This window comes from Scyliorhinus canicula, unplaced genomic scaffold (genome assembly GCF_902713615.1).
Source record: "Scyliorhinus canicula unplaced genomic scaffold, sScyCan1.1, whole genome shotgun sequence".
NCBI lineage: Eukaryota > Metazoa > Chordata > Chondrichthyes > Carcharhiniformes > Scyliorhinidae > Scyliorhinus > Scyliorhinus canicula.
In genome coordinates this window covers 925167-983708 of record NW_024055478.1, presented here as the reverse complement: position 1 = coordinate 983708, position 58542 = coordinate 925167, and the positions used below count along the sequence as shown (strand labels likewise).

The 58542-nt window shown below is 46.9% G+C and overlaps 1 long non-coding RNA gene and 1 pseudogene across 1 annotated transcript; both read right to left on the bottom strand.

The window, feature by feature from the left end:
- Positions 1-7669: 7669 nt before the first annotated feature.
- Positions 7670-8411, bottom strand: LOC119959968. The gene is made up of 2 exons (XR_005459314.1): positions 8283-8411; positions 7670-8142 (listed from the first exon to the last, which is right to left on the bottom strand). It is a non-coding gene; the product is annotated as an uncharacterized LOC119959968 (long non-coding RNA).
- Positions 8412-11987: 3576 nt separating this feature from the next.
- LOC119959967 lies at positions 11988-32788 on the bottom strand (annotated as a pseudogene).
- Positions 32789-58542: the final 25754 nt, after the last annotated feature.

Here is a 58542-nt window from a genome sequence, read left to right as displayed (position 1 = left end):
GAATTCTTCCTCTGCGTACCTGAACAGGCGAGTGGGGGATTTCACAGCAACTTCATTGCAGTGTTAGTGTAAACCTACTTGTGACACTAATATTAAAGATTATTATGAATGGGCCAAAGGGCCTCTATCTGTGCTGTAAAGAGAGGGAATGAATGAGAAGGACTTTACAGAGAAACTGGCAAAGCCACAACATTCACCAGCTCTAAGGACTCACCTTAGCTGCCTTTCCAATCTGAAAGCAGCCTGAGCTGGATTTACATTCCCCTTAATTCATAATTGCTGGGTGATAATCCTGTACTTCCTTACCTCACACCACTGTGACAGCACCTTCACTACACAGACTGCAGCAACTGACCAAACATCACCTTCCCAGTTATTCCTGAAGGCACCGCCTTCCCAACCTGGCCCCTTGCCTGAGGTGTGGTGATCCTCAAGTCACATCACCGCCAGTCAGCTCTCTCTCCCGGGACCAGGCCCTGCTTCACAGCCGCCATCTTGGTTCACCGGGGAAGCAGAGCGCATGCGCTGGCGTCTTGGTGATGCAACAGCTGGTGGGCGGGACCTGAAGGTTTCTGTTTCCAGCCGGGTCCTAGTGCCCGGGGCATATACAAGCCACAGGTTTTTAAGATTTTTTCACCCCCCTCCCAGGCTGCAGCTGATGTTTGTAGCCTGGAGGTCTCTATGGATCACGGAGACATTCAGTGTGAGAGGCTGCAGCCTCTATATAGCTACCTGAAGGGGGTTATACAACGGGTGATTACATTTCGTGGTCCTTTCCCGTCCATTATCAGGATGTTTGTGTGATATTTTCTGACCCTCAGCGTGATATTTCTTTATTTAAAATACAGTTCAGCAGCAGGCTTACTGGTGATTTTTAAAGGAATAAAGGTTATTTATTTTCACAACCTTTCCCTGGATGTTTGAGCATCTAAGTCTCTCGGCTCTTTCACTCACTGACACAGACACAGAAATTAGGTACAGATCAAGTTGAAGCTGTGATGATGAAAATGGAATGTAGACTGCAATCTTTATATCGCTGCAGGTCTGATGTCTTCTTATTGAGCCGATCCTTTAGTTGGAGTGAAGCGTTTTTAAAAGCAAATAATTCTCATGAGTCTCTGAAGCTCCTTATAAGACCATAAGGCATAGGAGCAGAATGAGGCCATTTGGCCCATCGACTCAGCTCCTCCATTCAATCATGGTTTATATTGTTTCATCCCCATTCCCCTACCTTCTCCCCATAATCCGTGATCCCCTTATTAATAAAGAACCTATCTATCTCTGTCTTAAAGACACTCAGTGAATTGGACGCCACAGCCTTCTGCGGCAAAGTGTTCCACAGATTCACCACCCTCTGGCTGAAGAAATTCCTCCTCATCTGTTTTAAAGGATCGTCCCTGTAGTCTGAGATGGTGTCCTCTGGTTCTATTTTTTGCTGCAAGTGGAAACATCCTCTTCATGTTCACTCTACCCAGGCCTCGCAGTATCTTGTAAGTTTCAATAAGATCCCCTCTCATCCTTCTAAACCCCAACGAGGACAGACCCAAAGTCCTCAAACGTTCTTGTAGATGAATAGCCAGGAGGTTGGGTCTGAGGTGGGCTTGGAAGCTGGAATAAGTTCAGTCCTGTGGCTGCACTGGGAGACATTCAGCTCTGTTGGTCCAGCTGGTTCCTGGTGCTTCTCACACACACATTTGCTTTGTTCAGGGTTTATTATACTGCATCCCTGACAATTAACTGTAGGGTTAAAACTCTGGGGCCCAGAACACCCCGATACAATAGCAGTTTACGATGCTCACTCACGCTTATCTCTGTCCCAATTCAAGGTCATTCTCCTGTGTTCAATACGGCACTTGGAGACCAACAGTCCCGAGATTTCATATTCCTCAAATGCTGGTTCATCCTGACACAACGACACATTTAAACTTCACAGGTGGCTGCAAAGTTTCCTTATTCAGGTCCGTGTTTAACTAAATATTGTAAGAAGTCTTACAACACCAGGTTAAAGTCCAACAGGTTTGTTTCAAACACGAGCTTTCGGAGCACGGCTCCTTCTTCAGGTGAATGGAAAGGCTTGTTCCAGAAATGTTTATATGGACACAGTCAGAGATGCCCCGGAATGCGAGCACCTGCAGGCAATCAAATCATCAAAGATGCAGAGAGAGAGGTAACTCCAGGTTAAAGAGGTGTGAATTGTCCCAAGCCAGTTCAGTCGGTCGGCCTCTGCAAGTCCAGGCTTGTTGGTGGGGGCCGAATGTAATGCGACATGAATCCCAGATCCCGGTTGAGTCCGCATTCATGCGTGCGGAACTAGCTATAAGTTTTTGCTCAGCAATTTTGCGTTGTCGCGTCTCCTGAAGGCCTCCTTGTAGAATGCTGACCCGGAGATCAGAGGCTGAATGTCCTTGACTGCTGAAGTGTTCCCCAACTGGAAGGGAACAGTCCTGCCTGTTGATAGTCGCACGATGCCCGTTTATTCGTTGTCGCAGTGTCTGCATGGTCTCGCCAATGTACCACGCTTCGGGACATCCTTTCCTGCAGCGTATGAGGTAGACTACATTGGTCGAGTCGCACGAGTATGCGCCGCGTACCTGGTGGGTGGTGTTTCCACGTGTAATGGTGGTGTCCATGTCGATGATCTGGCATGTCTTGCCAGAGATTACCCTGGCAGGGTTTTGTGGTGTTGTGGTTGCTGTTCTGAAGGCTGGGTAATTTGCTGCAAACAATGGTTTGTTTGAGGTTGCGCGGTTGTTTGAAGGCCAGTAGTGGGGGTGTGGGGATGACCTTGGCAAGATGTCGATCCTCGCTGATGATGTGTTGGAGGCTGCGAAGAAGATGTCGTAGTTTCTCCGCCCCAGGAAAGTACTGGACGACAAAGGGTACTCTGTCAGTGGTGTCCCGTGTTTGTCTTCTGAGGAGGTCGGTGCGGTTTTTTGCTGTGGCGCGGTGGAACTGTCGATCAATGAGTCTACATTCTACATTCTTGCATTCTACAAGGAGGCCTTCAGGAGACGCGACAACGCAAAATTGCTGAGCAAAAACTTATAGCTAAGTTCCGCACGCATGAATGCGGACTCAACCGGGATCTGGGATTCATGTCGCATTACATTCGGCCCCACCAACAAGCCTGGACTTGCAGAGGCCTACCGACTGAACTGGCTTGGGACAATTCACACCTCTTTAACCTGGAGTTACCTCTCTCTCTGCATCTTTGATGATTTGATTGCCTGCAGGTGCTCGCATTCCGGGGCATCTCTGACTGTGTCTATATAAACATTTCTGGAACAAGCCTTTCCATTCACCTGAAGAAGGAGCCGTGCTCCGAAAGCTCGTGTTTGAAACAAACCTGTTGGACTTTAACCTGGTGTTGTAAGACTTCTTACTGTGCTCACCCCAGTCCAACGCCGGCATCTCCACATCATGGCTACCATTGACACCGCAAACTGCCGGCTCAAAGTGGAGAGGATCTCCAGGAAGATCGCGCATATAGACACTGACATTCAGTTTCTACAAAGATGCAAAAAAGCAGACAAGATCCCGAAAGGACTACAGATCAAAAACCCACTCAAGTCGACTTACAACACAGACTACGCTGAAAGACTCTGCCACCGCACCTCTGTCACACTCCTCAAACACCTCGTACACCAACTCTACAGCAGTCGACGCAACCTGGAAACCAAGAGAGAGGCCATATTCTCAACTTGCGCTCAGGACACAGCAGACCAGCTGCGGAACACCGCCAAACAGATGAGACAGCAATACTATGCCACCTACATGCACACCAAGAACAGGAAGCTTGAGAAACTTGGCATCACCACCAGCAGCAATCAAGCTTCTCCCGGTACAACAGTCGAAAACAATACAGGGAAATCCATTGTCAACTTGTCAGACTACACCCTTCAACCAGACGAAATCGAAGTCCTCAGCAGAGGGCTCAATTTCTGCACCACCACCAAAATGGACCCCATCAGTCTCGCGGCAGATACGGAGGAATTCATCAGGCGAATGAGGCTCCGGGAATTCTTCCACAGACCCCAAGAGGCCGACAGCGAACCCAGGGACACGACCAATGAACCGGAACAGCAGACCGCGAGGTCTGCAGTGCAGCAACCGAAAAGGAAAGAGTCAAATTGGACCCCTCCGGAAGGCCGCTGCCCTAGACTCGACATGTATGCTCAAGCCGTCAGAAGTCGTGTCAATGCCAGATTCATCACTCGCAATCACAAGGCAGCCTCAAACGTCACCCAAGCACAACGCAACGCCATCCGCACTCTCAAGACCAACCGCAACATCGTCATCAAACCAGCAGACAAAGGAGGGGCCACCGTCATACTGAACAGAACAGACTACTGCAAAGAAGTATACCGACAACTCGACAACCAGGAACACTACAGGCAGTTACCCGCAGATCCAACCAAGGAACACATCCGCCAACTCAGCAGACTGATCAAGACCTTAGATCCAGACCTTCAGAACACCCTACGTGCTCTCATCCCACGTAATCCCCGCATTGGAGATCTCTACTGCCTCCCGAAAATACACAAGGCCAACACACCAGGCCGTCCTATCGTTTCAGGCAATGGGACCCTGTGTGAGAACCTCTCTGGCCACATCGAGGGCATCTTGAAACCCATCGTACAAGGTACACCCAGCTTCTGTCGCGACACGACGGACTTCCTACAGAAACTCAGCACCCATGGACCAGTTGAACCAGGAACATTCCTCGTCACAATGGATGTCTCGGCACTCTACACCAGCATCCCCCATGACGACGGCATTGCTGCAACAGCCTCAGTCCTCAACACCGACAACTGCCAATCTCCAGACGCAATTCTGCAACTCATCCGTTTCATTCTAGACCACAACGTCTTCACCTTCGACAACAAATTCTTCATCCAGACGCACGGAACAGCCATGGGGACCAAATTTGCACCTCAATATGCCAACATCTTCATGCACAAGTTTGAACAGGACTTCCTCACCACACAGGACTTTCAACCGATGCTATACACCAGATACATCAATGACATTTTTTTCCTTTGGACCCACGGCGAGACATCACTGAAACGACTACACGATGACATCAATAAGTTCCATCCCACCATCAAACTCACCATGGACTATTCTCCAAATTCAGTTCCATTCTTGGACACACTCGTCTCCATCAAGGACGGTCACCTCAGCACCTCGCTTTACCGCAAGCCCACAGATAATCTCACGATGCTCCACTTCTCCAGCTTTCACCCGAAACACATTAAAGAAGCCATCCCCTATGGACAAGCCCTCCGTATACACAGGATCTGCTCAGACAAGGAGGAGCGCAACAGACACCTACAGATGCTGAAAGATGCCCTCGTACGAACGGGATATGGCGCTCGACTCATTGATCGACAGTTCCACCGCGCCACAGCAAAAAACCGCACCGACCTCCTCAGAAGACAAACACGGGACACCACTGACAGAGTACCCTTCGTCGTCCAGTACTTTCCTGGGGCGGAGAAACTACGACATCTTCTTCGCAGCCTCCAACACATCATCAGCGAGGATGGACATCTTGCCAAGGTCATCCCCACACCCCCACTACTGGCCTTCAAACAACCGCGCAACCTCAAACAAACCATTGTTTGCAGCAAATTACCCAGCCTTCAGAACAGCAACCACAACACCACAAAACCCTGCCAGGGTAATCTCTGCAAGACATGCCAGATCATCGACATGGACACCACCATTACACGTGGAAACACCACCCACCAGGTACGCGGCGCATACTCGTGCGACTCGACCAATGTAGTCTACCTCATACGCTGCAGGAAAGGATGTCCCGAAGCGTGGTACATTGGCGAGACCATGCAGACACTGCGACAACGAATAAACGGGCATCGTGCGACTATCAACAGGCAGGACTGTTCCCTTCCAGTTGGGGAACACTTCAGCAGTCAAGGACATTCAGCCTCTGATCTCCGGGTCAGCATTCTACAAGGAGGCCTTCAGGAGACGCGACAACGCAAAATTGCTGAGCAAAAACTTATAGCTAAGTTCCGCACGCATGAATGCGGACTCAACCGGGATCTGGGATTCATGTCGCATTACATTCGGCCCCCACCAACAAGCCTGGACTTGCAGAGGCCTACCGACTGAACTGGCTTGGGACAATTCACACCTCTTTAACCTGGAGTTACCTCTCTCTCTGCATCTTTGATGATTTGATTGCCTGCAGGTGCTCGCATTCCGGGGCATCTCTGACTGTGTCTATATAAACATTTCTGGAACAAGCCTTTCCATTCACCTGAAGAAGGAGCCGTGCTCCGAAAGCTCGTGTTTGAAACAAACCTGTTGGACTTTAACCTGGTGTTGTAAGACTTCTTACTGTGCTCACCCCAGTCCAACGCCGGCATCTCCACATCATAACTAAATATTGGTCACAGCATCGAATATTGCCCACAGTTTAATGTCCACAGTAACCTGTTAAGTTGCAGCCACTTTGGCAGAGTTTGTGGATCTGACAGTCTATATTATCTAATATTCTTGTGCTGAGCGTGAATCTACTTTGAGTCTGGTTAAAACAGTGCGTTGTAGCTGGGTGGGGTAGGATAGCACTGTTGCTTCACAGTTGCAGGGTCCCAGATTCGATGCCCAGCTTGGGTCACTGTCTGTGTGGAGTCTGCACGTTCTCCCCGTGGGTTTCCTCCGGGTGCTCCGGTTTGCTCCCACAAGTCCCGAAAGACGTGCTGTGAATTGAACATTCTGAATGCTCCCTCTGTGACCCAACCATGCGCCGGAGTGTGGTGACGAGGGGCTTTTCACAGTAACTTCATTGCATTGTTAATGTAAGCCTACTTGTGACAATAAAGATTATTATTATTATGGAGGGGGTGGGCGGTTACTCTGGCTGCCGACTTCTGTTCTGTGGTCTTGTCTATTCCCAGTGGTCTTGCAGAGGGAGCATGTGGTATCCACCGGAATGCGTGACACCTTCCACACCCAGTGGCTACCTCAGCGGACAGAGTGTTTCAGAGACACTGGGGACAATATTCTGGTTCAAAACTTCTTTTTCAGGCATTAGAACGGGAGATTTGGCAGCTGGGCAACTCGAACCAAATATAACATCAAGATCTGACTCAATTCATTAGGACCTACATATCACAAACTGTCAATGTGTTTGTCTGTTCTGACTGTGGGAAGAGATTTCAAACATCAGTGTGGCTGGAAAAGCCCCGAAACCCACACACACCTGAGGGAGAGAGTTCCAGTGAACTGACTGTGGAAAGAGCTTTAACCAGTTACACAGCCTGAAAAATCATCTTGTTTCCTCTTGTGGGACAGTCTGGGACCAGAGGGCATAATCTCAGAGTAAGAGATCTCAAATTTAGGACAGAGGTGAGGAGACATTTCTTCCATCAGAGGGTAGTGAATCTGTGGAATTCTTCAGCTGTGCAATCATCCTGTCTCTGGAGTTTACCATAAAAAGGCAAAGGTGAAGGTGACTTAACCCGGATGGGCCGCTTGGTGGCGCAGCGGCTCTTTCACTGAGGGGCCTTGAGTTCAGACACATCCCAGACAGGACTGGTGAGAAATATCTGTCTGGGAAAGGGGAGAAAACGGTATAATCGGGGAAATGGAGCGCTGCCGATGGAGCTGAGAGAAAGGAGTTCAGATTAGACTTGTTTTCTTCATTTTTCATTCAATATTTATTAAAATTTCAGAGAAAATATAGCACAAAAGTTTATTTTGATGTTTACAAAAGGGAACATAGCGATTGAGGGTCACAGTGAGAACAGAACACACGCCCTTTGAGCTGCCAAATGTATGTACAACTGTAACAGACACAAGAGAGAACGGGAGCTCAACATAAAGGGAAGGCAACTGTTGTAAATAAGGTACGAGGTAAGTTACTTATTTAGACATGACATTGAGAGAAATTATTAACTACAATTACATTACAGCCAAAATTATCGCGTACATTTTAAACTGAAAAGCAGAAATACTGTCCATGATTGTCTCAGTTACAGATGCAGAATAATAAACTGAGATAATTTTACTGTTCGAGTCACCAAGAGGAGATATTGTATTTCTGTCACACACATATCATAATAAACAGCTGAGGGAAATCTACAGCGTCCGAAAGTCAACCCATCACTTGATCTGTAAAGGAGAGAGAAAATGATGAAGCAGATGTTTATGATCTGGGACATTGATGTTAGAGTTTTTAATCAATCAAACATTTCGAGATGTTTTAAACACCTTCTGTCAGTTTGAAGTGTGAGTGGATTGAATCTTCTCACCTTCACCAGAGTGACTGCAGCGCTGTAGGAAATGCTCAGGAAGAACAGGGTGATGAATGTGGAAGCGGTTGTCCAGATGTTCCCGTTATCATCCTCATTGTCTTCAGTCCAGGTGTTGTCTGTGGTATCTACGAGGATCGAGCCAAATATAATTAGTTTGTTTATCAATCCAGGATATATTTTTTAATATTCTCGTTTCATTTTCTCCCGCTGCTAATTCATTCTTTAATATATTTGTCATTGCATATCTACTGTTGAGTTCATGACACTCGGAAATCGATCTCTGTAACTTTTTTCTTCCAATTAAGGGGCAATTTAGCATGGCCAATCCACCTACCCTGCACATCTTTGGGTTGTCGGGGTGAGACCCACGGGTCACGAGGAAACTCCACTGGGACACAGACCCAGGAGCGGGATCAACCCCAGGTCCATGGTGGCTGAGGCAGCAGTGCTAACCACTATGCCACCGTGCCGCCCTTGCCTGACGTTTGTGTTTGTTCTTTAGCTTTTGTGTCTGTGTGGATGCGAAATTCGTATTTCTTTACTCTTCATTTGTGTGTCCCGATGTCTTTATAAGTGTTATTGTGTGTGTTCATGTGTCAATGAATATTGATCTGTGTATTTGTGTGTCAGCGCCTGTGTGAACTTTGTTTATCTTCTGTTAATGTGTACATATGAGTGTTTTATTGTGTGTGTTTGTGTGTTGAAGTCTATGTTTATATATTAATGCCTCTGTCAATATAAGTTCATACTTCCCTGTCCAGTAATGAAAGTGTTAATGTGTCTTTGTACGTTCAACATGCATGTCAGTGTCTTAATGTTTGTGTCTGGATAAGTGCGTTTGTGTGTGTGTGTGTTTGTTGATGCGTGTATTTCTTCATAGAATCATCATTAAATATAATCCCTACTGTGCCGAACGAGGCCATTCGGCCCATTGTGTCTGCACCGACCCTCCGAAAGAGCACTCTGCCTGGACGCATGCCCCTGCCCTTTGCCGAGAACCCCGTAATCCCAACTAACGTTGTGGGCACTAAGGGGTAATATAGCCTGGCCAATCCACCGAACCTGCACATCTTTGGATTGTGGGAGGAAACTAGAGCACGCGGAGGAAACAGAAACAGACCCGGCAGAACGTGGGAACTCCACACAGACAATCACCCAAGGCTGGAATTGAACCCGGGATTATGGCGCTGTGCGGCAGAGGTGCTATTTATGCGTTGATGTTTGATTATAACTATCTATTGATGTGTGTTGATGACTCTATGTGTATTCATATGTGTTCGTGTTAGCGTGTGTACGAGTCAGCTAATATGTATCTACGTGTGTCCGTTAGTGTGGATTATTGTCTCTGTTTGAATGGAAATATTTCTGTCATCGTGAAATTCTGCTAATTTACATGTTATTGGTTACATTTCTGTTTCATATTCTTCTGTCAGCCTGCTTGTCTGGTTGTATATGTCTGTGTATCTGTGTGGACATGTGGTTGTATATGTCTGTGTACATGCGTGTACCCACTTGTGTGTGTGGAATTGTGTTTGTATGTGTGGATGTGCACGTGAGTCTGTGTGTTTCTAAACATGTGCTTTTTGTGTTTATGTGCATGCTTGTGAATTTTTGTGCACATTTGCGTGTGTTTTTGTGTCAAAATATGTGTGGTCCGTTGTGCCTGGGTGTATGTTTGTGCATGTGTTTCTATGTGTGTGTCCATGTGTGTGTTTGTGTCTACTTGTGAGCGTGTGTGTGTTTCTGGGTCTGTGTGCATGTGTGTGTAGTGTCTGTGTCTGTTTATCTGTCTGTGTATTTGCATCAGCTGCCTGTAGCTTTGCCAGTTGTGGGTATTATCGATACCGATGTAGAATATGTTGAACTTTCTGCATATAAATGTGTTTTCCGTGAGATGCAAGCTGACATCAGGTGACCTAATGCAAAAATACAAGGAGGTGCCTCAGGAGAGACCAGTGAAAACCCAGCGAGAATTCAATCACCAGTCTGGATTTGGATTATGGGGAATCGGTCTCAGCATACGGATAAGAGGAACAAGGGTGCTAAAAAAATTATGTTGCATAAATAGATATTTTAAGAACATCTTTATAATGTTTCAGCCTGTAAACTACATGGCGTCTTGTAATGTCAGTAACTGAGTTCTTAGTCCAGACAACCGTTTACTTCCAAACTCCCTGCTTGGGGACTGGGAAGATATTGAGTTAATAATCTCCCTCTCTCTGGTCAGGTCAGCAAATTGCCTTTGGGTTCTCCCTGTTGGAGGTGGAGATACAGAGAGTTCACTCATCACCTTCCTCCTCTTTTGGTTGGGAAAGTGGAGGTAAAATGTGTTAGTATTGCCCCTTTGCTCTCTTTGTTGGGGAAGTGGGGAGGCAGTGGATTAAATAATGTCCTTCCACTCATTGTTGGAAGCGGGTGTCCAGTGGATTAACTAATGTACACCCCCCTCATTGTTGGAAGCGGATGTACAGTGGATTAACTAATGTACACCCCCCTCATTGTTGGAAGAGGATGTACAGTGGATTAACTCAGCCCACCACCGTCTCTTTGTTGGGGAAGTGGGGGCACAATGTGTTAACTAATGCTCCTCCCCTCGCTTTGCTGGGGAAGTGGGGGCACAGTGTGTTAACTAATGCTCCTCCCCTCGCTTTGCTGGGGAAGTGGGGGTACAGTGTGTTAAGTAATGCCCCAGCCCCTCTCTTTGTTGGGGACGTGGGGAGACAATGGATTAACTAATGCCCCTCTCTTTGTTGGTGAAGTGGGGGTACAGTGTATTAACTAAAGCCCCTCCCAGTCTCTCTGTTGGTGAGGTGGGGTACAGTGGATTAACTAATGCCCCCCTCTCCTCTCTTTGTTGGCGAATTGGGGGTACAGTGAATTAACTAAAGACCCTCTCTCTATTGGGGAAGTGCGGGTACAGTGGATTAACTAATACCCCTCCCCCTCCCTCTATTGGGGAAGTGGGGGTACAGTGGATTAAATAATGCCCTTCCCCCTCTCTCTGTGTGGGAGGTGGGTGGGTGGGTGGGGAGACAGTGGAATAACTAATACCCCTCCCGCTCTCTCTGTTGGGGAGGTGGGGATACAGTGGATTAACAATTTCACTTTCCCCTCTCTTTGACTGGAGATTGTTGGTCCATGTTTCTGTGTGACCCACAAATCAGTTCCCAGTGGGTCTCATGCAGCATTTTAAAGCTGACATTAATTTTAAAGGGATGGACAATGAGAGAAGCAGGAACACCGAGATCTAAATGTGATCGGTTTGTTTGTCTAAAATGAGAAATTGTCCGATTTCTCCTCAGCTGGAGGAAAGTCAATGAAGATATTTTGCTTAATCCTGGAATGAATGAGTTTTACTCTGTCTCTAACCCAGGGTGTTTCCGAGCTGAGAGCTCTGGTTGTATCAGACTTGGGGCTGAGACCTGTAGAAATCCGGGTCTCATTGACCAGGGACTGGTTTAGCACAGGGCTAAATCGCTGGATTTTAAAGCAGACCAAGACAGGCCAGCAGCACGGTTCAATTCCCGTACCAGCCTCCCCGAACAGGCGCCGGAATGTGGCGCTGAGGGGCTTTTTACAATAACTTGACTGAAGCCTACTTGTGACAATAAGTGATTTTCATTTCATTTTCAGATCTAACATCAGTAAAGTGGAAATACCATTAATCAAGCGGCTGTATGTTTAAATCACAATTAGAGGAAACGTTTTTATTATTTTTATTTTAGTTCGAAATATAATCGATAGATTTTCATTGACATGAATTAACGGTGTCCATCAGAGCGAGGGAAATGTTCACAAAACTGGGTTTACCGCTGGATTTATCAACCGTTCTGTTGATGATCTTCAAGGGGATGGCTTCATGTCCCACCACACAGGAGTAAGAAGCGCCGCTGGCCCACTCCTCCGCTGCAATGGATAACAGGCTGTACATGAAGAAGGAGCTATTGCCGTTCTCCGCCATCACCTCGGTGTTCTTGTAGTTCCCGGGATTCACCGGCTTGTCATTGACGGTCCACTTGACGAAGATCTCTCGGGGGGAGAAACCTCTCACTAAGCAGCTGAGGGAGACGAATCTCTGAGCGGAGACGTCTTCAGCCGAGGGCAGGAGGACAGAGACGGACGGTTCCCGCGGATTGGGATCTGCAGAAAATGTACAATAAATGTCAATAAAATGGGGGGTCCCGGAGACAATGGAACCGCGGGTTAGATGTGAGAGAAATGTGTTTTGTGTTGGATTTTAAAGGTTTCCATTTTCCACGTTGGGATCTGTCCGGTTTCCCAGCTCGGAGCAGAGGTGGACACAATCCTTTTCCCTGAGAATTTACGGATATTGGATTCGAAAGTTTCAGAAAGTGTACAGCAGGGGAACAGGCCATTCGGCCCAACTATTCTGTGCTGATTTCTAAACTCCAAACCAGGCTCCTCCCACCTTACCCCAAGAGGATTAGAAAACTGCCAATGTGACACCTTTATTCTAAAGGGAGGGCGTCAAAAACAGGTAACTATAGGCCAGGGACCTTAACATCTGTCAGTGGAAAACGGTTCGAGTCCATTATAACAGATCCAATAGCTGAGCATTTCGAAATACATAATATAATCAAACAGAGTCAGCACGGCTTCGTGAAGGGGAAATCATGCCTGAAAACTTTATTGCCCTTGTTCGAGGTGATAAGGAGAAGGCTGGAGAAGGGGGAATCAGTAGATGTAATATACATGAATTTCAAAACTGTGTTTAATAAATGAATGTACTATTCCCACGGCTGGAGATGACAAAAATATAAAGGCAAGTGGTGAGGTTACAGAAAATCTAGAGAGGGACAGAGGTGGCTTAAGTTACTGAGTAAAAACTTGGCAGATGGAACATAATGTAGGAAAATGTGAGTTTAGACACTTTGGTAGGAGGAGGAACATAACGGAATATTATTTAGATGTAGAAAGACTGAAGAAAGCTGAAGTAACGGGGGAATTGGGGGCCCTCGTGCAGAAACCACACAAAGCAAGTTCTGCAGGTAATATGGAGACAAATTGAATGTTGACATTTATTTCAAAGGGAATAGAATATAAACATGGGGACGTCTGGCTCAAACTATACAAAGTTAGACTAGTTAGACTAGTTAGACTACACCTGATATACTTTGAATAGTTTTCGTGCCCTTACCTAAGGAAGACAGATTGGTTTTGAAGGCAGTCTAGAGAAGGATCACGAGGGATGGAGGGATTTTCTTACAGGGAGAGGTTAAGTAGGCTGGGCCTGGACTGATTGGAGTTTAGAAGAATGAAGGTGGCCTAATCGAGACATGAAAGATTCTCAGGGAGCTTCGGAGTCTAGTCGCTGTGAGATTGTTTTCCCTTGTGGGAGCATCTCGGACCAGAGTGCAGGATCACATAGTCAATGTTCGCCCATTTCAGACAGAGATGAGAAGGAATTTCCTCTCTCAGAGCATCAGGGAGTGTAGAATTATTTAACCCGGGGGCTGTAGATTCTGGGTTGTTCAGTATGTTCAAGGTTGAGAGAGACATATTTTAAACCAATGAGAGATATGGGATTGGATTTTGTTTATTGTCACGTGTACCGAGGTACAGTGAAAAGTATTTTTCTGCAAGCAGCTCAACAGATCATTCAGTACATGAAAAGAAAGGGAAATAAAATAAAATACATAACAGGGCAACATAAGGTACACAATGTAACTACTTAACACCGGCATCGGGTGAAGCATACAGAGGTGTAGTGTTAATGAGGTCAGTCCGTAAGAGGGTCGTTTAGGTGTCTGGTAACAGCGGGAGAAGGCGGGAAAGAGGAGTTGAAGATCATCACATCAGATCAGTTATGATCTCATTGAAGGCTGGATCAGTGTTGTTGGGCTGAATGGACTACGTCTGCTCCTACGTCTTGTGGCCATTGATCTAGCTCCGTCTAAACCCCATATCACTGCTTTTAATTCATTGTTCCTTCATCTACGTAGCAATTTCCCCCTTAAGATCAACAGGCCCAAAATTTTTAGTCGTGGAATTACCAATCAGAATGGACCATAAATACACTGAATGCTAAATACTGACCGCTGCACTGACACCAGAAATAAACACAATGACTCACTTATTGCTTCAGTTTCACCGCTCACCTATTTTTTTGTGGATTGAAATTCTTAAAGGAGTTGGCAGGTCCTGATGGCTCGCCACACAGTCAAACACAGCCCCACTCAGCCAGGCTTGTGTCGAGATGTTTAATTTGCTGACCACGCTCTCAGTATCTGCCCCAGGCTGGTTGGCAATCTCTGATTTCAGCGGCTTCTTCGCTTCACTCCAGGACACGTTGACTCCATAAGGACCATTCGAAATGACGCAGGTTAAGGTGACAGTCGCCTCCAGTAAGACCTGTTCTATTGGTGGTGGCAGTATTGTTACTGAGGCGGTAATACAATCAGAAGGATCTGTGAATCAAAACATGAAAATCAACACAAGTTTCATCTTCAGAATCAGGACAGAAGGATTCAGCCTTCACTCACTCAATGGGAATAAATCAACTTCGAAACTTCTAATGATCGCCATTAATCTTCTGTACACAATGGAAAACCAGTTTGGTCATCTTAAACGATTCTCATTGTGAAATACAGTCAGCACCAATGGCATTCTAATGAACGAGTATTGCAGCATTCCCAATACAAATATTCCAATCCTGATCTCGGAAACCTAATACGGAAGGCTGATTTATAAATAGGTTGAATGAACTTTCCAACAATTTTCCTTGGAGCTGTTATCAATAAAGGGGTTCAGACACCTACTGCCTCTCAAATATAATCAGCTGTCTCAGGATAAGGCTGATATCATATCCACCTCACTCACTAAATGACTTCAAATTAGAGGGAAACATTTATTTCTCTGCTGATCAAATCCTGAATGGTGAGCAATCCAAATGCAGCTCTTACATCAGAATGAAACACAAACTACATGGCAGTAAATTAGAAGTTATTCTGTGCTTTGTACTGATTTTAATAAATTCCTGATTTGGATTAACATCAGAATGCAGGATGATTTATTGTTTCCTCTGTTTGTGTCTCTTACCAGACGCGGTGATGTTGTGACTTTGGGTGACCTCTTGATGAGTGACCTGGCAGGTATAGACCGCTTTGCTGAACCATTCCCCAGCGGAGACTGTCAGCCGACTGCTCGCCGAGAAGTTTCCGTTCACTTCACAGGCGGGAGAGGTGACAATTCCTGAAGTCATGGGTTGTCCATTCTTCAGCCACTTTACCGTGATTGAATTTGTCTGGAAATCGTTAATTGAACAGACGATGGTTGCAAATTTCTGTCTTGTGATTTCTTCACTGGAACTCACGGTGAGGATAACATGTGGAGGGACACCAGGCGGGCCTTCAAGAAACACAATTTAGACATTTCTTGCAGAAGATGGTGTGACAAATAAAATGATTTATTATATTTTAACTGTTTCTCTGCGGCCAATATTTTCCTCAGGAATCAGAACGGCACACTTTATCATAAATATGTTATAGCCAAAGGTGTAAATAAAGTAATCACAGCGGTTCTGCTTCGCACAGTTTCCATAACACTTACATGGCATTCCAATGCTCTTGTCTGAGCCGCTGTGTCGAACCTCACAGCTGATTTTGCTGCATTCCCCCTCTGACTCGGTGATGGTTAACTGGCTGCTCAGGGTGTAGGTTCCCTTCTTGTTTCTCGCTGACGGGTATTCCTTAACTCCAGTGCTGATCAGCTGCCCATCTTTCTTCCAGGTAAGGCTGGTGATTTCTGGGGAGTAGTCCATCGCCAAACAGCCGTAGGTGACGGAGCCGTCGGTGTTGTGTTGCTGACAGGAGACCAGGCTGTAGAGAGTGGGTGGGGTCGGTGTCGCTGGGAGAGAATGGCCAATTGAACAAGTTAGACTCTGGGATTTATCATTAAGATATCATACAACTTAGAATTTGGATAAAGTTACAAATTTATCATAAACCGCTCGCATTAAAACTGCATCCATACTTGAGCTTCTGTTACTTCTAACTTTTGAGAATCACCATTTGTTTATTCCCTCTTTAGAAACTCACATCTCTTTCTCCATTTCTCACACCTTGCAGAAATTAGCATTATGGTGTCATCTGAAAACGTACCATTCATTCTTTTAAATGAGCAGAGCGGAGGGTTTCACCATTATTTATAGTAAGAGGTCTTACAACACCAGGTTAAAGTCCAACAGGTTTGTTTCAAACACGAGCTTTCGGAGCACGGCTCCTTCTTCAGGTGAATGGAAAGGCTTGTTCCAGAAATGTTTATATAGACACAGTCAGAGATGCCCCGGGGCATCTCTGACTGTGTCTATATAAACATTTCTGGAACAAGCCTTTCCATTCACCTGAAGAAGGAGCCGTGCTCCGAAAGCTCGTGTTTGAAACAAACCTGTTGGACTTTAACCTGGTGTTGTAAGACTTCTTACTGTGCTCACCCCAGTCCAACGCCGGCATCTCCACATCACCATTATTTATGACACCAATGTTTTTTCCACCAACAGCACTTTGTGATAAAGAAGTTGTCTCTCCATTTCTGTCATTGCTGTTTTGGAAATTGCCTGTGTTCAAACTGACTGATGTCCCCCATCTCTCCACCTCACTACCCCCACTCCCCAAAACAAGGAGTCGTTACTTTGCTTCAGAAAAATCTTCCAGGTATTTACAGAATGACTATAAAATTCTATGTTTGAGCACATGTGCAAGTAACTCCAAAATTCTCCAATTACAGGACCCTGGACATTAAAAGCGGGATGCGGCCATTCGGTCCCTCAGGTCTCCTGAACCATTCAATATGATTATGGCGGAGCAGTTTGTGGGATGGACTCCGCATTCCATGTATCCGTGATAACCAGCTTCCTGTCCTTTTCCCAGCTCTCTGCGCTTTTCCCAGCTCTCTGATCTTTCCTCCACTTCGGTAATTTGCCCAGCTGCACCTTTCCAGGTTGTTTGCTCTTTGCCTCAGCTTCTGGAACTTTCCACTTGCTCTTTGTGCTTTTCCCCAGAACATGGCACTTTGCCCCCTGATTATTGGCTTTGGCCCAGCAATTACCACTTTTCCCCGTGTTCCTGCAGATTCTCTCCCCTGTCTGCGCTCAGCTCTCTGCCCATCGCACCTGCTCACTACTCAGCTCTCGTCTTTCCCAGGCTCCCTATACTTTACCCAGCTTTATACAATTTCCCAGGCTCCGTGTGTTCCCGCACCCCCCCCCCCCCCACCCCCACACCCCCGCCAGCTCGCTACCCATTCCGAGGCACCCTGTGCTTTTCCCCAGCTTTCTGCCTTTTCTCAGGCTCCCTGTGCTTTTCCCCAGCTCTCTGCCTTTTCCCAGGCTCCCTGTACTTTAACCTAGATTTATACAAGTTCCCAGGCTCCACGTGTCCCCCCCCCCCACCCCAGCTCGCTGCCGTATCCGAGGCTCCCTGTGCTTTTCCCCAGCTCTCTACCTTTTCCTAGGCTCCCTGTGCTTTTCCCCAGCTCTCTGCCTTTTCCCAGGCTCCCTGTGATTTTCCCCATCTCTCTACCTTTTCCCAGGCTCCCTGCGCTTTCCCCAGCTCTCTACCTTTTCCCAGGCTCCCTGTGCTTTTCCCCAGCTCTCTGCCTTTTCCCAGGCTCCCTGTGATTTTCCCCATCTCTCTACCTTTTCCCAGGCTCCCTGCGCTTTCCCCAGCTCTCTACCTTTTCCCAGGCTCCCTGTGCTTTTCCCCAGCTCTCTGCCTTTTCCCAGGCTCCCTGTGATTTTCCCCACCTCTCTACCTTTTCCCAGGCTCCCTGTGCTTTTCCCCAGCTCTCTGCATTTTCCCAGTCTCCCTGCGCTTTTCCCCAGCTCCTTCTTTTCCCAGGCTCCCTGCACTTTAACCTAGGTTTATACAATTTCCCAGGCTCCACGTGTCCCCCCCCCCCCCCACCCCAGCTCGCTGCCGTATCCGAGGCTCCCTGTGCTTTTCCTCAGCTCTCTACCTTTTCCCAGGCTCCCTGTGCTTTTCCCCAGCTCTCTGAATTTTCCCAGGCTCCCTGTGATTTTCCCCATCTCTCTACCTTTTCCCAGGCTCCCGGTGCTTTCCCCCATCTCTCTACCTTTTCCCAGGCTCCCTGTGCTTTTCCCCAGCTCTCTGCCATTTCCCAGGCTCCCTGTGCTTTTTCCCAGCTCTCTGCCGTTTCCTAGGCTCCCTGTGCTTTTCCCCAGCTCTCTGCCTTTTCCCAGTCTCCCTGTGCTTTTCCCCAGCTCCATCTTTTCCCATGCTCCCTGCGCTGTCCCCCCATCTCTCTACCTTTTCCTAGGCTCACTGTGCTTTTACCCATCTCTCTACCTTTTCCCAGGCTCCCTTTGATTTTCCCCATCTCTCTACCTTTTCCCAGGCTCCCGGTGCTTTCCCCCATCTCTCTACTTTTTCCCAGGCTCCCTGCACTTTTCCCCAGCTCTCAGCCTTTTCCCAGTCTCCCTGCGCTTTTCCCCAGCTCTCAGCCTTTTCTAAGGCTCCCTGTGCTTTTCCCCCGCTTCCTGCATTTTCCAGACTCCTTTTGCTTCCCCCAGCACTCAAACGTTTCCCAGGCTCCCTGTCCTATTCCCCAGCTCTCTACCTTTCCCCAGGTTCCCTGCGCTTTTCCCCATCTCTCTACCTTTTCCCAGGCTCCGTGCACTTTTCCCTGTCTCTCTACCTTTTCCCAGGCTCCCTGCACTTTCCCCCAGCTCTCTACCTTTTCCCAGGCTCCCTGTCCTATTCCCCAGCTCTCTACCTTTCCCCAGGCTGCCTGCACTTTCCCCCCTCTGTCTACCTTTTCCCAGGCTCCCTGCACTTTTCCCCAGCTCTCTGCCTTTTCCCAGGCTCCCTGCGCTTTCCCCCAGCTCTCTACCTTTTCCCAGGCTCCCTGTGCTTTTCCCCAGCTCTCTACCTGTTCCCAGATTCCCTGCGCTTTCCCCCAGCTCTCTACCTTTTCCCAGGCGCCCTGTGCTTTCCCCCGCTCTCTGCCCTTTCCCAGACTCCCTGCGTTTCCCCCAACTCTCTGCCTTTTCCCAGACTCCCCGCACTTTTCCCCAGCTTTCTACCTTTTCACAGGCTCCCTGCGCTTTCCCACAGCTCTATACATTTTCCCAGGCTCCTGTGCTCTTCCCCAGCTCTCTGCCTGTTCCCAGGCTCCCTGTGCTTTTCCCCAGCTCTCTGCCTTTTCCCAGGCTCCCTGTGATTTTCCCCATCTCTCTACCTTTTCCCAGGCTCCCGGTGCTTTCCCCCATCTCTCTACCTTTTCCCAGGCTCCCTGTGCTTTTCCCCAGCTCTCTGCCTTTTCCCAGGCTCCCTGTGCTTTTTCCCAGCTCTCTGCCGTTTCCTAGGCTCCCTGTGCTTTTCCCCAGCTCTCTACCTTTTCCCAGGCTCCCTGTGCTTTTCCCCAGCTCTCTACCTTTTCCCAGGCTCCCCGCACTTTTCACCAGCTTTCTACCCTTTCCCAGGCTCCCCGCACGTTTTCCCAGCTTTCTACCTTTTCCCAGGCTTATGTGCTTTCCCCCAAACCTCTACCTTTTCCCAGGCTCCCTGTACTTTCTCCAGATCGCTGCCTTTTCCCAGTCTCCCTGTGCTTTTCCCCAACTCTCTACCTTTTCCCAGCTTCCCTATGCTTTCCCCCGGCTCTCTGCCTTTTCCCAGGCTCCCTGTGCTTTTCCCCAGCTCTCTGCCTTTTCCCAGGCTCCCTGTCCTTTCCCCAGCTCTCTACATTTTCCCAGGCTCCCTGTGCTTTTCCCCAGCTCTCTGTCTTTTCCCAGGCTCTCTGTCCTTTCCCCAACTCTCTATATTTTCTCAGGCTCCCCGCAGTTTTCCACAGCTCTCTGCCTTTTCCGAGGCTTCCCGCACATTTCCCCATCTCTCTACATTTTCCAAGGCTCTCTGCTCTATTCCATGACTCTTTGACATGTTCCTCTCCCTCGATATTTTCCCACGCCTCTTTACAATTCTCCCAACCCTCGACCCTGACGCTTTCCTCCAGCTCTCTTCTCTTTCTCCTGGGTGTTACTGCTCCCTTACCAGGCACCCACGTTCGTGCACACTGGCTCTCACGCTTCGCTCCAATTCTCTCTTCCTCTCTCGTTGCAGACTAACTCCCGCCCATTTAGTGAGCAAGGGGACAAGTGAATGAGGATGAGCGAGCAGGGGTGTGAATTAGGGCGGGAGTGAGAAGGGGGCGTCTGTGTGTGTCAGTGTGTGTGCATGAACAATGGTGGGCGCGTATGAGTGTGGAGCATGAGGATGGGCGTGCGATTGTAAATGATTGAGGATGGATTGGTGAGTGAGGGAGGATGCATGGGCGACGGTGGTGGTTGAAAATAAATGAGCTCAGTGAGAACTCTTACAACACCAGGTTAAAGTCCAACAGGTTTGTTTCAAACACGAGCTTTCGGAGCGCAGCTCCTTCCTCAGGTGAATGAAAAGATATGTTCCAGAAACATACATATAGAGTTTTGTCTGTATATATATTTCTGGAACCTACCTCTTCACTCACCTGAGGAAGGAGCAGTGCTACGAAAGCTAGTGTTTCAAACAAACCTGTTGGACCTTAACCTGGAGTTGTCAGGTTTCTTACTGTGCTCACCCAATCCAACGCCAGCATCTCCACAGCATGTAAATAAATGAGTGGGCGGTTTGGTGTTGAGTGAGATTTTGGGTGATCTGAGGTTTATGAATGTGGCTGCGTGAGTAATGGTGGGTGAGTGAGGGAGGGTGGATGAATGATGGAGAGTGAGTGACAGTGGGTGAGCGAGGATATGTGAATGAGGCCTACTGAGTGAGTGAAGGTGGGTGAATGAAGGTGAGGCTCAGTGAGGGCGGGGTAAATGAGGTTGAGTGAATGAGGGTGGATGAGTGAGGGTGAATGAGTGTGGGTGAGTGAATCACATTGGGTGAGCGAATGAGTGTGGGTGAGTGAGGGTGCGTGAGTTATGAAAAGTGAGCGAAGCTGGGCGTGTGAGACTGGTTGAGTGAGGGGAGTGAATTAAGTTGTGTGGAGTGAGTGAATAAGTGAGTGTGAGTGAGTGACGGTGGCTGAGTGAAGGGACTGAGTGATTTCCATTAGTAAGGGTGGTTGAGTGAGTGTGAGTGATTGAAAGTGGGTGAGTGGGTTTGAGTGGGGTGGTTGGCTGTGGGTGAGTGAGTGTGAGTCAGTGTGAGTGAGGGTTGGTGAGTGAAGGTGAGTGGGAGTGAGTGAATGTAGTTGCGTGAATGAGTATGAGAGACGGGGTGAGGGTTGGCGAGTGAGGGTGAGTGAGTGTGACTGAGTGTGAGTAGTGTGGGTGAGTGAGTGTGTGTGAGTGTGAGTGTGAGTCGGTGAGTGAGTATGAGTGAGTGAGTGGGGTGGTTGAGTGTGGGTGAATGAGTGTGAGTGAGTGAGGGTGAGGGTGGGTGAGTGAGTGAGAGTGAATGAGGACGGGTGAGGGTTGGTGAGTGAGGGTGAGTTGGAGTGATTGAGTGAAGGTGGGTGAGGGTTGGTGAGTGAGGGTGAGCGAGTGAGAGTGGGGTGGTTGAGTGTGGGTGAATGAGTGTGAGAGAGTGAGTGTGGGTGAGAGTGGGCGAGTGAGTGACAGTGAATGAGGGTGGGTGATTGTTGGTGAGCGAGGGTGAGTGGGGGTGAGTGAGTCAGTGTGAGTGGGCTGGTTGAGTGTGTGTAAGTGTGAGTGAGTGTGAGTGAGAGTTAGTGAGTGTGAGGGTGGGTGAGTGAGTGTGAGTGAGTGATGGTGGGTGAGGGTTGGTGAGTGAGGCTGAGTGAGTTTGAGTGGGGTGATTGAGGGTGGGTGAGGTTTGGTTAGTGAGGGTGGGTGAGGGTTGGTTAGTGAGGGTGGGTGAGTGCGGCTGGGTGAGGGTGGGTGAGTGAGGCTGGGTGAGGGTTGGTTAGTGAGGGTGGGTGAGTGAGGCTGGGTGAGGGTGGGTGAGTGACGCTGGGTGAGGGTTGGTTAGTGAGGGTGGGTGAGGGTTGGTTAGTGAGGGTGGGTGAGTGCGGCTGGGTGAGGGTTGCTTAGTGAGGGTGGGTGAGTGCGGCTGGGTGAGTGTTGGTTAGTGACGGTGGGTGAGTGACGCTGGCTGAGGGTTGGTTAGTGAGGGTGGGTGAGGGTGGGTGAGTGAGGCTGGGTGAGGGTTGGGTAGTGAGGATGGGTGAGTGTGGCTGGGTGAGGGTTGGTTAGTGAGGGTGGGTGAGTGAGGCTGGGTGAGGGTTGGTTAGTGAGGGTGGGTGAGTGTGGCTGGGTGAGGGTTGGTTAGTGAGGGTGGGTGAGTGAGGCTGGGTGAGGGTTGGTTAGTGAGGGTGGGTGAGTGAGGCTGGGTGAGGGTTGGTTAGTGAGGGTGGGTGAGTGAGGCTGGGTGAGGGTTGGTTAGTGAGGCTGGGTGAGGGTTGGTTAGTGAGGGTGGGTGAGTGAGGCTGGGTGAGGGTTTGTTAGTGAGGGTGGGTGAGTGAGGCTGGGTGAGGGTTGGTAAGTGAGGGTGGGTGAGTGAGGCTGGGTGAGGGTTGGTTAGTGAGGGTGGGTGAGTGAGGCTGGGTGAGGGTTGGTTAGTGAGGCTGGGTGAGGGTTGGTTAGTGAGGGTGGGTGAGTGAGGCTGGGTGAGGGTTGGTTAGTGAGGGTTGGTGCGTGAGGCTGGGTGAGGGTTGGTTAGTGAGGGTGGGTGAATGTGGCTGGGTGAGGGTTGGTTAGTGAGGGTGGGTGAGTGACGCTGGCTGAGGGTTGGTTAGTGAGGCTGGGTGAGGGTTGGTTAGTGAGGGTGAGTGAGGGTTGGTTAGTGAGGGTGGGTGAGGGTTGGTTAGTGAGGGTGGGTGAGTGACGCTGGCTGAGGGTTGGTTAGTGAGGCTGGGTGAGGGTTGGTTAGTGAGGGTGGGTGAGGGTTGGTTAGTGAGGGTGGATGAGTGAGGCTGGGTGAGAGGTGTTTAGTTAGGGTGGGTGAGTGAGACTGGGTGAGGGTTGTTTAGTGAGGATGGGTGAGTGAAGCTGGGTGAGGGTTGGTGAGTGAGGGTGAGGAAGTGAATGTGGATGACAAGGTGGGTGAGGGAGGGTGAGTTAGTTCGGATGGATTACTGCGAGTGAGTGAGGGTAAGGGAATGAGGGTTGGTGATTAAGGATGTGCATAGGTGAGTGTGGGTGTGTGAATGAATGTGGGTTAGTGGGTATGGATGCATGAGGGTGGATGATTGAGTGAGGGATTGTGACTTAGTGTCGGTAAATGAGTGTGGGTTAATCAGTCAGTGTGTATGAGTGACTGTGAGTGAGTGTGAACAGGGGTGAGTGAGTGTGAGTGAGAGTGAGTGAGTGTGAGTGACTGTGAGTGAGTGTGAGTGACGGTGAGTGAGTGTGAGTGAGTTTGAGTGACAGTGAGTGAGTGTGAGTGAGAGTGAGTGAGTGTGAGTGACTGTGAGTGAGTGTGAGTGAGTGTGAGTGACGGTGAGTGAGTGTGAGTGAGTGTGGGTGAGTGTGAGAGACGGTGAGTGAGTGTGAGTGAGTGTGAGTGACGGTGAGTGAGTGTGGGTGAGGGTGAATGAGTGATCATTCAGGTACTCCGGGCCAAGCTGGGCGATGTTTCTCTGGATGACATTCCGCTCAGGCTCAGCTTTCTCTTGTCTGTTGTCCACAGCCGAGCTGGGGGCTCCTCCATTCGGCTGCACCACCCCCACCTCCTCCTCTTCCTCTCCATCCATCCTGTCCTGATTCTACACATTGATCAGCTTTCAGTAACAGCGGCTGTGTACAGTCAGACAGCAGTGTAGATCACTGGGCAGCTGCTTTAATACTTTCAGTAACACCGGCTGTAGATCACTGGGTAGCTGCTTTAATACTTTCAGTAACACCGGCTGTGTACAGTCAGACAGCAGTGTAGATCACTGGGCAGCTGCTTTAATACTTTCAGTAACACCGGCTGTGTACAGTCAGACAGCAGTGTAGATCACTGGGCAGCTGCTTTAATACTGTCAGTAACACCGGCTGTGTACAGTCAGACAGCAGTGTAGATCACTGGGCAGCTGCTTTAATACTGTCAGTAACACCGGCTGTGTACAGTCAGACAGCAGTGTAGATCACTGGGCAGCTGCTTTAATGTCGATGTAATTTCATTCTGTACAAAACAATTCGGAACTGGAACAATGAACCATCCTGCAACTTAATAGATTTTCATGTTGAAAATGGCAATATCAGGCCGTAAAATTATTGTCATATTGTGTCAGAGAGTGTGTTTTCTTCATTCTAGTGATGCAGACGTCTCTGGCTGGACCAGCATTTATTTCCCACTTCTCATTGCCCTTGAGAAGATGGTGGTGAGCTTCATTCTTCAACCACTGCAGTCCATGTGGTGTTTGGGAGGCAGCTCCATAATTTTGAATCATCCACAGTGAAGGAACAATGTGATATCTTGAGGTCACGATGGTGAGAGGCTGGATGGAGAAATTCCAGTTGGTGATGTTCCCATGTGTCTGCTGTCCTTGTCCACATGGCAGCTGTTGTGAGATTTAAACGTGCTGTCCAAGCAGCCATGACCAGTTCCTTCAGAGCATGTTATAGGTGTTACACACTGCTGCCAGTGTTCCTCAGTGGTGGAGGGAGGGAGTGGTTGTCGATGGTGTGCCATTTAAGCGGGCTACTTTTGTGTCATTGGAGCTGCATTCATCCAGACAAGTGGAGAGTATTCCATCACACTCCTGAATCGTGCCTGGTGATATGGAGATGCCGGCGTTGGACTGGGGTGAGCACAGTAAGAAGTCTTACTCAGGTGACTCACCTGATGAAGGAGCTGCGCTCCGAAAGCTAGGGATTCCAAACAAACCTGTTGGAATTTAACCTGGTGTTGCAGATGGTGGACAGGATTTGGGGCATCAGGAGGTGTTTTTGTTGCAGAATTCCGAGTCTCTGACCTCTTGTCACAGCCACACTGTGTATATGGCGAGTCCAGTTCAGTTTCTGGTCAATGGTCAGCAGGAGATTCAGCGATGGTAATTCCATTGAATGGCATTGGGGTGATCGTTCGATCTTCGCTTGTTTGAGATGTCCATTGCATGCACTTGTCTGGTACGAATGTCCCTTTCCCCTTGTCAGCCCAAGCCTGGATATAGTCCAGATCTTGCTGCATTTAGCAATGGACTGCTTCAGTAACTGCGGAGTCGTGAATGGTGCTGCACATCGTTCAATGATCAGCCAAAATCCCCACTTCTGACTTTTGGAAGGTCATTGCTGAAGCAGCTAAAGGTGGTGGGGCCGACACTGAGGAACCGCTGCAGTGATGTCCTGGAACTGAGATGATTGACCTCCAAAAACCGGAACCATCTTCCTTTCCGCTCGGTATGACTCAAACCAGCGGGGAATTTCCCCCCGATTCCCATTGACTCCAGTTTTGTTTGGGCTCCTTGATGCAACACTGGTTCAAATGTTGCCTTGAGGTCACGAACAGTCACTCTCAGCTGTCCGTGTGTTCTTTATGTGTGTCCCTGTGTGCGTGTTCCTAGGTGTTCATTGTGTATGTGTGTGTGAGCGTGTGTCCGTTCCCGTGTGTGTGTGTATCCCTCTGTATCCCTGTGTACGTGTTCCTCGGTGTTCATGTTTGTCTGTGAGCGTGTGTTTGTTCCTGTTTGTGTGCTGCTGTGTGTGTGTGTTTTCTTGATTGTGTGTATGTTGCTGTGTTGCGCCTCTGAGTGTAAGTGTTTGTGAACATATGTGTGTGTTCCTGTGTGTGTGTGAGAGAGAGAGACAGAGTACGTGTATGTATGTGAGATAGGTGTTAGAGGGAGAATAAAATAATGTGCAAGGGAGAGTTTTTGTGTGAATGTGTGTGAAGGGATGTGTGTGTGTGAGATTTTCTGTGTGAGTGAGAGAGGCAATGTGTGTGAGAGTGTGTGGAAATGGGAGATTGTGTGCGTGAGTTCGAGATAGGGTGTGTATGATTGAGTGTGTGTGAGAGATTAGAGAGCATGTGGGTGTGTACCTAAAACAGAGAGAGAGAGACCACGTGTGTCAGAGAGAGGCAGAATGTGGGGGCGCGTTTGTGTGTTTCTGAAAACGTGTGATAGAGTTTGCCAAAGAACATGTCTGTGTTTGAGTGAAAGAAAATGTGTTTACGAGATATGTATGTACTAGTGTTTGTGTGAGAGAGAGAGAGAAATAAGAGCTTGTGTGAGTATGTGTGTGTGTGTATGAGAGTGTGCATGTGCGAAAGAGAGAGATTGTGTGAGAAAGACACGGGACACAGTGTGCATGAGAGAGAGCAGGTGGGAGAATGTATGTGTGTGACAGGGTGCATGTGTGTGTCTTTGGAAGTGTGTGAGAGAAAGGGAGAGTGATAGTATGTTTGAGATTGTGTGTGTGAAAGAAGGAATGATTCTGTTTGAAGAGCGATTATGGATGTGAGACTGTGTGAGAGAGAGAGAGATCTGTGTATCTGAGATAGTGTGTCTGTGATAGAGGGGGAGTGTGTGAGAGAAAGAATGTGCGTATGAGAGAGTGTGTGTGTCAGAGAGAGAGGGAATATGAGAGAGTGAGATACCGCATGCCTGAAAGAGAGAGATAGATTGTTTGTCAGAGAGAGAGAATGAGACAGTGTCCACGAGAGAGAGGGCATGTGCCAGGGTGCACGTGTGAGAGTGCGTGAGAGTGAGAGGATAATAATATGTTAGCGAGTTTGTGTGCGTCTGAGATATTGTGTATGTATCAGAGGGAATGCGTGTGAGAGAGAGCCTGAAAGAAAACATGCGGTGTTTGAAGAGCGATTATGCATGTATGTGAGGGAGAGGGTCTGTGTGTTTGAGCGTGGGTGAGAGAGAGAGAGAGAGGCAAGGTGTATCAGAGAGATTTGGTGAAAGAGAGTGCGTGTGCGATAGAGCGTGTGTGAGTGAGAGCGTGTGAGCGAATGTGTGTGTGAGAGAGGCAGATCGTCACAGTGTGTCTGAGAGTGAGACTGTGAGAGTCATTGTGTGCGAGGCACAGTGTGTATGTTTGAAAGAAGTATTGTGATTATGTGTGTGAGAGAATGAGTTTGTGTGAGGATGAGAGAGAATGTGTGTGTGAGAGAGCGAGAGTGTGTATATGTTTGTATCGATGCATGAGTGCACCAAAACCTGCAAGTTCCCTTCCAAGACACTCACCATCCTGATTTAGGAATACACCATCATTCCTTCACTGTCGCCGAGTCAAAATTCTGGAACTCCCTCCCTGACAATATCGCGAATGTCCCTCCGCAACATGGACTGCAATTATTCAAGGATGTTTCACATCTAAACTTTCCGGGGGGACACTTCGGCATATATAATAAAATCTGGCCTTGCCAGCGCCTCCAAAATCCTAGGATAGGATTAAAAATAAAATGCAAAGGGATTTCTCCGCTGCACTGACCCATTAAATAGATCAAGGACTGCCGTAGCACGGAATGTAACCCAGTAAATCTCTCTCTGCGTTGCCTAATCGAAAATTCCCAAGACCAATATATCACTGCTTAAAAATCAACTAAATCTCCTTCTCCAGCCTGTCTGGCGTCGCTGAATTCTTTCTGTCACAATCTGGATGAGGAATCACCTTTCTGAGTCGCCTTGTCAAACATCAAGTACAATTTCCACATTCCACACATATACAAGTTTTATTGAAGGACTTGATCAAATTGCACTCCCTGGAATACTGGAAAATGAATTAGAAGATTTACAACCAGTCAGGAAGATTCCTGGTCCCAGCACAGTGACCGCGCGCACAGAAACTGAACAGACACAAATGGCAACAATCGAGTTCCAGCAGATAGATCTGTTCAATCTGTCAGTTTCATGAAACTGTTTGATTCTAATTGATCAATGGCCAACTTCCGACAACAATAATTCAGTAATTTATTTGAAATTAAACTGACATTAATTTCAAAACTGCATTCGGTTTTTAACTATTTCTCTCTGTCTATCTCAAAACTCGATAATTGGGCAAAAAGTAGTTTTGCTGAAAATGAGCAGATGAAATATTACAGATCCAGGGTAGATTAATGACTTAACAGAGACACAGTGACAGGGCAATAATTAAACAAACCAGAAAATATTCACATTACCCACTAATATGATCTAAAAACACAACTAAATATAATCAGCAAAATAATCAGGGCAAAAGAATGTAATCAGCAAAAGAACTGAGCTGCACACAGCAGTGTAAAGAAATGTATTGTTTCCTAAATTAATTACAGATATTATTAAAACTCTTTAAAACCTTTGAGATATTGCACGCTAGGATACAACTCAATTGTAAGAGGTAATTTATGCTGAATTAGTTCTCACTGATATTGTACTGTAAGTTATTGTTAATTGTCAGCTATTTCTTTATCAGATTATCTGTACTATAATAATAAATATGATAAAAATAGCATTCAATAATCCCCAATTTGTTTTCACCCAGAGCTTTGTGAAATAATTGGGATTTAATTAAAACAACCTGACAATCAAACAATGTTGAACAATAAACTCCAAATTACTCGATGGAAACATCTTAACATTTACTTGACTCTATTCACATTTTATTTTATTTTTTACTCCAATTGCTCTATTCGACCTACAAATGTGTAAAATATGCGCCTTTCTGAACACATTGATAAATCATAAACTCCATCTATTCTCAGAAAGTAATGAATATAACGAGAATAGCTCAGTAATATTTATTCAAATCATTTGCAAAACTCATCCATTTTCAGCAAATGGAGTGGATAATTTGTTGCTGAATTTAGCATTTAATAAAATTTAAGCCGAAAGCTAAGATATAATCATTCTTTCTTTCCTATCATCTGTTCTTCCTATAATTCTATCGTGTGTAGAGCACAGCTATGGGAGACAGGATGTCATTATAAAATGCAGAGGTACTGTTAACCTTTTGTAAATAAATAAATATATCGGTTTGACATTCAAGCTTTTACTTTTCAATCTCTTGCCACAGACAATCTGAACTTTCCTACAATATAAATAAAATCATCGGAACAATTCCTTGATTGGCAGCGACTTCCACACTTCAGAAAACGGGTTCAGGTTAGATTAGCGATAATTACCTCGCTATCCAACTACAAATCACAGTGAAGGTATAATATAGTTGCAGCGGCACAGAAATAATTGAATAACTGGAATTACAAATTATTTCCAGCCTAGAAACCTGCCCGGTCATGTTAACCTCGTGCGGAACACAGCAGGATTGTGAAAGGTGATTAATGATGAATGATATTAATATATAATAACTTTTGGTTAATATGGAGTTGTATCACCGCATTGCAATTGTTTGAATTATATAAATGTTACTATGTTCTGCATGGGCGTTTCAGTCACTATTTTGTTTAATCTGGAAGCATCAGTTAAAATTACAAAATGCATCAATATATCTTTATTAGATTATTTTCTTAAGCCTGTCTGTTTTCTCCCGACAATCGCCCTTCAAGCATTTTCAAACGCCTAGGCTGTTTGCATTCAATCAGAAAACGTGTAACCGCTCAGTGTCACCGAGTTTAAACAATGCAGAAACAATGGAGAAACGGTGAACCGTTTGACCAATCTTAATCATTTAAAGTCACCCAGATACACAATCTCCCCAGAAGAACAAAACACGAAATCACATCAATGAAGGACTGATACCCGTTTATTGAGAAGCAGCTCAATTCTACATCGAACTGGATCAAACTTAATATTGCAAGAAAATATAAATATCCAGCAAACCAGCTCGTCGCCATTGAATTATTAAACTAAACATAAATGTGGAATAACAGCAATAGCATTGTGAGGAGCTGGAATATTAACAAAGAATTATTGGAACTTTACCACATTTTTTCATATCGAGTCATTTTTCAAACACATTTAAATGCTTTTAATGTTTGCAGGAGATGGTAAAAGCTGCAACCATCAGATGCCACGGAGATGAAACATTGCACAAACGGCAAACTGTGATTGCAGCAACAACCTGTGTTCGGAAAGGCTTTGTCGCAGAACGTGGCTTAGTTTAATCTGCAATTTCACTTTTTTTTCAAGATGCAGAAACAGCCTCCCTGTTCTCTGCCTACAAGCCTACACCAAGCAGTTTCCAACATGTATACTCTGCATTCAATCACAAATCGTGTTACCGCTCAGCGTCACCGAGTTGAAACAATACAGACACGCCAAACCGTTTCACAAATCTTCCGATTCAAAGTCACCCAAAAACATTCCTCAGCAGAAAAACACCAAAACACATCACCGAATGAGTGAAGCACCATAGAGAAGCAGCTCAGTTCTACAACCCCTTTCAACAGAACCAAATGAAACATTGCAAGAAAATCTCAAACCAGAATGCACCAAACCCTCATGTCATCAAATGAATGAAGAATTAAACGAAGCACAAAAATTGAATAATAACATCAGCATTGTCAGTAAGCGCATCATATTCAATAAGATAATGGAGAAACTTTACCACATTTTGTTAATATTGGGTTAGATCTCAAACACTTGTGCAGAAGACGGTACAAACTGCAGACATTAGATAGAACCGAGATTAAACATCGTAAAAACACACGTTTTGTATTTAAAGTAACCCAGCCACACAGTATCCTCAGCAAATAAACATCAAATCACAGCAAACAGGGACTGAATCCCTCAGCAGCATCTTTCTGTCAAGAAACTGCGGGATTCTATATCCCCCTTTCATCAGAATCAAATGAAACATTGCAACAACATCTCAATACATGATCCACCAAAACACATTTCAGTGAACGAATGGGTTTTGAAAATGCAGAAAAATATAAAACAAATACTCAAGTAAAACAGTTGGTAAATGACGGAATGGTTCTTACCTGCAGTCACCGTCACCATGGTCCCCTGTCCCCAGTAGTCGAGATAGTCACAGTGTCATATTCCCTGGGCAGCTCCATACAATAACCGCACCTGCACAAAATAGACAGAAATCCACCATTATTTTAAATATTCACAAACCAACGGCAAAGAAAATTCACGATTAATTTTCAGGAAATTATATGAATATTTGTGGATACCGTTATCGCTTCATAAATGACTGAATGTTTTATATTTCAGACATGGAAATGCTATTGAAAACACCAACTGTGACTAAATAACGACCACCAAATTTCCATATTAATTCTTATCATTTTGTCAGTGCTGGACAGTAATACATCACTGTAAATAAAGTTGGATTGTAAAAGCGAGCACTGAGCCAGCCTCAGTGAATTAGTGCTGAGGGGCTTTTTGTATTGACAGTAACTGCTGTGCCCCAGTTGTCACAATGAGACACAGCGTGTCAAATACTGCGGCAGACTGTTGACTAAAAAACAGAGATTTAAATTCACTGCTCCCTCAAAAACTAACTCTGTCTCTTCCAAGAGCGAATGGGTGAGTTATTTCAGCTTGTCCTGGTCATTAAATTTATAAAGAGGGCCAGAACACTTTTAAACCCTCTGTGCAGATATAGTGTGTCGGTCAACAGAGATAAAGTGGAAGATTTTTATACCTTTTTATAAACTAATATTGTGTTTTATTTAAGCCTCATTTAAGTTGAAAATCCTGCTGTGGCCTTGATCACCAATTTGAACAAGCTCTTTCACTGAGGTTTTTGTATGAGGATGTCGCTGTGCACAGCACTGTGACCCACTGTAGTCACAGTGACAGACACCCGCACAAAAACTGCACTCACTCTCTGTTCAATCCTGCCGCTCAATATTCACTTCAAATACACGTTTACTTCTGATCCAATTTATAATTTGACAGCAGTTTATAAAACCCAATGTACATACACTTTCTCCAAGAATCAGAAATAATAAAACCAGGATATAGGCAAGTCTCTAATTGCTGAAACTGTGAACAGTCAATATAAACAGCCAAAAGCTCATTGGTTTGTTAAGTTTTACAGTTTAATTTTCTCTGTGTTAGTTATGTAAGAAGCAGCGTGTGCTTTGATTCTGATCACTGGCATTAATATTACATTTGGATCAAGTACTGACCTTCAGATTAAGGTGCAAGTTGCTGAATTCCCTCTCGAGCTGTTCTTGTGCGGGTCCAGCCCTGGTTCCTCTCGCTGTGGTCTCTTGCACAGTAATAGATGGCGGTGTCTTCGGTCTTCAGGTTCGTCATGGCCAAAGAGAAGATGTTGCTTGAAGTGTCTTTGGACGCAGTGAATCGATCTTTAATGGCTGGGGCGTAGTTGTTGCTGGATGAAGTATAGTACCAAACCAGCCACTCCAGCCCCTGTCCGGGAACCTGCCGGACCCAGTGCATGCCGGCGCTGCCAAGGTCGAAGCCGCTGGTTTTACAGGTCAGTGTCAGGGAGCCTCCGGGACGCCCGGTCTCTGCCTCTGGCTGAGTCAACACAACATCCGACTGGACACCTGTAAAAATATATCAAAAAGCCCGAGGATTAATGCTGGTGAAATGATTGGTGACTCTGGAACATTCCAGAGAGAGACTAACACTGAGACAGTAACAGTGAGAGACTTGGACAATAAAAACTACTCACGGGATAAGAAAGTCAGCAACAAACTGAGAGAAATGGCCCACCTCATCCTTCTGGTCATTTGGGGGGAATGGTTGTGTCAGGAACTCAGTGAACAAACCAGCTCCCGGACTGTTGGATTCGGCTCCCAGTGAGCGGCATTTAAATACCCGGCAGAAGGGGGCGGCTTTCCAGGCGCCGCCTGTTGATTGCCTGGTGGAGGCGGCGCCTGGACCCACGTCCCACCTTCCACCACCCCCCCCCCCCCCCCAACAACTGAAAGGACCCAGAGATTTACTATAGGTTATTATTAAAATAGACATTTATCTGTATCGGGATATTTGTTTGTCTGAATGGATTCATTGTAATGTCTCTCGTCATCCTATTGGTGAAATTATATTTTCGCATCTGTTAATTAAACTTAATTCCATTGTAAATTCAGTCCTTTATTTCTGTACTCCAACATAAGTGGATGATCACAAACAGATGGAATTATATTAACAGGGAATAAGACGTCTGTCTGTCTAATTTGCAACAACTCTGGGTCTCTATCCAATTAAAACAATAACTTATAATTTATCAGAAGAGTTGTTCTCGAATTCTGTAACTAAATACGGGCAATGAATAAAGTGATTCGATTTAAATGGTGCACGACTATCATTAAACAATGTAGGTCTGGGGACAAGAAGAAACTCTCACATTACACAATGTCTCTCCTGCTATTTCTCGAACTGCCCCTGAGCCTCAGACAGTCCTGTGAACATTGGCGGTAAAAGAAGCCGCTTGCCAGATTATTGAGCAGTGAGTTGACAGAGAAACATAAAATTCACACCAGCTTTTGACAGAGAAGTTAATGAATCAGAACGGACGCGGCGATCAGCAAAGTTATCCTTCAGCATCCAAATCATTGCCGCTAATTTTACTGACCACCGGCTGTCTAACATTCACTGGTTTTGGGAACACAGGACATCAGGACTTTGCGGCAGATTAAGCAATATCAGAAGAATAAATGTTTTATTCTCCACTAAAGCAGGTCATGAACTGGTCATTTCTCCACTCGTTGGCAGCAATAAGAGGGACTGTTAAATTATTGAAATCCAGACAAATTAAACTGTACAGAACACGGTGTTAATCGGGTATAAGAGACGACTCCGTTTAAAGGAGATCAACAACTCGGAGAATATTCCTGGATTCCTCGCGAGTTCAATGCAGTTTATTTACTTTTAATTTATTTTATTTTATTTTTTGTAATTGGAGTCATCTTATTGAACTTATGGGTTGGGTCCATCAATACCACTCACTCTCACTTCATTAGGTTCTTAACAAATGGACTTTAATAACTAGAGCGACCTTTACTCAGAACTAATATAAATTAAATAGCATCTGGTCAGGTTTCTATTTTCCGATCATGTTTAATCTCAGGGTGAACAAAACATTCAGTGAATATATTTCTTTGCATGGATCACCATTTAAAACGTTTAGTTCATGTGAGACTGAAACATTTATTGTTTGAATGGATAAATCCCATTTAATCCATTCATATTCAGGTTAATCTGCCCCACACAGTATTTGGCAGCAATCCAGCCGCCTGCAGTCAGGGAGGCTCGAATGTTCAATGTTGTTTACAGGAAGCATCTGTATTTTTTTCAGAGATCTGTTGGCTCAGTACTGACCGCTTGGCTGCAAGCCAATTTCAAACTCTTAACATTGTCAATGAGGACTATTTATAAACAAATCTACCCAGCAACAGTACTGGAGATCTTTTTATGTTTTAAATTGTGAACTTATTTGAACTGTTCCCATCTCTAAGGAAAGGAGAGTTATCCAGCTTTTCTAGCCTCTCTTAACAATACTAACCGGCTGGAGGATCTCTCCCACACCTCATAACATTGTGATGATGGATAGAAATACATTCAGACAATCAGACGGGATACATTTTGTAATAGATAAACATGTGCAGTTATGTTTTTTTCCCTTTATTCTTCCATGGAATGTGGGACTCACTGACAAGACCACCATGTGATCCATGTCCCTAATTGCTGTTGAACGGAGTGGGCCAGCTCAGAAGGAACTGAAGAGTCAGATGTGTTGCTGTCCAACTGGAGCCACATGTAGGTGAGACCAGGGAGGGATGTCAGATTTCCTTCATTGATGAAGCAGAGGGGATTTCATGGTCACCATTATTATGTATTCCAAATTTATTAATTGAATTCAAATTCCACCACCGGCCATGGTGGGATTTGTACCTGAGTCCCCGCAGAATTAGCCTGGGCCTCTGGATTACTGGTTCAATAACATGAATACTACACCACCACATGCCCAAAGATAAAGGGATGACTGCTTTTTTGTAGGGATGGATGTTGGTTGGATGCCTGAATATTTTGATTGAGGACTCAATGAATGTGGTTGTTGGATGGATAGATAGATGGTCTGAAAGATGTTGTTCTACATTCTCAATTTTGGGTTACGGGTATAGGGTGGATACATGGGTTTGAGTAGGGTGATCATTGCTCGGCACAACATCGAGGGCCGAAGGGCCTGTTCTGTGCTGTACTGTTCTATAGGAATGAGGAGCAGAAGTCGGAATTTCACAATCATCGTGGCTGATCTCTTCCAGGTCTCAAATCCACCTCCCTTCAATGAATTGCATTTACATTTTGTAAAACCAAATGCCGAAAATAATTTGTGAATGTAACTATTTATGTTGTGAGTTGATCATAATTGATATATTTAATTATTTAACTTTCTGAATTGTGACAATTGGTAACATTCGCCACGGAAGTGCTAAAGAATGACCATCTCCACCAAAATAGAATCCAACAATCTCTCCTTGACATTCAGTGATATTGTCATCGCTGAATCCCCTTCTATCAATACCCTGGGGTTAACATTGACCAGAAACTGTCCTGGACTGACCATATAATTGCTGAGGCGACATAATCCGGTCAGGGTCTAGGAAACCTGCGGCAAGTAACTCACTCCTGACTCCCAAAGCCTGTTCACCATCTACAAGGCACAAGACAGGAGTGTAATTGAATACTCTCCAGTTGCCTGGCTGGGTGCAGCTCCAATAACATTGAAGAAGCTTGACACCATCCAGGTCAAAGCAGTCCACTTGATCGTCACCCTATGTACAAACACTCTTATGAGGGACATGGATAGTATGGATGGGCAGGAATTCATTTCCAGGGTGGAGAGGTCAGTCACCAGGGAGCATAGGTTTAAGGTCCGTGGGGCAAAGTTTAGAGGAGATGTGCGAGGCAAGGTTCCATCCACAACCGACGAACAATGACAATAATGTACCATCCACAAGATGCACCGCAGAAACCCATCAAGTCTAATTTGAAACGCCTTCTCAACCCAGGCCCATTAATTTCTAGAAGGAAAAGGCAGCTGACACATGGGAAGATCACCACCTGGAAATTCCCCTCCAAATCACTCACTATCCTGACTTGGAAATATATCGCAGCATCTTCGGTGTCGCTGGTTCGAACGACCAGAACTCCCTCCCTAACAACACCGTCGGTTTACCGACACCAGAGTGATTGCGGAGGTTCAAATAGGTAGCACACCACCACTTTGTGAAAGACAATTAGCGATGGACAATAAATCATGGCCCAGCTAGCGACACCAGAACCATATAACTTAATTTAAAATTGTACTAATCTTTACGGACCCAGGGGGACGGTATGTCATGGTCAGCGGGGCCCTGGATGGGGCGCCGGTAGTTCTAGTTAACGTGTACGCGCCCAACTGGGACGACACGAGCTTCATCCAAAAGACCATGGCAGAAATCCCGGACATAGCGACGCACCGACTAATCATGGGGGGGGACTTCAACTGTGTACAGGACCCAACGACGGACAGATCAAACCCCAGAACGGGGAAAACCTCAAACATGGCAAGGGAACTCAGCCACTATATGGAGCAGATGGGAGCAGTAGACCCCTGGAGATTCGCCCACCCGGGGGAGAAAGAATTCTCTTTCTTCTCCCCAGTACACAACGTGTACACCAGAATTGACTTCTTTGTGGTGGGGAAAACGGTGCTTCCAGAGATAGACAAGGTGGAATACTCCGCAATTGTGATATCAGACCACGCTCCACACTACATGGATGTGCGGCTAGAGACGGGAAGCGCCCAGCGCCCCAAATGGAGGTTGGACGGTGCCTTACTAGCTGACAAGGCCTTCAGCGAAAGGATAGCGCAGGCCATAGCGGAGTACACTGAGATCAACCAAAACGGGGAGGTCTCACCCTCCACGTTCTGGGAAGCGCTTAAGGCCGTACTAAGAGGGGAAATCATAGCCTACAAAGTGCAAAGAGATAGGGAGGAAAGGGTGGCTAGGCAGAAGCTGGTCGACTCCATACTGGAGGTAGACCATAAATACTCCGAGGCCCCGACTGTAGAACTCCTGGCAGAGAGAAAAGAATTACAAAGGAACTTTGACCTGCTCTCCACCAGGAAAGCAGTACACCAACTCCGCCAGGCACGCGGGGCCCTATACGAACACGGAGACAAAGCCAGCCGCCTGTTGGCCCACCAGCTGAGAAAGCAGGCAGCCAGCAGAGAAATTGCGCAAATCAGAGATACCAGAGGCACGTTGGAAACAGAACCAGAGAAGATTAACAAAACCTTCAAGGCCTTCTACCAAGAGCTGTACACCTCAGAGCCCCCAACGGGGAAGGCTGGGATGAACCGGTTTCTTGACGGACTGAACATACCAGTTGTGGGAGAGGGTAGAAAACGGGATCTGGAAGAACCACTAGCACTGGGAGAGATCATGGAGAGCATTAGCTCCATGCAGGCGGGGAAGGCGCCGGGACCGGACGGATTCCCGGCGGACTTCTACAAAAAATTTGCGACAGCGCTGGCCCCGCACATGCGGGAGATGTTCACAGACTCGCTAGCTAGGGGCACGTTGCCACCCACGTTAGCACAGGCCTCAATCTCGCTGATACCTAAGAAAGACAAAGACCCAACGGAATGTGGGTCATACAGACCCATATCTCTGCTGAATGCAGACGCCAAAATACTGGCCAAAATCCTAGCCAAAAGGCTAGAAGACTGTGTACCTGAGGTGGTCACAGAGGACCAGACGGGCTTTGTCAAAGGTAGACAGCTGACCGCGAACATCAGGCGCCTGCTGAACGTGATAATGACCCCCTCCGGGGAGAGAACACAAGAGGTGATCGTCTCCCTGGACGCAGAAAAGGCCTTCGACAGAGTCGAGTGGAAATACCTCATAGAGGTACTGGAGCGGTTCGGGCTTGGAACAGGGTTCACCGCTTGGGTAAAGCTCCTGTACAACGCTCCCATGGCGAGTGTACAGACCAACAATACCAACTCCCAATACTTCCAGCTGCACAGGGGCACCAGACAAGGATGCCCACTGTCCCCGCTGCTGTTCGCACTAGCAATTGAACCGCTAGCAATCGCGCTCAGGGCAGCAAAAAATTGGAGGGGGATCCGAAGGGGAGGTAGAGAGCACAGAGTCTCACTCTATGCGGATGATCTGCTCCTCTATATCTCGGACCCACAAAGCAGCATGGACGGAATCATCGCGCTCCTGAAAGAGTTTGGAGCCTTCTCAGGCTACAAACTCAACATGAGCAAAAGTGAGATCTTCCCATTACACCCGCAAGGGGGGGGGGGGGGGGGCAGCACTAAAGGGGCTGCCGTTCAAACAAGCCCGACATAAATTCCGCTACCTGGGGATCCAAATAGCCCATGACTGGAAAGGGATCCACAAATGGAACCTCACCAGCCTGACGGAGGAAGTTAAAAAGGACCTGCAAAGATGGAACACACTCCCGCTCTCCCTCGCGGGGAGAGTTCAGACGATCAAAATGAACGTACTGCCCAGGTTCCTCTTCCTGTTTAGATCCATTCCGATCTACATCCCCAAGGCCTTTTTCAAAGCGCTGGACAAGCTCATCATGGCGTTCGTATGGGGGGGTAAAAATGCTAGGATCCCAAAGAAGGTCTTACAAAAAACAAAAACCAGGGGAGGGTTAGCCCTCCCGAATCTACAATTCTACCACTGGGCAGCAACAGCCGAGCGAGTAAGGGGATGGATCCAGGAGCCAGAAGCTGAGTGGGTGCGTGCGGAGGAGGCCTCCTGCATGGGAACCTCCCTCCGGGCCCTCGCCACGGCAGCACTCCCATCCCCACCCAAAAAACACTCCAGCAGCCCAGTGGTGACAGCCACCCTCCAATCCTGGAACCAACTGCGGCAGCAACTTGGCCTGACCAAAATGTCGAACAGGGCTCCCATCTACAACAACCATAGGTTCAAACCAGCACTGACCGACGCCACCTTCAAAAGGTGGAGGCAGGACGGGGGGACACTGACAGTCAGGGACCTATACACGGACGACAGGATCGCAACACTGGACGAACTGACAGAGAAATTTCAGCTAGCTGGGGGGAACGAGCTACGGTACCTGCAGCTCAAAAACTTCCTACGAAAGGAGACAAGGACGTACCCACAACCGCCACGACAGACACTACTGGAAGACCTACTGGACGCAAGTATCCTAGAGAAAGGGAACTGTAGTGACATGTATGACCGACTGGTAGATAGGGACGACACCGTACTGGACGCAACAAGGAGGAAATGGGAGGACGACCTGGGGATGGAGATCGGGTGGGGACTCTGGAGCGAAGCACTGCATAGGGTCAACTCCACCTCCACGTGCGCAAGGCTCAGCCTGACGCAACTAAAAGTGGTACATAGAGCCCACTTAACAAGAACCCGTATGAGTAGGTTCTTCCCGGAGGTGGAAGACAGATGTGAACGGTGCCAAAGAGGCCCGGCCAACCACGCCCACATGTTCTGGTCTTGCCCCAGACTCGTGGAGTACTGGACAGCCTTCTTCGAGGTAATGTCCAAAGTGGTGGGAGTGAGGGTGGAGCCATGCCCGATAGTGGCGGTCTTCGGGGTTTCAGAACAGCCAGATCTATTCCTGGGGAGGAGGGCGGATGCCCTTGCCTTTGCCTCCCTGATCGCCCGCCGTAGAATCCTGTTTGGCTGGCGGTCAGCAGCACCGCCCAGAGCTGCGGACTGGCTGTCCGACCTCTCGGAATCTCTCCAAATGGAGAAAATCAAATTTGCCATCCGAGGGTCGGACGACGGCTTCCACAGAACGTGGGAGCCATTCATGCAACTGTTCCGGGACCTATTTGTGGCCAATGTACAAGAGGAAGAATAGTCGGGGGAAGGTAGCGGGAGGGGGGGGGGGGGGGCTACAGGTTCGTTACGGGGGGTCGATGGCTAGCTAAGGCCCAAAACCAAGCTAAATAAAAATGTTGAGGGGGGGGGGGGGGGGGGGGGGGGCGCAGTTACTACTACGAAGATGCTTACCTGTAAATATGTATGTTAATTTTTGCGTGTTTGTTTTTGTTTGTTTTTTTTTTTGTTTCTCTCTCCTAACAATTTGTAATTTGTTCAATATAAAATACGAAAACTGAATAAAAACATTTATAAAAAAAAAACATTACCAAACATGACCCGTCCACATAAGGCAGGAAAAATCCAACCCGGCCAATTATTACCCCATCAGTCCGCATTTGATCATCAGCAACTTCATGAAAAGTGTCAAGGAGCATCCTATTGCGTATAGTGTCCTCGCATAGTGCCCCCGGCCCTCGCTTCACCCTTCATCATAAGGTCAGAAGTAGGGATGTTTGCTGATTATTACCCAATGTGCTGCACCATATTCGACTCCTCAAATACTGAAGCAGCCTGTCTTCATATACAGTAAGACTTGGACAACATTCAGGCTTGGGATGACAAGCGTCAGGCAATGACCACCCCAAAAATAGAGATGCTAACCAACTCCCCTTGATTTTAAATGACACTACCTTGATAGAATCCCCCACCATCATTAGCATTGATGAAAAACTGAACTGGAAGAACCATTTAAATAATGTGGCTACAAGAGCAGGTCAGTGGCTGGAAATTTTACGGTGAGTTACTCACCTCCTGAGTTCCCAACCCCTACTCATCATCTAGAAGGCAGAAGTCAGGAGTTTAACTGAATATTCTCCATTTGTCTGAAGTGCGCCCCTCAAGCAACACTCGAGAATCTCAACGCCATCCAGGACAAAGCGGCCGGCTCGAGGAACACCCCATCCACCAGCTGAAACATTCACTCCCTGCATCACGGGTGTACAATTCTAGCAGCGTGAGCGATATAGAAGAATGTACTGCAGCAACTGCCTCCTTCTATACCACCTTCCAAACCCACGAACTCAGACATTTAAAAGGACCAGGCCCGACAGACGCATTATAACAGCAAGACCTGCAAGTTCCCCGACAAGCCACACACCATCTTCATAGATTTCATAGAATTTGCAGTCCAGAAGATGGGAACTATATCTCTGTTCCTTCACTGTCACTGGTCAAAATCCTGGAACTCCTTCCTATCAGCTCTGTGCGTGGACTTACTCAGTATGGAATGCAATGGTTCAATAAGCTGGCTCAACACCACATTCCCAAGGGCAATTAGGAATTGGCATGAAATGCTGACGTTACTGGTGACACCAAAATGCCATTAAATCATTTAAAACATATCTCTCAGCTTACATTCACCTAACCCCCGCCTCTGTTTACATTACACTCGCCGTGTCTCTATCACATTGCAGCAGGTCCTGTCTCAGTTTCCCTGCACTCGGCTGAATATCAGTTGTTAATATACAGGCACACGCCCTGTTTATATTACAAATCATTAATAATAACTGCACCGAATCATGTCTCGGTTAGTCTGGCACGAAACACGTCACAATGGTTACAGCATCAGAACGTTTATCTGTGCATCGTAACTGGAACAACATTCTGTTTGCATCACGTGGTTCGGTCTCAGTTATTACTCGACAAGATAGTTAGATTCTAATAAACTCAATGCTGCTTTGCTTAATTCTACACCTGTCCATGTCCCTGTTTATATAACACTAGCCCCTGCCCCTGTTATTCTTGTGTTGTAAGATATCCCTCTTATTGCTGCATTGATCATGTCTCAATGTGTATCAATCGGCACTCCGCTAGACCACAACTCAGTTTATATTGCACTAGACCCAGTCTCTGATTATGTTATCGGCGGCATGATGGCACAGTGGTTAGCACTGCTGCCTCATAGCTCCAGGGTTCAATTCTTGACGATCGGTGTGGAGTTTGCACTTTCTCCCTGTGTCTGAGTGGCTTTCCTCCGGATGCTCCTTTTTCCTCCCATAATCCAAAAATATGTAGGTAGGTGTATTGGCCATTCTAAATTGCCCCTTAGTTTCCAGGGATGCGCAGGTCATGTTGCAAGGGCAGGGGATTGGGGAAGATGTTCTTTCAGAGGTCGGGGCAGATGCTATGGGCCGAGTGACGTTCTGCCCAGTAGGGATTCTATATTTGATCCTGAATCTGCCTATTTTTTCCGAGACCTGCTCACTTTTATTAATGCGCCAGATGATGCCTCTATTTTGAATTGTGGGCGCATTATTCCACATGTCTTTGAGATGGAAAGATAATATAATAAATAGACATTTTGGACAAGAAATCAGTAGATGGCAACAGCCTGAAACGGGATGTATAGTGTCTGCAGTGTGTGCTATGCAACATTTGATATTCATTTTCAGTGCAGGCAACATAATTTGATTTCAGTTGGCATTACGTTGTTGCCGGTACCCAAGACCAATTCCTACCCCAGAGAGTCGGATGTGTAGGAGGATGCAGAGTATTGTGTTCCCATGAGATTGTTGCCCTTGTGATTCTCGGAGGTCTCGGGTATGGAAGGTGCTGTTGAAGAATTCTTGGCGAGTTGCTGCAGTGCATCCCGGCGATGTTACACAATGCAGCTACTGTGTCTCTGCTGTGAAGAGAATGAATGTTGCTGCAACATTAGGTTCTGTCTCAGTTATTTATCTAATGGTCCTTTGTTTCTGTTACACAATTACAACTATTCCATTCCCTTAGTTTTTTTTATAAATTTAGATTACCCAATTATTTTTCCAATTAAGGGGAAATTTAGCGTGGCCAATCCACCTACTCTGCACATTTTTGGGTTGTGGTGTGAAACCCACGCAGACACGGGGAGAATGTGCAAACTCCACATGGACAGTGACCCAGAGCCGGGATCGAACCTGGGACCTCAGCGCCGTGAAGCAGCTGTGCTAACCACTAGGCCACCGTGCTGCCCCTCCATTCCCTTAGTTTATTGCACTAGGCACAAGCAATAGTTCAGTTGAACAATTTGAAGTGGCTGCAAGAAGATCAGGGAGGTCTGCGCTTGTATGTAGATGCATCTAGGGTGCTGACAAGACAGACTATGTCGTTTATCTGGACATAGATCAGCATTGCTTGCTGAAGAATTTTAGACTCTCACTTTTCCCTCAGTTTTTTTTTAACCTTCACAATTTCCACCTCAGCCACTTTCCATATTATTGTGCGTGGTCTACCGCAGCAATTACTGAGGCTGAGTCCAATGTAATATGAACAGAGATATGGCCCGGTGCAGAACTGAAGCTGTATCTAATGTAATACAGAGACAGGTTTAAATTAATAGAAACAGAGTCAGGTTCTAGGTTAATGTAAAGAGAGACAAACTGGGTCCATAACTCCATAAGATATAGGAGCAGAATTAGCCCATTCGACCCATCGTGACTGCTCCGTCATTAAACCATGGCCAATATGTTCCTAATCCCCATTCTCCTGCCTTCTCCCAATAACTCCTGAACGCCTTATTGATCAATACATGTCCTCTAATTGGTGGCCTAGTTTGATATGAACAAAGAGAAATAGGTCCTTATTTAATATCAACTGACACAGGTACAAGGTAGTATAATATAAACAGAGACGGGCTCACGGCCTGGTGCAATACAGAGCCAGCGACGACTGTCCCTTCAAACACCCACAGGACAGGTGCATCACAGGTTGGTGACAAAGAGAAACTCCCTTACACTGTCCCCATCAAACATTCTCAGAGCAGCTGCAGATTGTTTAGATGTACAATTAAATTCCCTCTACATAACTCGCTCAAACACATTAACTGCCTGGAAACCAAGAGTTCGATACCACGCAAAACCTCTCTGCACTCTTCCTTCAGAGATCCTCAAGACAGGTTGACAGTGGGGTTAGTTACTGGGTAAAGAAATCACTGCATTTTCCCATCAAACTCACCCAGGTCAGGTGCAGCACAGTTCAGATACGGAGTAAATCTCTCTGTGCACAGTCATGTCCAACACTCACAGGGCAGGTTCAGTGCAGGTTACATGCAAGTAAAGCTTGCTCTACCCTGGGCAATCAAATGCTCCAATGTCCTGGCAGCTTGATTAAGTGCAAGGAAAGATTCTTCGGCCCTGCCACGTCAAATCCTCAACTACCATGTGAATCCCAAATCAGATATAGAGGAAAATTGTCTCTACAGTTCTCATTAAACACTCCAATGTCATTGAATGCTCCAACCTCATTTTAGCTTCCAATGAGATTCCAATTAATCGGATTCGATTCTATCCATTTAGTTGGAAGCCAACGGGGTGAGAGTGCTGGTTTAGCTCAGTGGGCTAGACAGCTGGTTAGTGATGCAGAACAAGACCAGCAGCGCGGGTACAATTCCCGTTCCAGATTACCCGAACAGGCGCCGGAATGTGGCGACTCGGGGCTTTTCACAGTAAAATTGTTATTAGTGTTGGCCACATGTCGATTAAAGACAATGACCCTTCGTGGAGGGACATGAGATAGAACCAGTTATGAGAAAGACACAGAGAGATAGGACACAGGAAAATTCTACTAACAGACTTGGCATGTCCTTATATTTAGATATTAGAGGGAATATTTCCTAATTATGAACATGGATATCATAATTACATTTTTCTCATATAACCGATGAATAAAAAAATGTCGAAAAACAAACACTACTGGAATCCATTGATCTATTTGCAATTTTGTCTCTATTTCTGTGCTGTGTTGGTGGGGAAACATTTGTTTTGCTTTTCTCAGTCCGCAATCTAATCTGGAACTTCTATTTCTGTGTTTATTTACATAAAACCCCCACTGGTCACAATGAAGTGTTCATGTCAGCAAAATGAGATAAACACAGTCACTCATTGATTAGTTTCAACTCAAAATAGCGGTTTATTTTCAGAATATTGACAGTTGGTTAAAATGAATAGAAACTTCCATTAGAACAGATGTTACTTAATTCAAATAAAACATACTTTAAATAAAGTATTCATTCTGAAAGTTATGAAGCCTCAATTAATAAAGCATCTTTAACCAGCTACTTTTCCACTGAATGTTAAATTGATTGAAATATTAACCTATTTAAAGTAGATAGATTAAAACATCAAGCAGAGGAGTGACCCATAGTCACATCAATCTCAGATCTTGCGACATATTACAACCTGCATTTAAAAATGTTAACATTTGGAAAGAGCTTGATTTTGTAAAACACTTTACCCGACCTCAGGTCATCCCAACGCCCTTAAAACTCACTGATATATTTTTGCTGAATTTAGTCTCTGCTCCAATGTTGGAAACAGAGCAGGGCATTTGTGCACAGCAAGCTCCCACAAATGGAGATGGGATAAGTGACCAACTAATCTGTGATTTTAGGTGAAGAACGGACATTGGTCCAAGATACTGGGAAAAGCAGCTCTGCTCTTTAGAATTATATCAGTGAGGTAATCCACCCGAAATGTGACTCTGGTCCTCTCTCTGCTGATGCTCACTGACTTGCTGAGCAGCCTTTTTTGTTGATTTTGTTTTAGATTTCCAGAATCTGCAGCACTTTGCACAGTTTTGGATTCATTCTCGCTATATAGCCATCAGCGACACAGTCAGCATTAACTGTCCATCCTGAGAAGCCGGATGTGAACCACCTTTTTAATAAGGTGCACTTCGAGCGATTTTATTGACATTTGACTTTCTGTAGCATGTTCCGTTGAACTGACTTGCTTGCTCGGCAATATCAGAGATAGTTAACAGTCAACCACGTCATTGCTGAACTAGAGTCACATATGGGCCAGAGTAAGGGAGGAAGCTTTCTTCTCCTGAAGGATGTTGCTGAACCTGCTGGGCGTTGCAAAAGTTCGATAGTTTCATAAGTATTATAAATGACACGTCGATTTTTTTCTGATTGATTAAGTCATTCAATTGAAAGTATCTAGAGCTGCCATAAAACCATAAGATCTAGGAGCAGAAATTGGCCATTCGGCCCATGGAATCTGATCTGCCATTCAATGAGTTCGTGGCAAATCTGCTAAAATCCTCAACTCCACATTTCCACGTCATCCCCATAACCCTTGATTCCCTTACTGATGAAGAATCTGTCTGTCTGAGCCTTGAACATATTTATTGACCAGGCCAACTCTCTATGGCAAAGAATTCTAGAGAATCACTACCCTCTGAGAGAAGAAATTCCTCCTCATCCTCGTCTGAAATGAGTGGCACCTTACACTTAGATTGTGCCCTATGGTCCTAGACCCTCCCACAAGCCGAAACAACCTTTAACATCTACACTGTCAAGTGCCCTGAGAAAACTATAAATATCAGTAACTTCGCCTTTCATTCTTCTAAACTCCTATGCGTGTAGTCCTAACCTACTTTAGCCCTCCTCATGTCAGTCTCTGTGGTGCAATTGGTCAGCGTGTTTGGCTGTTTACCGCAAGGTTTGTGATTCAAGGCCGGATTCTTCTTTATTTGCTGACAGACAGAGTACCGATGGGCCGAGGAGCCTCTGTCTGTGCTGTAAAATGCTACCTGCCTTTGAAAATCCCTCCATTCTCGGGAAAAACCTAAAAAGCCATCTCAGGACTGTCCCCAAATATCTATCTTTACATAAGGAGACCAAAACCGTTCACACCATTACAATATCCCCTGGAGGAATTTGCACTCCTGTGTCTGGAGTGTTCAGGCCCCCAGATTACCAGTTTTGTAATAATCTTGCGAAACTACCCCTAAGACTGAAATCATCACATCTAAAAGATGGAACAACTGAACATAATGCACTCCTCCTGCATTGAATCACAGGTCTGGATCATGGGCTCAGGTATCTGTTGTGGGAGGTGATATGGATTCCACTAGACAAGACTGCTAACCTATTATGGTTTGTATTTTGACATTCTGACATTTTGCTCAGTGTATCTAAAGTTCAAACTCTGGGTCCAGTCTTACTTGGGTCAATTTGATTTTCAGAGGCTGGTCTTTTATTAGTCTTGGTCTTATTCGGACACAATGGTAATGGTGAATGGGAAGTCCATTGGCTCCATATAAAATATCAGTTATTCCAAAAATAGCATCTAAATGCAAGCAAGGCAGAAACATATGTACAACCTGATCTTCTCATAGCATCAGCTGCACGGTCAGAGCGGTTGGAAGCTGGAATTGTTTTCCTTATAACCCAGCAGGTTATGGGAAGGCCTGGCGAAAATGGTCAAAATCGGAATGGTTTTGTTTGATTAGTTAGGAAGAAACTTAATTCACTGGAAGAAGGGTCAGAAAACAGAGAACACTGATTCATGAGATATTAATTCATTTTCCGCTCTGATTATAAACCGATCAAATTGCAACAGGATTAGATAGGGCGGATGCAGAAAGGATGGTCCCGATGGCTGGAAAAGCTAGAACAAGGTGTCACAGTCTAAGGATACGGGGTAAACCATTTAGGACTGAGTTGAGGAGCAATGTCTTCACCCTGAGATTTGTGAATCTGTGAATTCTATACAACAGAACGAAGTTGAGTCCAAAGTATTCTATGTTTTCAAGAAGGCGTTAGATAAAGCTCTTGAGGATCAAAGCTATAAAGGGACCAAATGACAGGGGGGAAAGTGGAAACAGGTTACTGATGTGGATGACCAACCATGATCAGAATGAATAGCGGAGCAGGGACAGAATAGTTTACTCCTGCTCTATTTTCTATGTCACTGTATTACGTCAAATCTGTTTCTTCTCAAGTTGAATGAGACTCTGCCTTTATTTATATTAAAGTAAATCCTGTCCCTGTCTATACTACACTGTTTTGTTTGTGCCACACTCAATTAATATTACACTAAACCATGCATCTTATTATATGACATTAAGTTCCGCCTTTTTTATATTCCATTGGAATGTGTCTCTTTACATCACACCAGGGCCTGTCTCTGTTAATATTATACTGGACCATGTTCCTGTTGTCTGTCTCGATATTATAAATTATTTTATATATTTGCTTGTTGTGACGCGTGGTGTTCCGCAGGGACCAGTGGTGGGACCTTTGATGTTGGTAGTATATCTAAATTATTTTGAGGAAAATGTAACTGATCTGATTAGTAAGTTTACGGACGACATAAAGGTTGGTAGGGCGAAAGAGAAAATGTTGGAAAATCTCAGCAGGTCTGACAGCATCTGTAGGGAGAGAAAAGAGCTGACGTTTCGAGTCCAATTACTCTCTCTCACACAAAGGTTGCTGGAATTGCAGATAGCGATGAGGACTGTCAGAGGACATAGCAGGATTTAGATCGTTTGGAGACTTGGGTGGAGAGATGGCAGATGGAGTTTAATCCGGACAAATGTGAGGTCATGCATTATGAAAGGTCTAATACAGGTGGAAAATATACAGTGAATGGTAGAACCCTCAAGAGTATTGACAGTCAGAGAGACCTAGGTGTACACGTCCACAGGTCACTGAAAGGGGCAATACAGGTGGAGAAGGTAGTCAAGAAGGCATACGGCATGCTTGCCTTCATTGGTTGGAGAATAGTGCTTAAAAATTGGCAAGTCATGTTGCAGCTGTATAGAACCTTAGTTAGGCCACACTTGGAGTATAGTGTTCAATTCTGGTCGCCACACTACCAGAAGGATGTGGAGGCGTTTGAGAGTGTGCAGAAGAGGTTTACCGGAATGTTGCCTGGTATGGAGGGCATTAGCTACGAGAAGAGGTTGAATAAACTTGGTTTGTTCTCACTGGAATGACGGAGGTTGAGCGGCGACCTGATAGAGGTCTACAAAATTATGAGGAGCATAGGCAGAGTGGATCGTCAGAACCTGATGCACTGGCAGTGTTAGACAGAACCGTGTCTCACAGTATCGCCAGATTGGTACCCACAGAATAAATGTCTGGACAATCATAGAACTCTCATCTGGCTAAGGAGAGCAATTGAAATCACTGCAAAAACGTATTGACTGTTCGTGCAGGTGTGGAAAAAATATTGTTCTAAATGATTGCAACTGTAACCAATCAAGACGCAATGCTATCTTCGGAATTAATTGTTTCACTTTGCAATGTCTTCATGATTCTCGGCCCTAAGCTCTGGTACGTATTCCACACTCCTCTTTACCTCAATTCCCTGATTAAAAATCATCCCATATAACTTGCCTCGTCGACCAAGCTTTCAATCATCTGACCTAATAACTCTTTAGACATATATTAATCCAGACCCTGCAGCAGCAATGACCGAAATAGACCCTACCTCAGTTTAGACTATTCCAGACTCTGAATCAATGATCACTGCTCGACGTCCTATATCATTTAAGGTGAATCAAACTTTGTATCAGTAATTTCTGCACTAGAACCTGTCTCCGTTTATGTTAGTGTGGACTATGTATCAGAAATCACTGCACTCGATCCAATCTCAGTGGCACTGTTGCTTCACAGCGCCGTGGTCCCAGGTTCGATTCCTGACTTGGGTCACTGTGCGGAGTCTGCACGTTCTCCCTGTGTTCTGTGTGGGTTTCCTCCTGGTTCTCCGGTTTCCTCCCACGTGCCCCGAATGACGTGCTGTTAGGTAACTTTGACTTTCTGAGTTCTCCCTCTGTGTACCCGAACAGGCGCCTAAATGCTGCGACTAGTAGCTTTTGACAGTAGCTTCATTGCAGTGTTAATGTAAGCCTACTTGTGGCAATAAAGGTTTTTGGATTAGTTTAGGTTAATCTCCACCCTGTATGAGTGATAATCGTTTTAGACCTTGTCATAGAGCCATGGAGTCTTAGAGGTTTACAATACAGAATGACGCCCTTCCATCCATCGTATCGGCGATGGCAATCAAGCACCTATCTATTCTAAGATCGTCCACAGATGGTCTTCGTACCATAAAACCATAAGACACATGAGCAGAACTAGACCATTAGGCCCATCGAGTGTGCTCCTCATTCAATCATTTTTAAAAATAAATTTAGAGTCAGCAATTCATTTTTTCCAATGAAGGGGCAACTTAGTGTGGCCAATCCACCTACCCTGCACATCTTTTGGGTTGTGGAGACGAAACCCATGCAAACACGGGGAGAATGTGCAAACTCCACACGGGCAGTGACCCAGGGACAGGATCGACCTCGGCACTGTGAGGCAGCTATGCTAACCACTGCGCCACTGCGCTGCCCCTCCTCATTCAATCATGACTGTTATTGAAATTGAAAAATTGAAAATCGCTTATTGTCACGAGTAGGATTCAATGAAGTTACTGTGAAAAGCCCCTAGTCGCCACATTCCGGCGCCTGTCCGGGGAGGCTGGTACGGGAATCGAACCGTGCTGCTGGCCTGCTTGGTCTGCTTTAAAAGCCAGCGATTTAGCCGAGTGAGCTAAACCAGCCCCTTATTTTTTCCAGTTATGTTTCTAATCGCCCATCTCCTGTTATCTCCCCATAACCCCTGATCCCCTTATTAATCAAGAAACTATCTATGTCTGTCAGACTGGTTAGATATAGGGAAAGATCATTCGACACTGCCACATCAAATCCTCACCACTCTGTGCAGCTCAGGTTAGATACAGAGTAAAATTTTCTCTACAGTTCTCATGAAACACTACAAGGTAATTGAATGCTCCAACCACATTTTAGAAGAAAACTCTCTCTATGTATTCCAATTCATTGGATTAGATCCATTTAGTTGGAAGCCAATGGGGTGTGATCGGGCTGAGAGAATATATTGGGCACATGTTGACTTCAATTTGTCGATTACAGAAAATGACCCATCGTGGAGAGGCATGAGACAGAACCGATTGGGAGAAAGACACAGATATCAGATACATGAAAACTCTACGAACACATTTGGCATGTCATAATATTCGAGATTAAAGGGAAACTCTCCTCATTCTGAACATAGATATCATGATGACATTTTTCTCATATAACTGATGAAGAAATAAATGTCCAAAAACAATTACTACTTGAATCCGTTCATCTATTTACATCTTCATCTCTATTTCTGTGCTGTGTCGGCGGGGAAATAGTTGTTTTGTTTTTGTCAGTCTGCAATCTAAACTGGGCCTTCTATTTCTGTGTTTATTTACATAAACACCTCACTGGCACAATGTCAGCAAAACGAGATAAACACAGCCACTTATTGATTAGTTTCAACTCAAAATAGCCGGTTATTTTAAGAATATTAACAGTCTATTAAAATGTATAGAACCCTCCATTAGAACAGATGTTACTTAATTGAATTAAAGAATACAGTTGAATTAAGTATTAATTCTGAAAGTTCTGATGTCTCAATTAATAAAGCATCTTTAACCAGGCTGTTATTCCACTGAATGCTAATTTGATTGAAATATTAACCGATTTAAAGTAGATAAATTAAAACATCAGGCAGAGGAGTGATCTATAGTCACATTAATCTCAGATCTTTCAAAATTTTACAACCTGCATTTTAAAATGTTAGCATTTGGAAAGCGCTTGCTTTTGTGAAACGCTTTACCCGACCTCAGGTCATCCCAACGCCCTGAAAACTCACTGATGTATTTTTGCTGAATTTAGTCACTGCTGTAATGTTGGAAACATAGCAGGAAATTTGTGCACAGCAAGATCCCACAACCTGAAATGTGATCAGTGACCAACCAATCTGTGATTTATGTTCAAGAACGGACATTGGTCGAGGATACTGGGAAAATCAGCTCTACTCTTTAGAATTATGTCAATGAGGCAATCCACTAGAAATGTGAATCTGTTTCTCTCTCTGCTGATGCTCACTGACCTGCTGAGCAGCCTTTTTTATTTTGTTTTTGTTTTAGATTTCCGGATTCTGCAGCACTTTGCACTATTTTTAACATTCATTCCCGGCCTATGACCCTCACTGACAAAGTCAGCATTAACTGTCCATCCTGTGAAGCCGGATGAGAACCACCTTTTAGATAAGGTGCACTTTGCACAGTTGAATTTACATTTGACTTTATATAGCAGATTCTCTTCGACTGACTGGCTTGCTCGGTAATATCAGAGGTAGTTAAGCGGCAACCACATCATTGCTGAACTAGTTACATATAGTCCAGACAGGGGAAGGCGGGAAGATTTATTTTCCTGAAGGACATTGGTGAACCTGCTGAGCTTTGGGAAATTTCAAGAGCTTCATGAGTATTATGAATGACACGACGATTTTTATTGCCGACTTATTAATTCATTCAATTATAAAACTATAAGATGTAGGAGCAGAAGTTGGCCATTCGACCCATGTACTTTCTCTGGACGGCCTCCAAAATATCTATCCTTAGGTAAGGAGACCAAAACTGCTCACATCATTGCAATATGCCCTGGTGGAATTTGTACTGCCTCTGGAGTAATAGTTCAGGCCTCCAGATTACCAGTCCAGCAACAATATTGCGAAGCAGCCCTAAGGCTGTAATATAATCACATCTAAAAGATGGAACAACTAAAACATAAAATATTTGATCACAGGCTGTCGTGAGAGGTGATATTGATTCTCATAAAACAAGACCTATCATGCTTTGCATTTTGACATTACATTCTGAGATATTGCTCAGTGTATCTAAAGTTCTAATTCTGGGTGCAGCCTTACATGGGTCAATTTAATTTTCAGAGGTTAGTCTTTTATTAGTCTTGTGACTTATTCTTTTATAAATTTAGAGTACCCAATTATTTTTTCCCAATTAAAGGGCAATTTAGCGTGGCCAATCCACCTACGCTGCACATCTTTGGGTTGTGGGGGCGAAACACGGGGAGAATGTGCAAACTCCACACACCCAGGGACCCAAAGCCGGGATCGAACCTGGGACCTTGGCGCCGTGAGGCAGCAGTGCTAACAACTGCACCACCATGCTGCCCCCGTCTTACATCTTATTTTAACACGATGGTATTGGTGAATGGGAATTCCACTGGCTCCATATAAAATGTCAGTTATTCCAAGAATAGCATCTGAATACAAGCAAGGCATAAAAATATATACAACTGGGTCTTCACACTGTATGAGCTGCACGGTCAGAGCGGTTGGAAGCTTGGATTGTTTTCCTTAGAACCGAGCAGGTTATGGGATGCGTGTAAAAATTGTCAAAATTATGAAGGGTTTTGTTTGATTAATTAGGAAGAAACTTGATTCACTGGCAGGAGGGTCAGAAAACAGAAGACACTAATTTATGAAATATTAAATCCACCCTCTGATTATAAACCGATCAAATTGTAACAGGACGAGACAGGGCAGATGCAGAAAGGATGTGTCCGATGGCGGGGAAGGTAGAACCAGGGGCCACAGTCTAAGGATACGGGGTAAACCATTTAATACTGAGATGAGGGGTAATATTGTGAACCTGTGGAATTCTCTACCACAGAGCGAAGTTTTTTTTTTTATAAATGTTTTTATTCAGTTTTCGTATTTTATATTGAACAAATTACAAATTGTTAGGAGAGAGAAAAAAAAAACAAACAAAAACAAACACGCAAAAATTAACATACATATTTACAGGTAAGCATCTTCGTAGTAGTAACTGCGCCCCCCCCCCCCCCCTCCCCCCCTCAACATGTTTATTTAGCTTGGTTTTGGGCCTTAGCTAGCCATCGAACCCCCGTAACGAACCTGTAGCCCCCCCCCCCCCCCCCTCCCGCTACCTTCCCCCGACTATTCTTCCTCTTGTACATTGGCCACAAATAGGTCCCGGAACAGTTGCATGAATGGCTCCCACGTTCTGTGGAAGCCGTCGTCCGACCCTCGGATGGCAAATTTGATTTTCTCCATTTGGAGAGATTCCGAGAGGTCGGACAGCCAGTCCGCAGCTCTGGGCGGTGCTGCTGACCGCCAGCCAAACAGGATTCTACGGCGGGCGATCAGGGAGGCAAAGGCAAGGGCATCCGCCCTCCTCCCCAGGAATAGATCTGGCTGTTCTGAAACCCCGAAGACCGCCACTATCGGGCATGGCTCCACCCTCACTCCCACCACTTTGGACATTACCTCGAAGAAGGCTGTCCAGTACTCCACGAGTCTGGGGCAGGACCAGAACATGTGGGCGTGGTTGGCCGGGCCTCTTTGGCACCGTTCACATCTGTCTTCCACCTCCGGGAAGAACCTACTCATACGGGTTCTTGTTAAGTGGGCTCTATGTACCACTTTTAGTTGCGTCAGGCTGAGCCTTGCGCACGTGGAGGTGGAGTTGACCCTATGCAGTGCTTCGCTCCAGAGTCCCCACCCGATCTCCATCCCCAGGTCGTCCTCCCATTTCCTCCTTGTTGCGTCCAGTACGGTGTCGTCCCTATCTACCAGTCGGTCATACATGTCACTACAGTTCCCTTTCTCTAGGATACTTGCGTCCAGTAGGTCTTCCAGTAGTGTCTGTCGTGGCGGTTGTGGGTACGTCCTTGTCTCCTTTCGTAGGAAGTTTTTGAGCTGCAGGTACCGTAGCTCGTTCCCCCCAGCTAGCTGAAATTTGTCTGTCAGTTCGTCCAGTGTTGCGATCCTGTCGTCCGTGTATAGGTCCCTGACTGTCAGTGTCCCCCCGTCCTGCCTCCACCTTTTGAAGGTGGCGTCGGTCAGTGCTGGTTTGAACCTATGGTTGTTGCAGATGGGAGCCCTGTTCGACATTTTGGTCAGGCCAAGTTGCTGCCGCAGTTGGTTCCAGGATTGGAGGGTGGCTGTCACCACTGGGCTGCTGGAGTGTTTTTTGGGTGGGGATGGGAGTGCTGCCGTGGCGAGGGCCCGGAGGGAGGTTCCCATGCAGGAGGCCTCCTCCGCACGCACCCACTCAGCTTCTGGCTCCTGGATCCATCCCCTTACTCGCTCGGCTGTTGCTGCCCAGTGGTAGAATTGTAGATTCGGGAGGGCTAACCCTCCCCTGGTTTTTGTTTTTTGTAAGACCTTCTTTGGGATCCTAGCATTTTTACCCCCCCATACGAACGCCATGATGAGTTTGTCCAGCGCTTTGAAAAAGGCCTTGGGGATGTAGATCGGAATGGATCTAAACAGGAAGAGGAACCTGGGCAGTACGTTCATTTTGATCGTCTGAACTCTCCCCGCGAGGGAGAGCGGGAGTGTGTTCCATCTTTGCAGGTCCTTTTTAACTTCCTCCGTCAGGCTGGTGAGGTTCCATTTGTGGATCCCTTTCCAGTCATGGGCTATTTGGATCCCCAGGTAGCGGAATTTATGTCGGGCTTGTTTGAACGGCAGCCCCTTTAGTGCTGCCCCCCCCCCCCTTGCGGGTGTAATGGGAAGATCTCACTTTTGCTCATGTTGAGTTTGTAGCCCGAGAAGGCTCCAAACTCTTTCAGGAGCGCGATGATTCCGTCCATGCTGCTTTGTGGGTCCGAGATATAGAGGAGCAGATCATCCGCATAGAGTGAGACTCTGTGCTCTCTACCTCCCCTTCGGATCCCCCTCCAATTTTTTGCTGCCCTGAGCGCGATTGCTAGCGGTTCGATTGCTAGTGCGAACAGCAGCGGGGACAGTGGGCATCCTTGTCTGGTGCCCCTGTGCAGCTGGAAGTATTGGGAGTTGGTATTGTTGGTCTGTACACTCGCCATGGGAGCGTTGTACAGGAGCTTTACCCAAGCGGTGAACCCTGTTCCAAGCCCGAACCGCTCCAGTACCTCTATGAGGTATTTCCATTCGACTCTGTCGAAGGCCTTTTCTGCGTCCAGGGAGACGATCACCTCTTGTGTTCTCTCCCCGGAGGGGGTCATTATCACGTTCAGCAGGCGCCTGATGTTCGCGGTCAGCTGTCTACCTTTGACAAAGCCCGTCTGGTCCTCTGTGACCACCTCAGGTACACAGTCTTCTAGCCTTTTGGCTAGGATTTTGGCCAGTATTTTGGCGTCTGCATTCAGCAGAGATATGGGTCTGTATGACCCACATTCCGTTGGGTCTTTGTCTTTCTTAGGTATCAGCGAGATTGAGGCCTGTGCTAACGTGGGCACAGAGCGAAGTTGACTCCAAAGTATTGTGGGCGAAATTCTCCGCACCCGCGGAAAGTCGGCAAACCATCGTAAAAATCGGGACCGTTTTACGACGGTCGCGAAGGCTTCATTTCCCGACGGATTCACTTCCTGGAAATGGGCTAGTAGCGCGGCCGCGTCAATTACGTGCGGGATGACGACGGAACGCGACGACGACACGAACCCGCCCATGTGACGCCGCCCGACGCCGTAAAAAGGCGCGGGCGACCACAGAATCTGTCGGGCAGGATGTCAGAGCCGAGGAGAGCTGCTCCTCGCTTTGCAGATGCAGACGTCGAGGCGCTGCTCGATGCCGTGGAGCAGAGGAGGGGCATCATCCGCCCGCGGAGAGTGCATCGCCAACCTGCCAGCACGGTACGCCAGGCCTGGCGTGACGTGGCTGCTGCCGTCAGTGCTGTGGGGCAGACCCCTCGCTCAGCAGAGCAATGTCGGAAGAAGCTACACGACCTCACCAGGTCTGCCAGGGTAAGTGCCATGAGGGTGCCCCCTAGTCACAACCATCCCTCCCCCTTAACTGCCCGGGGGGGGGGGGGGGTGGAGAGGGATTGGGGCAGAGTTATTTGAGGGTGGTTCACAAAGTTGTCACAGACCCTGCGCTCTGGCCCCGAGGAGAGATGCAATCGTCTGACGACAACTTGCCCCCCCCAAACTGTGCCAGTATCTGAACGGACTGCTGATACCTACCGTTTTGTAATGATCTACCTATGTTCCCTCCCCCAAACAGGCCAAGGCCGGTCATAACCACCGTGAGCGGCACAAGACTGGAGGGGGTTCGCCCAACATGCACCCCCTCAGCACTTTTGAACAGAGGGCACTGGACCTTGTTGGGGGGTCTGCCTCCCGCGATATCGCGCAATGCGAGGTTGGCGGAACTGCAGCAAGTGAGACAACCCTCCCTGACAAACACCCCCCTCCTCCCCCATCCTCTGTCCCTTCACAAACCCTGCCCACTGGGACACCTCCCCCATCCTCTGTCCCTTCACAAACCCTGCCCACTGGGACACCTCCCCCATCCTCTGTCCCTTCACAAACCCTGCCCACTGGGACACCTCCCCCATCCTCTGTCCCTTCACAAACCCTGCCCACTGGGACACCTCCCCCATCCTCTGTCCCTTCACAAACCCTGCCCACTGGGACCGTCCAGCGGCCTGCCGAGCAAATCGAAATAACCCATCTCATTCTCTTCCCTAGGACGTGATGCCGAACGACCAGGGCCGTCTGCCTCCAGACGGAGACAGGAATCTGCCGCCACCTCACCCGGGGTCTCACAACAGAGGGTGCCCGATCAGCGGGCAGCCCTATCCGCCCCAACCCAATCTGCAGACCAGGACGCACAGAGGGTTCGAAGTCCACCACCACCACCAGAAATGGCCAGGGACAACCCTCCTGTCACTGAGCAGCCCCACACCATGGACGAGGCCCTAAGCATTGAGAGCGTCGGGCTTGCGGCACTGCTTTCTCCCACCACATCCATCATCCCAGAGACACACACCCCGGCTGGCCTATTTAGTGATGAGTCTCCTGGGGCACAGTCTGGTTGGCACATCACAGCTGAGCAGGTACAGCAGGTGGAGGTCGGAGCAACAGAGGGCCCGGACTCGCGGAGGCCAGACCAGGCCCAGGATGCAGCTGGCTCCCAGACGTTTTCTGAGTTCCTGGAGTTTATCAACCCACCCGCACAGCCGATGCCTCAGGAAACCCAGGGAAACAATGACGGGATGAGGGCTTCCTTCCAGACTCTGCAGACGCTGTTAGAGGAGTCGAACCGCGTCCAAGAGCAGGGAGTGGTGCCGCTCATGGCAGAGACCCAGTCCGACACCGCACGGGTGGCATCCGCGGTGGAGGCAATGGGTCAGGTTATGCAAGACGTTGGGGTTAATGTGCACGCGTCATCCTCGGCCCTGGACAGGGTGGCCCTCTCACAGGCAGCAATGTGCCAGAGCCAAAACGACATTGCCGGCGCCCTGCGGGCCATGGCCGAGTCTCAGCAGGTCATTGGCCAGTCGCAGCACGCCATGGCACAGTCCCAGCAGTCGATAGCACAGTCCCAGCAGTCGGTCGCGGAGACCATCAACCGCCTGACACATGTGCTGGATGGCGTCGTGCACACCCAGGTTGAGATCGCACAGTCCCTGGCGGGAATGTCTAACTCCCTGCACTCCGTCTCTGCAAACCTTCGGATCCTGGTGGATACCGTTGCAGGCCTCCAGGACTGGCAGCGCCAGGTGTCGGTGGTGCGACGGGGAACCTCCCCGCTCGCACCTCTGTCCCAAAGTGAGGCCCGGGGGCCACCGGGCTCCCCGAGGGAGGAGGAGGTTTCGGGGCCCGTCCCATTAACTCCATCACGGGACGTCCCGGAATTCTCGGCCTCCCCCCGTCCCATCCCTGGTGCATCGGGTGGGCAGCAGGCAGAGCAGGGTGGCACAATGTCACCCGAGACGCCCGCAGAGCAGCCTGGCCCATCCAGGCCGGGTCGCCCCAGGAAACGCATAGCCAAGGAGAAACGAGTCGAGGGGGGCGATTCGCAGCAATCCTCCTCCACTCCTGCTGTATCATCTGGGGATTCACTTAGACGTAGTGGTAGGGCCGTAAGGCAACTAAGATAGACACTGAGTAAGTTGGCACGGGTGAAGGGCACAGTTTAGTTTAGGGGCTAGGGCACCTGTAAATAATTGTTAATATTAAACGCACTGTTCCACCTT